General features: G+C 35.9%; 3 protein-coding genes, 1 long non-coding RNA gene and 1 pseudogene across 4 annotated transcripts; all 5 read left to right on the forward strand.

The window, feature by feature from the left end:
* The first annotated feature begins 7,808 nt into the window (after nucleotides 1-7,808).
* Nucleotides 7,809-18,328, forward strand: LOC139128057 (stomatin-like; annotated as a pseudogene).
* Nucleotides 18,329-31,575: 13,247 nt separating this feature from the next.
* Nucleotides 31,576-32,957, forward strand: LOC139128068 (uncharacterized). Its single transcript, XR_011551173.1, has 3 exons — nucleotides 31,576-31,654; nucleotides 32,165-32,315; nucleotides 32,670-32,957. It is a non-coding gene; the product is annotated as an uncharacterized lncRNA (long non-coding RNA).
* Nucleotides 32,958-32,977: 20 nt separating this feature from the next.
* LOC139128058 (uncharacterized) lies at nucleotides 32,978-33,598 on the forward strand. Its single transcript, XM_070693918.1, has one exon. It carries the CDS (start codon nucleotides 32,978-32,980, stop codon nucleotides 33,596-33,598), a length of 621 nt encoding a protein of 206 aa, XP_070550019.1.
* Nucleotides 33,599-37,328: 3,730 nt separating this feature from the next.
* On the forward strand, nucleotides 37,329-38,867 carry LOC139128075 (uncharacterized). Its single transcript, XM_070693931.1, has 4 exons — nucleotides 37,329-37,474; nucleotides 37,677-37,811; nucleotides 38,317-38,403; nucleotides 38,754-38,867. Exons 1-4 carry the CDS (start codon nucleotides 37,373-37,375, stop codon nucleotides 38,766-38,768), a joined length of 339 nt encoding a protein of 112 aa, XP_070550032.1. The 5' UTR covers nucleotides 37,329-37,372; the 3' UTR covers nucleotides 38,769-38,867.
* A 43-nt stretch (nucleotides 38,868-38,910) lies between these two features.
* LOC139128076 (uncharacterized) lies at nucleotides 38,911-43,662 on the forward strand. The gene is made up of 7 exons (XM_070693932.1): nucleotides 38,911-39,036; nucleotides 39,203-39,691; nucleotides 39,970-40,113; nucleotides 40,417-40,644; nucleotides 41,525-41,715; nucleotides 42,360-42,539; nucleotides 43,235-43,662. Exons 2-5 carry the CDS (start codon nucleotides 39,217-39,219, stop codon nucleotides 41,572-41,574), a joined length of 897 nt encoding a protein of 298 aa, XP_070550033.1. The 5' UTR covers nucleotides 38,911-39,036; nucleotides 39,203-39,216; the 3' UTR covers nucleotides 41,575-41,715; nucleotides 42,360-42,539; nucleotides 43,235-43,662.
* The last annotated feature ends 18,533 nt before the right edge of the window (nucleotides 43,663-62,195 follow it).

Here is a 62,195-nt window from a genome sequence, read left to right on the forward strand (position 1 = left end):
CCTGATCCTTTCATAATTGGTTGGCTCAGCAACAGTTCTGTAGCAATGACCCTTAACCCCAGTACCATTGATACACCACAGCATAGCACAGGGTGTTCACATAGTGTTATGTAGGTCATTTACCCCACACTCATCATGACCTGAGTTCAATTAGTCTAGAACATTCTCAAGGTCACTGCCCTTAATGACCTCACAACCTTGAATTCAATTAGTCATGTTTGGAATGTTCTGGAAAGTTGATTAGTTGTGTAAGGGAGATAATTTTAGAACAGTAATTAGCATGTCAATAAAAGTTCTAGATTGTTCTTACATGCCTTTATAAAAGGGACGTGCACAGCTTCCAGTCAGACTTTGGGATCGTGTCTCTTGTGTGTTACTAAACTCCAGCAGTAGTCATTCTCAAGACTTTTCAAGACCTTCACTGTCAACGCTGGATTTATACTGTGGACTTTGTGCAGCTTCAAGCCTGCAAGCCAAAGGACTGTTCATTCATCCGACTGACTGTTTCAACTCTGAGACTGGAGCTTTGCCGTCCCAGCTGAGATAAGTAATCTGTACACTTTTAAAGCTTGTACTCTATCCCTGACTTAGCATTAGTTTTATTTTTGTAATAAATTTTGTTTAAACGTTAACTGCTGAGTTCACCCTTTTGTTCGTTTTCTCTGCACGTAACAAATTGGGGGCTTGTCCGGATACGAACATTTTGAGCCGTTTGACAACATTTTGCCAGCCTTTTTAAAACTACTGTATACTGTGAACTCAGCGAAATTTAATCATGGCGGAATTTAAACCAGAGGAAATGGATGACCTTGATCAGGACACATTTGATTCCCTCAGAAAAGACGACCTCATAACACTGGCCAATTTCCTTAAAGTAGAAGTCAAAAGATCTATGCGCAAGAGGGAAATACAGTACCGTATTGCCAAACATCTAGTTGATTTAGGCCAATTTGAGGAATCCACATTGAAAGATTATGAGCCCGAGTCTACCTCTGAACTCAGAAAATTAGAATTAGAAATGCAGACAAATTTGGAGATCAAGAAACTAGAATTACAAATAGAAAAAGAAAAATACAAATGCAGTTAGAAATGGAAGAAAGACAGAGAGAGAAAGATAGGCAGGAAAGATTAGAAATGAAACGTTTAGAGCTTGGACAGTCAGGAAAATCCTTCCCTTCACACGGTTTTGACATCACTAAGCATTTCAGGTTAGTCCCCCCTTTCCAAGAAAAGGATGTTGATAAATATTTCCTTCATTTTGAGAAAATTGCTCAGAGTCTGAATTGGCCTAAGGAGTCCTGGTCTATGCTTTTGCAGAGTGCTTTGGTGGGTAAAGCCAGAGAAATTTACATTCAATTGTCAGTAGAGCAGGCTTCAGATTATGATTCTGTAAGGAATTAATTCTCAAGGGCTATGAGTTGGTGCCTGAAGCTTACCGTCAGAAATTTAGGGATTGTGAGAAGGTGAAGGATCAAACTTATGTTGAATTTGCTCGAACAAAAGAACAACTGTTTGATCGTTGGTGTTCTTCTGAAAAGGTCAGTCAGAATTATGACAAATTACGACAACTTGTTTTGATTGAGGAATTTAAGAGGTGCATTCGGAGTGACATCAAGACGTTTATCAATGAACAAAAGGCAGATACATTGGAGGTTGCTGCACGTTTGGCCGATGATTACTCATTGACTCACAAATCTTCATTTCTCAGCAAACCATCCCAGTCCTTTTCATACAGAAACAATGCAGGTAATTTAACTCCTCCTTTTCATCCAAGAATTTTCAAAGGAGAGTAGAAATCAAATGAAAACAGTTCACAAAATTCAAGTAACACTTCCACATCATCAGATCCCAAGTCTCAATCTCCTTCTGACAAACAGTTCGGTACACTTTCTTGTAATTATTGCAAGAAAGACGGCCATTTAATGTCAGATTGTTTCAAATTGAAAAGAAAACGTGAAGGTCAAAGTGGTCAAAGTGGATCTAAGCCCACCGGCTTTATTTCTTCATCAACTCAATTAGAGTCTAATAATGTGTGCAACACATTTTCTGAGGTTAAATCCCTCTTATCCCCAATTAATGAGGTCAAGGTCAATTCTTCTCAAGATAGCATTATGGGTATTTTCGAACCATTTATTCATGATGGTTTTATATCACTTTCTAGTGATTTCTCTTCCGTTATCCCTGTCAAAATTTTAAGAGATACCGGGGCTTCCCAGTCTCTTTTGTTGGCAGATACCCTGCCGTTTTCTGAAAAGTCATTTTCAGGTTCTAAAGTTCTTATTAAGGGGGTAGATTGTAATGACTACATTCCTGTTCCTCTCCATAATGTCTATTTGTCTTCGGACTTTGTTTCTGGACCTGTGGCTTTAGGTATTAGGCCTTTTTTGCCTTTTGAAGGGATTCACCTTCTTCTTGAAACGACCTTGCTGGGGACAAGGTCATTACTAATCCACTTGTGACTGATAATCCTAGTTTAGATCAGGATCCAGAGCCAATTGAACAAGAGATACCCGATTTATTTCCTTCATGTGCCATTACTCGAGCCATGTCAAAGAAAACTTCCGAGAATCAAAATACTCTCAAAAATAATGTCACAGATTTTGACTTAAATGACACCTTTCTCAGTCAGGTGTTTGACACGGATCATTCCGTTATCCCTCGTGGATTTGAAACTTCCAGTAAAACTTCTGCTGACCAAAGTCAGACATTTTCTAGATCAAATCTCATTGCAGAACAACACAAAGACCCAGATATTTTGTCTTTGTTTGACAGGGTAGATGATGAAGGTAAAACTTCAGATAGCTCTGTTTCCTATTATACAAAGTCTGGTATTCTCATGCGTAAATGGAGACCTCCAGATGTTTTGGTTGATGACGATTGGGCTATAAAACATCAAATTGTGGTTCCAAAGCCCTACCGTGCTGAAATATTGCGCCTGGCCCATGAAACGCCCTGGGCTGGTCACTTAGGAGTCAGGAAAACTTATCATAAAATTCTCAGTCACTTTTTATTGGCCTAATCTCAGGCAGGATGTAGCACATTTCTGTAAAACTTGTCACACATGTCAAATGGTAGGAAAGCCAAATCAGACCATTCCAAAGGCCCCTTTACAGCCAATTCCTGCATTTCAAGAACCATTTAGTAGGATACTAATAGACTGTGTTGGGCCCCTACCAAAAACAAGATCAGGAAATGAGTACATGTTGACAATTATGTGTACATCAACTCGGTTCCCAGAAGCCATACCACTGAGAAATATAAAGACAAAGACTATAGTGAAAGCTTTAGTCAAATTTTTCACTTTATTTGGCCTCCCTAAATGTGTCCAGTCCGATCAAGGCTCCAACTTTATGTCTGGAATTTTTCAACAAGTAATGGATCAGCTAGGCATTAAACAGTATAGGTCATCCGCCTATCATCCAGAAAGTCAGGGTGCTCTTGAGCGATTTCATCAAACTTTGAAAAACATGATTAGGACCTACTGTTTTGACACAGAGAAGCAGTGGGATGAAGGAATTCATTTTTTGCTCTTTGCTGTTAGAGAGTCAATTCAGGAGTCTCTTGGTTTTAGCCCATTTGAGCTTGTATTTGGACATACAGTCCGTGGCCCACTTAAGCTCGTTAAGAGAAATTCCTATCAGACGATGATGATTGTCTGAATATTTTGCAATATGTGTCAGATTTTCGTACGAAACTCTCTAAAGCATGTGAATTAGCCAGAGAAATCTTGAGTCATCTCAGCAGTCAATGAAAATCAAATATGATAAAGCACCTCAAAACGGAAGTTTGAACCAGGTCAAAAAGTTCTTGTTCTACTTCCGATTCCTGGCAAACCACTCCATGCTCGCTACTTTGGGCCATATCTAATCGATAAGAAATTAAGTGATTTAAATTACATCATAATAACACCTGACAGGCGAAAACAAAAACAGCTATGTCACATAAATATGCTTAAGCCATATTTGGATAGGGATAATCCTACTAAAACAAAGCCTGTCAGTACAGTCAGTTCTGGCCATTATGAAATAGTGATACTGAAACTGACTTGAGTGAAAATACTCTAAACTCAAAGCTGGGCTCGGTCAAGCTTCAGAACTCAGAAATCCTGGAGAAGCTGGAGTCTACAAAGTTGGCACACCTCCAGCCAGAACAACAACAACAGGTGAAAGAACTGCTCCATGAATATAAACACCTGTTTCAAGATGTTCCAACGAGGACAAACGTCATCTATCACGACGTTGATGTTGGGGACAGTAAGCCTGTAAAACAACATCCATACAGACTGAATCCAACAAAAGCGAAATATCTCCAGGAAGAAGTCAAATACCTGCTGGACAATGACTTTATTGAACCCAGTAAAAGTAACTGGAGTTCGCCGTGCATACTTGTACCCAATCAGACCACAGTTATCGTATGTGCACGGACTTTAGGAAGGTCAACACTTTAACAAAGACAGACACTTTCCCAATCCGAGGATTGATGACTGCATCGACCGAGTGGGAAAAGCCAAGTATGTGACAAAATTTGACCTACTGAAGGGATTTTGGCAAGTCCCTCTGACGGATCGTGCTCGTGAAATATCCGCCTTTGTTACACCAGACGGATTGTTCCAGTACAAGGTGATGCCATTCGGAATGAAGAACTCTCCGGCAACGTTCCAACGGATGATCAACGACGTCATATCCGGGCTAGACGGGTGTGCAGCCTACGTTGACGACGTCGTCCTGTATAGTGACACCTGGGAGGAACACATCAAGCTCATGCGGAAGTTCTTTGAGAGACTGAGTAAAGCAATGTTGACTGTCAACCTTGCCAAATCTGAGTTTGTATGGGCAAGGGTAACTTACCTCGGACATACTGTAGGACAGGGTGAGGTAAAACCTGTTGATGCCAAAATCAGTGCCATTTCAAGTTTTCCCATACCAAACTGCAAACGACAACTGATGCGCTTTCTCGGTATGGCTGGTTACTACAGAAAATTCTGTCCAAATTTCTCCACAATTACTGAGCCTTTGACTAACTTACTTAAAAAGAAAGTAAAGTTTGTTTGGTCAGAGCAATGCCAACAGGCATTTGATACACTTAAAGCCATACTGCAAAGTGCTCCCAGTGTTGTCTGCACCAGATTTCACTTTGCCATTCAAATTAGCTGTGGATGCTAGTGATACGGCTGCTGGTGCTGTTTTATTGCAAGAGGATAGTCATGGTATAGATCATCCTGTTTGCTATTTTTCACGCAAATTTAACAAATCCCAGAGAAACTACTCTACAATTGAAAAAGAGTGTTTATCTTTGATATTAGCTTTACAGCATTTTGAAGTTTATGTTACTTCTTCAAATCAGCCAATAGTGGTTTATATTGATCACAACCCTCTTGTTTTTCTGCAGAAATTTAAAGGCAAAAATCAGAGATTGCTAAGATGGAGTTTAATGTTACAGGAGTTTAATCTTGACATTAGACATATCAAAGGCAGAGACAATTTATTGCAGACTGTCTCTCTCGTATTTAGAGTTTATTGTTGTTCACTTTCAAGAAATTTTATTGTTGTTCACTTTCAAGAAACTTTACTTTAGAGTAAAACAAAATTTGAGTACTTAAATCCTTTCAAGATTACATTTGTAAAAGAAAGATTTTTCTTTGAAAAATTTTCTTTTTTTGAAGAGGGGGTGTGTTATGTAGGTCATTTACCCCACACTCATCATGACCTGAGTTCAATTAGTCTAGAACATTCTCAAGGTCACTGCCCTTAATGACCTCACAACCTTGAATTCAATTAGTCATGTTTGGAATGTTCTGGAAAGTTGATTAGTTGTGTAAGGGAGATAATTTTAGAACAGTAATTAGCATGTCAATAAAGTTCTAGATTGTTCTTACATGCCTTTATAAAAGGGACGTGCACAGCTTCCAGTCAGACTTTTGGGATCGTGTCTCTTGTGTGTTACTAAACTCCAGCAGTAGTCATTCTCAAGACTTTTCAAGACCTTCACTGTCAACGCTGGATTTATACTGTGGACTTTGTGCAGTTTCAAGCCTGCAAGCCAAAGGACTGTTCATTCATCCGACTGACTGTTTCAACTCTGAGACTGGAGATTCGCCGTCCCAGCTGAGATAAGTAGTCTGTACACTTTTAAAGCTTGTACTCTATCCCTGACTTAGCAATTAGTTTTATTTTTGTAATAAATTTTGTTTAAACGTTAACTGCTGAGTTCACCCTTTTGTTCGTTTTCTCTGCACGTAACAATAGTTACAGATACCTGTACCGGTATATGACTGCTTCTGTGCATAGTGTCACTCATTTTGCCATAAAATTGTGTCCAAGGATGTGTACAGCAATTATACATGTACATCTCTGATTGTTGCTTTTGTAATTTGATAAATGTGATATTTCCATGTACCATGTCAGTTTGATGTGTGTTTATATATTGATTGTATCAATGGAATTTGTGGGGTTTTATCCAATTAAACCCATTTCTTTAAAAATTATGTTAGCATGTCTTGTTAATTGCTGGATACATGTTGGTAAAATTATTTAAAACGTGTAGTGATCAATGATGTTAAATTGTGTTTGAAAAATGGAAGTTTAATTTTTGCTTACAAATCTAACACTAATTTGCAAAAGCTAGTGTCCGTTTCATTCACATAGTCGGCAACATCTCTGGACTTTTGTGTAACAGTCTACAGCAGTGAGATGTTGCTTATTGGAAACCTACGGCTGATAAAGTAACACCTAAGCATAAATTTACTATGATCATTTTCTGAGTGAAATAAGTGCCAAAGCTGAGGCAAAGTGTTTTTTTCATTTTCAAATTCTGTGATAAATATGATGTCAATACAACTAAAAATAGTGTTACCTTGCTCTGGAATCCTAGTCTTTCTTCGTAATTCCAGTAACTCAGAGCGAAATGCTGATGGTAGAATATAATTACAATGACACAAAAGCTGATGAAGGCAGAGTGATTCAGTCGAAATATTCTACTATTAATGTTGATTTACAAATATCTTCAAGCAAAGACAAATTGCAAGAGCTCAGGGAATTCTCCCCATGGCAATGTGTCCATTGCACTTACACATAACTTCCCTATTTTCTCATTATTTGAAACAAAAATGAAATAGCTGTCTTCGTGACTGTGCAGTGACATGTTAGTAGACTGTAATTCAACATGAAACTAGGCTATTTGGTTTGTCAATTATCAGGCCATTATGCCCCAGGGGATGTGGTAGTCGTGTCATTACATATATGATTTATTGTGTACCATTCAGTTTTCTTTATTATATCAGCACCTTTTAATAATTCAGTGACTGAGCTAAAATTTTTCATAGTCAGTGTGGCATGTAGACAGTTGTTCTTTCGCAATGGCCATTCTGAATTTCATTAACCTAAATTGTAGAGTTAATTTCTAATGTTAGTTTGCAATTCAGATTAGCAAGTTCTGTTCAACCAGACACTGTAAAGAACAGTGAAAGTGATGTTTAATAATTCAAATCAAGTTTAATTTTTTTTTATATTTTATGTAGAAGTAATAAAATTAATATAGAGAGTTTGATATATCTATATTGTTTGGAGATTTATGAGTTGAAGAGTGACAACAAAACCAAGTGTAGTAGAAGAAATGGATGAAATGTCAGTTAGGAATTATTCAACTCCGAATTCAGAAAGCTGTTGGTTTGAAATTGTAAATAGTACACACACATGTGCCGGTTTATTGCATGGATGGGCTAACATAGCATTGAGTGCAGTGTGTGAGTAGACTGTGAAATAACATGCACAAACTATCAGTGATATTGTAAGGTTACCAATGCGGAAAACATGGCATTGTACTGTACCGTAGCTCAAGTTTACCGTTTGCAGTTGATCAGATTGGATCTTGTAGATGTGGTGTGCATGTGTAGATGAGTTCAAGTCTGACTGCAGTGTTGTTACACTCTCCATTTCATATAATTAATGAACTTAGTGACACTTATTGTCAGTTATTTCCGTTTCATCCATTTCAATACATTCGGGATTTCTTCCAGTGCCCTCCCCATAACCATGTCAATAAATTCAAACTATGATTATGAAGATTTGTAACATTGTTGAATATTGGCCCTGCATTCTTGACTAGATGAATATTGGCCCTACATTCTTGACTAGATGAATATTGGCCCTGCATTCTCGTCTGGATGAATATTGGCCCTGCATTCTTGACTAGATGAAAAATTGGCCCTGCATTCTTGTCTAGATGAATATTGCCCTGCATTCTTGACTAGATGAATATCGGCCTGCATTCTTGACTAGATGGATAATTATTAACATCAGTGTTTCTCTGTTTGTTTGTGTTTTTCACTTACAGCGGACGATACTGTGGACTATTCACTGGGTTGTTGTGGATGGATACTTACAATAATATCACGGTTCTTTGTCCTGATTACCATACCATTCTCCCTGTGTATCTGTATTAAGGTAAGTGACCCTACCATTCTCCCTGTGTATCTGTATTAAGGTAAGTGACCCTACCATTCTCCCTGTGTATCTGTATTAAGGTAAGTGACCCTACCATTCTCCCTGTGTATCTGTATTAAGGTAAGTGACCCTACCATTCTCCCTGTGTATCTGTATTAAGGCAAGCAACCCTACTATTCTCCTTGTGTATATGTATTTAGGTAAGTGACCCTACCATTCTCCCTGTGTATCTGTATTAAGGTAAGCAACCCTACCGTTCTCCCTGTGTATCTGTATTAAGGTAAGCAACCCTACCATTCTCCCTGTGTATCTGTATTATGGAAAGCAAGCCTATCATTCTCCCTGTGTATCTGTATTAAGGTAAGCAACCCTACCGTTCTCCCGGTGTATCTGTATTAAGGTAAGCAACCCTACCGTTCTCCCTGTGTATCTGTATTAAGGTAAGCAACCCTACGATTTTCCCTGTGTATCTGTATTAAGGTAAGCAACCCTACCATTCTCCCTGTGTATCTGTATTAAGGTAAGTGACAATTTTGTGAAACACATCCTGTATGCTACCAATCAACAGCACTGTATTTTTGTCAATTCGCATGCATCGTCTGCTCATAATAAACACAATTAAATCCATTTTCCAATATCAAACGATTAGAATCTTGTGAAAATAACAACATAGCAATGAAATTTGTCACTGTGAAAACTTCATGAAAAGATGATTGCTTCAAACAAATAAGATTGAATGTTATCAGCATAAAACCAACATCAGTAATGTCAATAGAAATGAATAATTGCTGGTATCAGAGGTCATAGTAGGACTGCTCTATTAGGTGATGGGGCCCACAGAGTATCACAGAATCATCATTGTGCCCCTAGCCTTGCGGTATGATCACCAGAAGTTTGACTTCATTTTATTTCAAAAGTAATTTTGTCAACTGTAACAACTCACAATACTTTCCTAACTTTTCCCGGCATATTTGACTTAAAGTATAGTAGAGGCTTATGTAAAGTATACATGACATTTTCAAATATCCTCAAAGCGCAGAGGATTGTAACGTAAACAAGCATAGTGTTGTACTCTAACAAGTACAGTAAGTAATAACCCCCTCTGGATCTACAGAGCTACAGTATATATTTACCAATTCATTGATGCTGTCCTATATGGTGTTTCCTTTCGAAATATATCTCAGTTATTTTTTTTAAATTAATAATCTGTTACAGAAAACAATAGTCTGTCATTTACAATTACTGTATTCTTAGGCACTGGTTCATGTTGAGATGTGTTTATAAACTCTTATGTAGACAGCTACACAAATATCAATCCAACAGTGTATTTGAAGAACAGTCAAAGTTTTAAATTCATTTGATATTTTATTCTGTCTAAATTTGTTCTGTGAAAATATGGAATAGAGTTTATAATTGTGTTATGCAAGGAAATGTTATTTCAAAGATATTTGTATGAAATGTTACAGGTGGTGCAAGAGTACGAACGTGCAGTTATCTTCAGACTTGGTCGTTTGTTACCAAGGTGGTGCTAAGGGACCTGGTAAGTACCTTATCATGGATTATATGGCCTAGTAAATGACTTGTAAACACAGAGCATCCTTAAAACACAGTGTGCCAAAAATATAGCATGCCCCTGTAATACAGTAACTCTCCTAAACCACAGTGTGCCTGCTTAAAGTGTGAGCCCAGAGATGAACATTTCTTAGTTATATGAAGTCACTCGTACAAATTGAAATTAATTAACACTGTGTCATAAAAAATAATTTTAGTTCAAGTAAGCTTCAGTGAGTGAGTTTGAAGTGCGCCCTCTAGGGACGATTCTTTCAGAAAATCCCATGGTTTTTGAAGCGGAGGATTGCCAGTAATGTGTCATATTGACTGTGAGGGCGCCCTGTATGTTTCTTTGTACACAACAGTGTCAGATAAAGAAGCTAATTCTGAAACATACATTTTGCTGAGAGGCAAGCATGTTTAGATGAAATGTATGAAACATTTAATGAATTGGAAACAGGACTTTGAATGTGATAATTATTTTTGACACACTGAGAACCATAGAAGAGGTGATAAAATAGTTTTCTCCAGGGTTTGCAGAATACATGTTCAGGATGGGTTTTTGTTCCCACTGGTTGTGTTTTGTCTCAAAATGAATAACTTCTTATCTGACATGGAAAATTTATTAATAGAGAAAACAGCCTTATCAATTTTACGTTTTGCAATTTTTCAGGTATCTTCTTTGTGTTGCCCTGCACTGACAGTTACACCAAGGTTGATTTGAGAACTGTCTCATTTGATGTCCCACCACAGGAGGTATAGTTACATCTGTCTTTCATCAGTTCTTTTACAATCCATTGCTTTGGGGCAGGGATATTATATTGTGGGCAAGTAGAAATGCCACCTTGCAGAATTCTTTGCCCAATCTTTGGATGAGAATAATCTGGCGTTGTTAGGCTGCACTCCCACTCAGTTTTGCCTCATGCCTCAGAAAGACAGACTTTTCCACAAGCAAACTTTCAATAATTCTCTTTGAAAATCGATAATAAAAATTCAGGGGTTCCCAAATCATTAAGCGATGTGCCAAAACTTTAGCAAAAACACTTAAATTGATAGTACAATGCAAATTTTGCCATTAGTGAAAAGCATTATCCAATATTTACTGATATTTAAAATTCGAAATGGCCACCACCCCTGTGTTATTTCTATATGTGGAAATAAGAATCCTGACTTTTACAAAACTAAACTGGTGAAAACTTTATCAACTCTGTGAGGATCAAAAGGAGCCCCAACAAGTGGTGGACTAAATGAATATTTTAAAGGTTTGAGAGTCCATCTGTTCCCTAAGTGCATTTTACATGTATGATATATGACTGTTGTAGGACTCATGGAAATCATCAAAATGACACAAAAACACATGGTGTTGTTTCCAAAATTGTTGCCTGATTAGTCCAGCCATTGGTTGTACACCCTAGTCATTAGTATTAATGTCACCGAGACGGTACACACAATGACACGCCGTGGCTTTCATTTGACACAATATAGCACAAACTATCATGAAATCATAACTACTAATTCAATTGCTGTGACCTTGAAAAATACAGCAAGAAAGTATAGCAACTGTGAATAATTTAGGATATTACCAATTGTGTGCTTAACCCCTGCCTTATAATGTACGTAAATATTTTTCTTTCACCATGGTGAGAAAACATCTTTAGTATCACAAGTGTGGGGATTGTTTTCTTTCAGATTCTCACCAAAGACAGTGTTACTGTATCTGTGGATGCTGTTGTCTACTACCGTGTCAACAATGCCACCATCTCAGTTGCCAATGTGGAGAATGCAAATCACTCCACTCGTCTCTTGGCGCAGACAACTCCGAGAAACGTGCTAGGAACCAAAAACCTAGCTGAGATGCTCGCTGATAGAGAGAACATCAGCCACCAAATGCAGGTTTGTTGATGCATTGTATATCAACATCATGTCATCCAACCCATGGAGTGTCTTTTTGTTGCATTTTCTGTCAGAAAGGATGCACACAGACAGTAGTTTCTTGTTGATGTTGTTTCTTTATTGGAGACAAAATGGTAACCATAGTCAGCTACACAACATTAAAATTCTTCAAGAGTTTTTAAACATATATATTTATTTCAGTGTAGTTGACTACTTATGTACATACAGTGTATATTGTTCATTCTAAATGTCTATATCATGTCATACATGTCTATCAGTTAAAGCAGGGAAACGGCAGATTGTCTGTTCTTTGTTTAGTGGTCTTTGGTTTTACAGACATTCACATACATTGCAGAAACCCAAGTAAACAAGTTCCTTGTGTGAAAAAATTCTAAGATTTTGTTGAGTAGTCTTTAAGATATGAAGTATGACCTGAGTGTTAAACTTCTAGCAGATTTTTGATGGAATGAACATTGATTGGATGATCAGCCAGCATTTAAAATTGCTATTTTTATCCAATTGAATGTCAAATTGGAAATTGCTAGTTTTTATCCCATTGAAGGTCAGAATTGGAAATTGCTAGTTTTATCCCATTGAATATCAGAATTGGAAATTGTTAGTTCTATCCCATTGAATGTCAGAATTGGAAATTGATATTTTTGTCCCATTGAATGTCAGAATTTGAAATTGTTAGTTTTATCCAATTGAATATCAGAATTGGAAATTGTTGGTTTTGTCCCATTGAATATCAGAATTGGAAATTGTTAGTTTTGTCCCATTGAATATCAGAATTGGAAATTGTTAGTTTTGTCCCATTGAATGTCAGAATTGGAAATTGCTAGTTTTGTCCAATTGAATGTCAGAATTGGAAATTGTTAGTTTTGTCCCATTGAATGTCAGAATTGGAAATTGTTAGTTTTGTCCTATTGAATGTCAGAATTGGAAATTGTTAGTTTTATCCCATTGAATGTCAAAATTGGAAATTGTTAGTTTTGTCCCATTGAATGTCAGAATTTGAAGTTGTTGGTTTTGTCCCATTGAATGTCAGAATTTGAAACTGCTATTTTTTTCGAATTGAATGTCAGAATTTGACATTGCTATTTTTGTCCAATTGAATAATTTGAAATTGCTTGTTTTGTCCATTTGAATGTCAGAATTTGAAACTGCTATTTTTGTCCAATTGAAAAACAATTTTTATTGATCACACATCTTAGAGGAATCACTTGTATCACAATTAATTGAATATATCTGAACCTCCTGAAAATTTTTCAAAATGCTGACTGATGTCACATGCCTGTAGCTTTTTCATCTGCTTCGGTGTTGTCAATGGATGGTATGATTGCAGCATTCTTTGGGACCAGTTTGGAAAGTACTTGTGTTTGTGCTTGTGAAAAGAATTATTCTGAAAATTGACAAATGCATGAAAATGATCGAGATGTGATGAGAGTCGCATCAAGGAAGCAGTGACTGTATTGAATTCATTTTGAAACCTAGCAAATGTGTCTAGATGTCAATCTGCTGTATATTATTCCAGTGGTTGTAATTTTATTTATGTTCAAGACATTTTGGAGGTCATTTGTTGGTGTTGATGTTGTTTTGAATTCCTTCCAGAGCAACTTAAACTGTCTACCCTATCGATGAACACGGTTTATATCTTGCTGACTTTTGTCCAGACAGTTTGATAGGATGATATGCAGCAAAATTCAAACTTTATGGGCAGTTAAATTGTCACTTTTGGTGTTGAGTTGTCTCTTTAGTAATGCACTTTGGAAAACGATTGGGTTTGCAGTCTGCCAGTGATTTTCAGTGCAAACAGAAAATAGAAAAAAATTGATGGCCCAGTGCAAGAAGGGCGTATCCCCTGTGGTAAAGCATAGGAGATGTGCCCCTCTTGCATTGGGCCATTTATTTACTCACAGAGAAATATTTGTGAGACATTGTAAATGAAAACACTATACCATATCCTGCATGACAAACACATTTTTGTGGTGAATGTTTTTGTTGAATTGATATTGTCATAGGAACAGGATATTAGCATTATTCTGTATCGTTCAAAGCAGAATCCATGAATGGTCGGTCAATATGTTGTAGACTATACAAATATTTGTTGTAGGTTGTGTTGTGGAGTTGATTACCTAGTGTCAGTGTTTCTGTTGTAGCTCACAGATAGTTTCTTTTGTTTTTGCACCTGTTTTCTGGATTGCGAGAAAAAATTACTTTTTCTACTAGTGGCATGGTTCGTGATTGTCAGATATCGTCTTCTATTTAGAATACTTTCCATGTTTACATCTGATTGTTAGACAAAGTCAATCACATTACTTTGTCCTATGTTATTTTCATTTCATTTAGAGCATCTTGGATGAGGCCACCGATCCATGGGGCATCCTTGTTGAACGTGTTGAAATGTGAGTAAAAATGTAAACACGACATTATCACAAAGCTAACCATTCCTTATCATGTCTAATTTGCCAACCGTCTTGACATTCTAGCATGGTCTTGATGAAGCGACAGATCCTTGGGGTATCCTTGTGGAACGTGTTGAAATGTGAGTAATCCTACAGGCTCATCATGGCAGGATCTCACAGTTCTCTATCATCTCTGTTTGTTAATACTCATTCTCTTTTCTTTCTTATCTCTTCGAAACTTTTCTTTTCCAAATAATCTAAGTAAGTTGAGCTGTCAGAAAAATGTGCAAGTATGGAGATTTATGAGGGTGAATCCTCGTGAAAGTAAAATTGTTTACGTAATATGACTTTGATTTAGGTATTACAGTGACGGCACCAATGATTTTGACGATGAGATACAGCTGGATATTGATACACTACCGAATTAGGTTTGTCAGTTTGCTCTCAAATTTACCCTTTTAGTGGTCAACTTTTACAACTTTGCGCCAACATCAGACAGACTAAAACAGCAGGTGACGCAGCAAGATGTCTGTAAACTAATTTACTATGTAGTATGTTTATATCTTTACAGCAGCTATCAGTTTCAATGGTGACACACACAGAGACTGGTTGCCAAGTTTTACAAGCAGTTCAAATTCACGGAGAGGTGGTAAAAGAACGACGTTACTGCAAATTTAGACTCAGAGGACAGTGTTCTTTGTAGTTGAATATCAATAAAGTTCATGACTTCAAAAATAATAGAGTGATGTGTAAAATGAACAAACTTTACTTTGGTTATCAACAAATGAATGACACCACATTTCTCAATGAGCTGAGATCGGGGCCTACTTCAGTATGAAGTGAACTTGGGGGTTTCAGGCTATTTCGTGAACGTCATTTGTTTTCTATATTGACAAGATTGTAGCGACAAGCGATAAAAACATTGCAACATTGTAAGAGTGTTTATCATTTCTAGTTGATCCGAGGTTTTTATTAAACACAAAAAAATCTAAAACTAACAACCCAAGGTCTTTGTGTCTGCAACTTTCTAGCCTAAAATAACTCAGACAACAGTTTTCTATATTGACAAGATTGTATTGTATTGATATTCAACTACAAAGAACACTGTCCTCTGAGTCTAAATTTGCAGTAACATGGTTCTTTTACAACCCCTCCGTGAATTTGAACTGCTTGTAAAACTTGGCAACCAGTCTCTGTGTGTGTCACCATTGAAACTGATAGCTGCTGTAAAGATATAAACATACTACATAGTAAATTAGTTTACAGACATCTTGCTGCATCACCTGCTGTTTTAGTCTGTCTGATGTTGGCGCAAAGTTGTAAAAGTTGACCACTAAAAGGGTAAATTTGAGAGCAAACTGACAAACCTAATTCGGTAGTGTATCAATATCCAGCTGTATCTCATCGTCAAAATCATTGGTGCCGTCACTGTAATTAAAGTACTGTTTATGTCAGTAATCTTATCATGCACTTTCTAACAAGCAATATAATTGAGTTAATCAAGACAGGAGACCATATGATGCAGCAGTTAGCAGTATTGTTCACCTTTGACCCAACGTTGACAGTCAATTAAAATACTCTGATGTCCTTGTGAAATAATTTTGTAATCAAAGAACATTTTCTTGGGCCTTGTTGTCATACCCTCATGTATAGATACTGTGGTTTCAATGATTTTGTTCTAGTTACATGATAGCTCATTTATTTTATAATATGTAGCTTTATGTGTTTTTGCAATAAGTTATTAGCAAGATAGTATTGTTACATTTATTATTTGAATAATCTTAAAATACAGAGATTAATGTTTAAGTATTAACAGTATAACAGTTCAAGATTGTATGGTAAAATTTAACTGTAAGGTTTATGATCTGTGTAGTTTCAATAATTTATACATGTACATTAAAAGACTATGTTTTGGTAGTACAAATAAATCAACGACAAAGGATAAAATCATGGTAAAAGAATTCAAATTTGAATAAAAAAACTCGTTGCCAAAGATTCCACATGGGTTATAACAAACCTAGTGATATTATTAAGTCATCAGACAGACATTGTCTGGTGTGATAATTTATTTTACTTTTGATTCAAATATTACAAGTCATAAATGAAATATAAACCAATCCTTTACTCTTCATAAATACCACGTGTTACATTTCATTGTCACAAGCAGTTCCTTTATTTGCTGTCAGCCAATACATTAATCATTTACTGGACTGTGTTTTCAGATAATGTTCACAAATAGAGAAAGCTAAACCATCTCACAGCTGGACTCTGGTTCAATCTTGTTTTCTTCAAAAGAGTTAGTAAGCAGGCAGTGTGAGAAAACTGAACAAGGATATTAACAAAGTTTGGAATTGCAAAGCAGTTTCCTGGTAATAGTTGAATGAAAACAAAATTTTACTTTCAATCAAAGATGATCAATGAGGAGCAAAATGTAAACAAATTCTATTAAATACTCTGAGTTATATGTATATATGTACCACTGAAAGTAGTTCATGTATATAAATTTTTGTTTCCGTAGCCGTTCCCAGATTTGAATAATCCATAATTCCCCAGCCATTTTAACTGGAAAATACAAAATGTGGGATCAAAGTGGTTTAGCAAGATGGAAACTCGTTGAAGGGAATGTTTCCTTACTCTGTTAAATGAAGAGAAAAGTCATGTCTTTTTGTTTCTGTTTAAACTTTACAGTAAGGATGTACGTCTGCCAGTTCAATTGCAACGTGCCATGGCAGCTGAGGCTGAAGCTTCAAGAGAAGCCAGAGTTAAGGTAAGCCTGTCTGGTTATATCAGAAAACATACACAGTGATGAAAAGGGGTTGTATGGCAGAAGGGTGTTACACAAATGCTGAAAAAGTGGTAATATAAACAGGTTTTTCAGTTCTTGCAACATAAATCCTGGCATAGGAAGCTGTCTATCTGGTTTTCATCTATTCTTAGGACTTTGAGTGATTACTCTCAAGTTTAGCAAAGGAAAGCAAGCAATATTGTTTAGTTTGTACATTTTGCAGTGTGGCAATTAGTACAGAATCTGTCTCTTTCAAAGCCATGGTGTAAATAGTTGCATTAATTCAAATCATGAGACACGTAGGTGTCATTTCCACATTAAAACCAGTCATATCTCAAACACATCTCAGTGAATTTCTATGAAATTTTGTAGTTCCATACAACGAAAATGACAAAAACATAAGATAAAATGATTTCCCTAACATTATTGCTTTACCAAGTATAGCTACAGTTTCCATCGAAAATTGTTCATCGGCATAATCTGGCCTGTGTCTCTGCATTTAATTTATGATTATGTCTAACACCATATTTGATTGGCTTACAACATCAAAAGCCATATTTGATTGGCTTACAACTCTACAATCATCCAATCAATTTCATTCTAGGTGATTGCGGCTGAAGGAGAACAGAATGCATCACGTGCATTGAAGGAGGCTGCTGATGTGATCAACGAATCACCATCTGCGTTACAATTGCGTTATTTGCAAACCCTGAACGCAATCTCTGCTGAGAAGAACTCCACCATTATATTCCCATTGCCCATTGAACTCTTGCAGTAAGTGCTCTCTCTATTGCTCTCTCTCTCTCTTTCTTGCTGTATGAATTTCGTTTGCTTATTGCAGTGATGTCACTTAATTGGTCATGTGATTAAGAATGTAAGGTGTAATTATTTAAATTTGTCACTCATTTTTTTCAGGGGGATGATGAGAAGTACTGGCTCTGTACAACACATCTATGGCTGCAGGGTCAAAGGTCGTAGGAGCAAAATGAGGTTAATCAGATGTAATTTCATTGTCCACACTCTTCTTTATTATCTCTTCTTGAGATGAATAAATTGATGAATTTTGATAACACTGTTAAATATCCTTAAAACATCAACCCCTGTATGACAAGATGCACTTTTTAGGAACATTCAGTGAACAAACAACTATTTTATAATATCACAGAATTTTTAGGTTAGACATTGAGGCTTGTTATTTAGAAACTGGTAAAATTAGCATCTTGTCAAGGTATTTTCATAAACAATTTGTATATTACGAAAAATATAATATGAACAAATGTGGACACAATGTATAGTGGTATGTTACAGAGTATTTTTAAATATTCAAAATGATGATATTCATAAACTATTTTTACCTTCTCGTGTCTATTTATAGACAGAGAAGGTATTAGAGTTGAAAACCAATATGCTGCTGTCAAGAACTTCCGTCTGTCAAGATCCGTTGACGTCATGCCATTGTGATGGGTCATATCATAAACTGGCGGGGGTGTTCATGGCTCAGGTTGAGGTGTGGGAGAACGATTTTGAGCTATGACAAAAATCAAAAGGGACTTAGCGGCATAGCCACAGTGTTAAGCCTTTCTCCAAGGTTTCTTAGTTGACTACGATCTATTACAGACTACTGAGCTGACGTTAGGGGTACTCACTTTGTGTTTGCTCACTCTGTGAGCGCTAGTGTTTGGTACTGAGTTGCGTGCATATCCCCTCATGGCCTCACGTGATCTGGGTCTGTTGCATAATCTGCAGAGATGATCATATGCCTCCGAGTCTGAAAACTGTCATTGTGTAAGCCTGTCGGCATTTTCCTTGCATTTTTTCTCATTTAATTTTGCAAAATATCGGCGAGTACCTCAATATTTCAAGATAACCCTTTCTTCCCAATCGTTTCCTGGAGTTTCAGAGTCATATGAACGAAAATGAGTGGAAGTTTTAGACAGGAAAATCGAACGTCGGCCATGTTCAATGTTTACAGTACAATCAGAAGTTTACGTGGAGGAATTAACCAACAAACACTGTTCATGATGCCCGCCCTCTAGAGGCAGACCCCCTATATGAAGTACCACATTTGATGCTTGTGGAAAGCTTGACCACACAATGGAGCATTTAAACTTTTAGAAAATGACAAACTGAATAAGAAGGTATTCAGAAAATGTCAAATACTGAGGAAAAATGCGCAAATATTCAAAATAAACAGGTTAACTGATTGGTCAGCTATAAAAAACAATGAAAATGTTTATGATCAAAAGTTTTTGAGATGCGCACATTTTAACAAATACAGAAATTATTAACATTATAACTATTTTTTCAGGGATGGGACAGGTTGGAAATGAGGGGTGAGAGACAAAGGCACTCCTATTGCTGCATGTGGATGCAGCCACACCATTTCATTTACAGCATACTTATTCACTGTGTTGTGTTCAAGTTCCATATTGTACTGACTGTCATACAAGGATAACATAAGCATATCAAATCAAATTAGAAAAAGATCAATGCTGTTGTATGGATTTTGCTGAACATGACTGATATTTCACCCTATATATTTGGTATCCAGCAAAGGCATATTTTGATGTAAAGGCAAAATTAACACTACATTGCTGACAATATATTTTACCGTTTCTACATGAACTTTCCTTTTCAAATTATAGTATATTAGTACTTCAAACAGATTAACAGTTATCGTGATGTCAACCCATAATTTTACATCACAAAGACTGTAATTCTGCCAATTTTTTTTTTTGTTTTTCAGTCATTTATAAATTTTGCACTGCACAAGATGATTGAACAAATTGCAATGTTTGAATTTGTAAACTCAAAGAATAAAAATCCTTTGGTCACAAATTAAATTATTTTTTGAAAAGAAATTTACTCTTAAACACTTTTAGCATATATTCTTTACACGGTCATGTATTTCAAGGAAAAAATGCCTATTAAAAACAGTAATTTCTTCACTTTCATTTTTTTTTCAATACTATGACAATTATCAGCCATGAGGTTATAGAAACACAAGACCAGATAAGCGTTTTTCATCATTTCCACAGGACTCTTTGGAAAATCCATTAAAAACAGTTAGAAGTGACTTAAAATGATCACTTGGTATACATTTAATTTACAGATGCCAGGTTGTGTATTTCACATGCACTCAGGTCAGTAAGGAAGTGCGTCATTACTATTTTGGACTGTTAATTCTTATTTCTGAATTGTTTAACTTTTTTCCACATTGAACTATCTTTAGGCAGTTTATACTGTAGCTTAGAATTTTTTGATTGATGTATTTAATCATCTTTTGGGTTCTTTGGGTCCATATCCCACCTCATGCCCCTACATCATCAACTATTTACCAACAACTCCATGCCAACAACCAATTACCTGACCTGGCCACACATTAGAGAAGGTACAGCGTCATTGACGGTATTTTTATTTTTCAACCTTTCACTAACATGCTCCAATTAAGTGGTATGAGTTTATTTAATTACAAAAGGGGTGATAAAAAACAGAAATTACAAAGTTGTACCCTACCACCACCATTTTCCAAGTATAGTGGCCCAGGTATCAACAGCAACAGGGGTGTACCAAACCATGACAGTGAAAGGTTGAAGGGTTGGTTGCAGCAAACACAACAATTAGCATATCAGGTTTGTTCAGTACAAATAGTAGCTGCATGATTTTTAAGAGAAATTAATGTGACAAAGATGCAACCTTTTAAAACCTGGCTTTTCATATTTATAAATATCATTTCATGTGACAGTTTACTCAAAATGTTGAACCATCTGTCAAAAGTAAAATTTGAATGGTATTCACTATATGCAAATATATGCAAATTGTGCATCACCTGATATGTTGAATTGTTACAATGTTATAGTTTCACTTTTCATTTGAATGAGATTGTTACAATGTCATCAACTTTGACATCATTTGAAACAATGTAACACAATGTAACACATTACAAACCATTTTTATTGAGGCTTACTACATTTTCGCTGACTTTTGACAGGTTTTCATTTATTGGATGTTCACAAACTCTTTTCACTTGAGTTTTACAATATTTACTCTACTGATTATATTTCCTGGACAAATATCTTCGTTTTTGACTTTTTGCTTATCTCAATAATGGATTACATCTGGGTTGTAGAAACAATTTAATTATTATAGACAGAAATTTGAAAAAGTCAATATATTTAAAAACCTACATTTTGTAGTGTATGTGGTAGAGTAGTAATATTTCAAAGCAAATTACAAATCTTTGTACATTGTGTACGTTATTTTCTATCACCAGAAAACAATATACTATAGATGTTAAATAGTGAGTTTTGTCATTGAATGTATTCTATCAGAAAAATTTGGCTGAATTACTCTCATGGCTGTTTATTGTAGGATTTTCTACTTCCAAAACACAATATGTACAACAGCTTACAACCTGACAGGTACACATAAATTTACTCTGGCATATCCAGACTTATTCACCCCCAGTCACTCGCGGGCAGCTACACAGAAATCACCACATACATACTCACACATACGCCCTGACACATAAACAAAACTCTTGCTTATAGGTGTGTCTTAGAAGACAGCATAGATTCCACTATAAGATCATTAGAATGTTACCCAATCCAAAACCCATACTTACACATACCGTTCCATACATAGATACTCACTCAGTCCTACCAGGTACAGTAGAGCCTATACATACGCAAACATCATGGAGATAGGACTGTAAATGAAACCACTATTTTGTAGACCTTATTGCTGATATTTTAGGCTGATACTCATAAGTATATTGTTCTGAATTGATGGATTTGTATTACAGATGTATAAATCATTTCTACTCAATGTCTTCACTGTGTAATCTTCAAAAAAACTGACAAAATAAAATCCAATAGAACTTATACCAGTATGTGTGTCATGATTGTTACAATCTTCCTATGCCCTTCACAGTCACTACTTCTCACATTAGATATGAGGCATGGCCATGCTCAACACTTTTTCAATCTTTCATTCTCCAATTAAATTCCTGTCAACTATAAGAGGATTTCCTGTCAGATAAATCTGATGAGAAAATGGTGTCATTGAGGCTTATTTATGTCTTTCTAGTCACCATGTGCAGTTTGTAATACACTGTATGTTTTGTACAAATATGAATTGACTTATCCAGAAACAGTCTCTCGTACAGTTTCCCTGGTGTTCATGTATCAAATATATATTTCATCTGATTAGGAGATCTAGAATAATATTAATTCAAATATCTGTCTCTGATCTGCATTCTACCTTAACTTGATGCAAGCAAAATGAAGCCGAATGAAAGTCGCTGCCTTATTGACAAGCAACAAATATTGCAACAAAACTGACATTCTTTGTGTGCCAAAAACGAATACGTATAAATGCTACTGTGGTTTTAAACTTTATTGTTGATTGTGTATGTTTTACAAGCGCATAGAGTCCAGTGGCGTAAAAAAAAATGAAAAAAATTCAGCGAATGTACTGTAGGGGTACTATTTTTAGCTCACATTTGGTATACCAATGTTAGGTTATAGTATAAGCTGAATCAATTCATTTGCATGTCTGTATATTTGTGGGTATGTGCGGATGTATGTCCGTCACACACAAAGGCTCCCATACCGCCAAAGCTACCGTCTCAGTATTTGGTGTACAGGTAGATGTAGGGGTTGAGATGTGAATTTGTTCAAATGAACACATCAGTGTCAAAAATGTGCAAATGAGGTAAGAAAAAGGGAAATCCTGCAAGTGTGCAGGAGTGGTGGCAGTGAACTGAATCAGCCCACACATCTGAATAAGAGGATTTTGACCTTTAACCTATTTGTATGCAGGGTACCTATTATGTTTGGGAGTGGTAGCAGTAACTGAAACAGCTAATTGATCATTTCCTGTCATTGTTTATGAACTGTGACATATATAATAGATCTGCTGAAACCATATGGATGTCTATTTTTGTACATCCATGGTAGAAAGATTCTCTGCTATGCATGTTGCTAAAGTTGACCTTCGATCAGTACCTAAAGTTTCAGACCTAATTTACTTTTGTCATTCTTAATTTTCTGGTTTAAATATTTCTTGTTGTTTTTCTGGTTGTACTGTGCAGAAATTGTCATAACATCAACGTATAATTTTCCTGCACTGAACAGAGATAGAAATAACACTTATTGTTGATCTTTGGTATGTACCAATTCTGATCAAATTTGAGCGACACCGTATAATTGGGGTATTTTTTGCATTATTCAACTCGTGAAGGCCGAATTGCACAATTGCAACTTGCTCATGGTGGGGGAGGGGGGAGGGGCACTTTCATACTGTAAATACTAACTATGCTGCATTATTTAAGAAGATGTTCAAAATGAATCAACCTTGAATCCGCTCAATATTTTTTCAAAAAGTTAGATTTGACAACAACAGCCAATAATAGCGTGCGTAAAACTGCTCTACTTAAGTGAAACCGTTAGTGACGTCATGTTAACTCAAAGTGCATACAGTTATTTCTTGTTTCATTTCCTTTTATGTTTTCTGCCTTTGTAAACCTTTTTTCCAGTGTCAATGGAACGTTTAAAGAGATTGTTCATTGTCAAGTTTACCTAAGAATGCCGTCTGTAGTTGTGTTTGAATTTTCCGACCTACCGGCATACTTGTCTCACCTAGGATTACGGGCGCTCTTGGATTGCAAAATGAACTGCTGCCGGAGCGCACGCAGTTTCCCAAAACAGCTTAATCTTTCCGTTTTTACCCTTGTAATTCAATAAGATGGACTCGCTTAGCAGATTTAGCTTATACTCAATCGTATAACTTACTTTTTTCTGAACATATATCCGCTCAGTTGGTCAGCTGAAAAATGTCAAGTCGTAGGTAGATATAAATCTCGTAATTTACTGTTTAACATTCTTTTAAAAAGACATTAAACCACAAAACAATCAGGAATCAGTTCAATATTTTTTCCCCAAACTAGGTTGGGCCAAAACAGCTAGTGGAGTGATTTGTTTAGGAAGATTGCCTGCAAAAAAGCACATTTTTCGGAATGGCCCTTTGCCGACGACAGTGATCCGTGATTGTTGCAGCTTGTGGGCATTTGAAATGCCATTTCGAAAAATGTTCTCTTTTGCAGCAAAGAACAGTATATCGAAGAACTAGATTGGTCGTCAAGGTCTGCATGCTATGGAAAGCCGTTGGGGACCCCTCTGCGGAAACTCTTTCCCCAACAAAAAAGTTTTCCGTCGAAATATACAAAAAATACACCCCCGGCTACAACATAACTTTTAGCGGCGCCGTCAACATCAAATGCGACAACAACAACTCAAACCACATTATGTTTTGACCACAAAATATCAGTCAGCGTCAACATTGCTAACACTATGTAACCTTGACCTTGGATGAACACTGGCCGCAGCGGTAACAATCTATGAGGCACTTAGTGAGATGTCGAATGATAACGTTGGCGGCGAATGGCTAACTGCGATTGCGGAAAAACAAAAGCTCGTGCGGACTCGAAATATCTTGCTACTCATAAGCTTAATAAACATACGGACACAGAAACTCTTTGATAACGATTCCGCACTGAACTGCCATCCCGAAATCTTATCAACTTTTGAGGCCGCAAATCTCTACTCGCTCATTACCAAACGTAGACGCTGTTAATATTAAACCTATAGAAACCGATACGGAAACTTCATATACTCGCATTGCGGTGTGACAAAACTTACAACGTACAGACGTTTGAGGAAAAACTACAAGTTGAAGCCACGACAAACTCTACTCTGGTTGCACACAGTCTGTTGCAAACACGGATGATGCGGGAAAATATATATGCAATGAGCATTGTTATGGCGCGGAAAACAATTACTGAGTATACCTGTGGTGCGACAAACTAGTTCGTTGTGGTGCGACAAAACAGTAAACTTGCCAGCGATTGTTGTGCGGAAAAAAAAGTACGCAAATAAGGAGTCAGTTCTGGAGCGGAAAAAAAAAAGTTATGCAAATGAGGAGTATGTGCAGTGCGGAAAAAACTAATTTGTTCTGGCGCGACAAAACAGTAAGCTTGCCAGCGATCGTTGTGCGGAAAAAAGTAGTATGCAAATGATGAGTCAGTTCTGGTGCGGAAAAAAACTAAGATGCAAATGAGGAGTATGTTCTGGTGCGGAAAAAAAGAATATGCAAAAGGGGAGTACGTTCGGTGCGACGACAAACTAAGTTAGTACTTTCTTCGGCCGTGTAGGGACTCTCCTCGGTCATACTTGACATAACATACACCGTAACAGAGGAAACAAGTGCATGAAGTACGTGTTCAGTGTAAAGTAATATAAATACTCTTTTTAATGGGCTCAAATGCTCCAAATCTGTGGGCATATAAATATAAAAACAATAGTACATTCAAGGGAAAAGTACTATGGTAACTGAAAAGCCAAGCGACGGTGGCCAGTCTATCTTTTCTTGCACAAAACCTATAGCAACTGGATGCAACTTTGACCGTAGAAAAGGCCGGGTTAGGTCCTACTATAACTATTTATAAAGAAGAACGTACTAACTTAGTTTGTCGTCGCACCGAACGTACTCCCCATTTGCATATTCTCTTTTTTCCGCATCAGAATATACTCTTCATTTGCATCTTAGTTTTTTTCCGCACAAAGTCCTGGTCAGCTTACTATTTTGTCGCGCCAGAGCGAACTAGTTTTTTCCGCACTGCACATACTCCTCATTTGCATATCGTTTTTTTCCGCACCAGAACTGACTCCTCATTTGCATATTACTTTTTTCCGCACAACGATCGCTGGCAAGCTTACTGTTTTGTCGCACCAGAACGAACTAGTTTGTCGCACCGCAGGTACTCAGTAATTGTATATTGTTTTTCCGCACCATAACAATCTGACAAGGATACAGTTTTGTCGCACCAAACATGCTCATTGCATATGGTATTTTTCCGCATTCTCCGTTTTTGCAACAGACTGTGTGCAACCAGAGTAGAGCTTAGAGTTTGTTTTAGCTTCAAGTTGTAAGTTTTTCCGCAACGTCTGTACGTTGTAAGATTTGTCACACCGCAACGCCACAGCAAGTGAGGCTACCCACAATTCCCCTTGATTTGTTCACTCAGACATTTTTTGCTAAAGGCTTTTTCAATTTTATCAGTTTCTTAACAATTTTTAACTTACAATTTAAGTTCAGGATTATTTGTCAAGACTATGTTCCAAAATTATTGATTATGTTTGCAATTCAAGTGTAAATTGAATGAGAAGTTGATGTTTGGAGGTGGTAAAAATTGCACACTTGTCAACATAAAGTTATCAGCAACTAAGATGGTCTCATCATACCACCTGTCAGACATGCACTTTTCTTTGTTACGAACATTAAAAAAAATCGATACCCTTTCTTTTGCCAACACAGATGCAACTTATTCCCTTAGTTTCCTTAAAAATATTGTGTATGGCTGTCAAAAGTCTATGTCGACAAAATTACACAATTGCTAAGGGGTTGATCTTCTCATTATTCACAGTGAGAAATCAGAAAATTATGATAATCGGAACTATGTTGCCTGAATTTCGAAATATGGACCGAGTTATTCTGTGTACAGAAGAAATTTGCTTCAATTCAGTGAGTGATCTCCGTGTGTACAGATCATGGAGCATTGTGGGTAGCCTCACTTACTGTGAACGCGAGTATATAAAGTTTCCGCACCGACTTCATATTAACAGTGTCCACGTTTGGATAATGAGCAAGTAGGGATTTTGCGGCCGCAAAAGACAATATGATTTCGGGATGGCAGTTCAGTGCGGCATCGTTATCATAGAGTTTCTGTGTCCGTATGTTGATTATGAGCAGCAAGAGATTTCGCGTCCGCACCAGCTTTTGTTTTTTCCGCAATCGCAGTTAGGCATTCGGCCAACATTATCATTCAACATCTCACTAAGTGCCTCATAGATTGTTACCGCTGCAGCCAGTTTTCATCCAAGGTCAAGTTACATAGTGTTAGCAATGTTGACGCTGACCGATATTTTGTGGTCAAAACATGATGTGGTTTGAGTTGTTGTTGGCGCATTGGATGTTGACTGCGTCACTGAAAGTTATGTTGTAGCTGGGTGGTATTTTTTTTCGCATTTTTCGTTGGAAAACGTGTTTGTGTTCTACCTGTGCATTTTTAATGGAGAAAGAGTTTTCGCCGAGGGGTTCCCAACGGAAAAATAGTTTGTGCGTACGTTCTCCACGTACACGGAGCCGGCGTCGCGTATTTACGTGGAGACAGCTGTTTTCACGTAATTTGTAAACGTGTAAATTTATTCTCATTTTTAGGTATCAAAACATGATATAAACTATGAATCATTCATACTCGTTGTTAGTTGGATATATGATAGTGACATCCTCAAAGATATTCATGAATTTTCGTTAGTTTCATGCGCAATTTCTTATTCGATTCGCAGCATACTATGAGGTTATTACGAAAATACCGCAAAGGATGCACGAGGACATTGGCGCAGCGTATCGCCCGACGCGAAGCGGAGGGCGATGCGAGGCGCCAATGTCCGAGTGCACTGACTTAATTGGACTTCGCATTGAATTGTGGGTAAGGTAGTTCGAATTCAGTATGGCGGATACAGGGCAAGTGTGCGGAATTCCCAGGAAGTGAATATTGCCAAATTTCGGCACATGTAACGTTTCTAGGCCGGCCATACTGGAGCAATAAACATTTGAAGGTATTTGTGATAGTCGAGGATCATTTTTTGACGCCAGGTTGTTTCTTTTGTTTCTTTCTGGCTGCTTGTCTGAAATCGGTGTCTGACCTTTCTTTTTTTTCCAAGTAAACGGCGACCTGCGGCCGCCCGCCTCGAACGACTATCCAAGCAACGTTACGATAACCTGTGCCCTCGAGCCACAGTCACTTGCTGTTCGATATACGGCGGTGGCCGCTTTGGTATGCATTAGAAACATAGGAAGTCGGGAAATGAAATAGCCGCTATACGCACGTACAGCCGTGTTCGGAGACGGATTTTCCTGACAAAAAGCTATAGTTTACTTTATAAACCAGCATCGATGGCTTCCAATACGTCTCTGAATCCATACCTGTTATAGTCTATCGTCAATAACGATCTCCTTGCAATTTTGGGTACGATTTCCGATTCTTCTCTTGATTTTTCTCTGAGTGTCTACAATGTGACGTAGTATTAAACATGAAAAAAACAAAGTCCACTTCCTATGACCCGCGTCTTTAGCCATAGCAGTGACTATTTTTTAGCTTCACCTGTACACATTAGAGAAAATGATAGTTTAGAGGGCGATGCTGTACTAATTAGGCTGAAGTTCATATCAAGTCAGTATAGGGAGTCTGTTGGGAGTTCAGATGTGCATTTAGTTTGTGAGATGAGATCCTATCAGAAAAAATGAGAGCATTTAAGTCGGACGATTCCACATAACAGCTGATATGGAAGGATGTTTTGTGATGGAGAAAAATCCTGTTTTATATAACAATATCTGCTACTGATATCTGTTAATATATCATGCATGTTTATCCATTGAAGTGATAATTTTCAAAGAGTGCCATTCTTTATACAATTTGCGCACTAAATTGTCCTAACAATTGACTGGGGACTTGATAAATAATCATTGACAAATACTTTTAAAACATATGTATAATAAATGATAAATTTGCTGGTTTTTAATATGCATGTATATTAATAAGTGGTGTGAACTTATTCTTTCAGATCAACACTACATGGACTGACGGCCAGTGAGCGTGATGCGTGACAAGACTGAAACCTTTAAATTTCTTTTTGGCATGTCATTACAACAATGATTTATTGCCATTAAAGACATTAATCATCATTACAATCTAGTTTTGCTGCAATTTTATTAATTTTGGTTGAAAATGAACTCAAAGTTCCATCATAAGATGGTGACAGTGATATTGAAAATGTAGAAAGCGAAAAGCTGCTTGGTGTGGAAGATTCAGAGTCATTTATCATAAACATTACATGTTGATAGTATTGTGAAAACATAAAGAGTAATCTGTATCTTCTAGCCAGAATTTAAGCATTTTTACCAGTTTCAGCAAGGCGTCAGTTTTATAACAGTTTCATTTTACCATATTTTGATTATGGTCTCGGTATTTGGGGTTGTTGTAGTCAAAAGGATATGGATCACTTGAACTGTCTTTTAAAGCGGGCAATGTGATGATTTTGAATTGTAACATTGGTACCTCATCAATTGAAATGTTTACACTTCTACAATGGTATCTCCTATCCCATCGCTATAAGTACAACCTAGTTAGTAGTGTCTGTTTACAAGGGTATGTTGTGGCCAGTCTCCTCCTTACATCCGGGATGTAACAACGAAGTACAAAGATCCACAAAGATTTTAAGATTTATTAGTGATAAAGCTCTACAAGCTACATTAGCTAGAGCCGAATTATTTAAGCAGTCTTTTCGAGTAATTACCTGTACAACAATTTGCCTACAGCAATAAGAAGTTGTACAAGTGTTAGAGGTTTTAAGCAGGCTTGTTACAAATTTTATCGACAAAGCTTTTTCGACACTTTTACATGAAACCTGTCTGTGTTGTAATGTTGTTGTTGTTATCCTGTACTCTGTCTTCTGTGTATAAGTTTTCTTTGTGTTTGACCCTTGTGAAAAGAGGCGTATACCTATCATGGCTATAGAGTTAAAATAAAGTTTATAGGGCCTATTGTTGTTGTATTGTTATAAGATACTTATTGCATCAAATTGTAAAAGATTCATAAAAAATACGTATTTTAGTTTCGGTAAATCGCATAACCTCATCATTAATTAAACCTGTACTTTTAGAACAATAATTGTTAAAATGACTGAACTCAGGTATAGCCTTGAAGCTGTGATACTTGTAATTTTTTCCCCTTTCTGGCTCAATATGCAAGTGCGCATTTCAGAAAAATCAGTGACAATCAGTAATAGTTCATATATGTTTTTTTAGTAAATTTATATTGGCACTTTAGAGATACAAGGCTTCAGTAAATCGCCTCATTTTTTATGCTTAATTTTCTGCACTTTTATAGGGGAGATACTTTCTCCGGCGCAAAAGTTCAGGATGAGATTCTTTGAGAAACGCTACAATGAGTATCGTCGCAAGAGGGCAACCTTCACGCATGCGCTTTCGGTGTTATTTTAGGGATTTGCAAGGACTACCTGTACCTGCCAGCGCTATTTTAAGTTAACATTTCCGTCTCACGGCCTTATCGCCAAAACTGAGGGCATAGCGTTTAAGTTGGATGTCTATGTAAAAGGACAGTGACAGAATCAAACTTGGAGAAGAAACATGTAATGAGCATGACCGGAAAATTCAGGAGTGAATGAGTTGTATTTTCTGTCAAAACGCACGAGACAACATTTTGACTTCGCGATTTTTCAGCGATATAAACTAATAAGACACTACATAATGTACGATTTGGTAAATCTAACTATTTATCTTTCAATTCGCCAAGTTATAATTAACAAAAACTGAATTCCCGATGAACTACAGGCGATATTTCTTTACAATGTGTAGCGCTAGATTTAGTGATTTTTTTTGAAATTTTCGTGTTCCATACCACCCCCACGAAGGAAAATCGATTTTGCGCGTCTCGGGCATCTCGCGTCCGCACTGTTAGACTCTCCACTGTGCCTTGTTTTGTGCGCGCATTCGAAGGCTACGCTGCGCGCTGTGCAGCTGTGAGCATGCGCTGCCAGACACAGCGACTGTCAGTTCTTGCAAGGATATGAATATTCATAAGGGTAGTGACGTCAAAAGAAATAACTATCTAACTGGGTGGAGAGAATATTTACTAGTAGCCGGTAGACCTATATAAGCGGTATGTTTTTATTTTTCATTTTCAATTTTATTTGGCTATGCTACTTGTCATATTTGTTTTGATTAACAGGTGTGTGGAGTTCTATAAAGTACCCGGATCAGGCAGAAATCCGACCGGTCGCTTGCAAGAACGTCCAGACCAGGGGGGGGGGATGTGCACGACGCGATTGGCTGAAAATATTGGCTAATTTGCATAATATTAATAATTCATGAGCAATAAAAATCTCAATTTTTTCCCGGAATTACGACTTATTATTTTGAATATCATAGCAACTTTCAATTGCAAGTAGTTGGAGACACAACTATAATGAAATTGTAGACTTGTTTGCATGCTAACCCTCTTTTTCGGATTGGCCGATTACGTTGTACGACTGTGAAGAGATGTTGATAATATGCGGTTTTCTGCTTTATTTTATAACCGCAAGTCTCAATACTGAGATATGTTGTATACAATTTGTCAGATTTCCGTCTAGAATGATTGCTCCAAATTGCTCCACCCTTATTTAGTCGCCCCTGATGTTCAAAGTTAGCTAATTAATATGCAATGTCGCAACGTAACGTACTACGTCTCGTGAGCCCAGGTCAAAAATCAGGTGACTATGACGTAAGATGTCAACATTACGTCTGTGTGGTCACGAGCTCAGGGACGCTGGCCATGAGCACAAAATGAGCAAAAATGAGTAAAAGAGTAAAGATTTACGGAGCTCTCCAGATGGAAGAGCAAAACGGAGCAGAATGAAAAGTCAAGGAAAGTGTTTGGAATCACCGGTCGTGGCAAGGTGAGTAAGACATGGAGAATAGACGGTTAGACCTTTTAATTTCGCTTCAGCTTGACGACATGTACCCCATCATGATGCAAGTGTCAGTTCAGTATATGCTAGTTTTACGTCACTTCTACCTCTAAAGGTTTAAGAATGGGTGCCATCGTGCTATCAGTAAGTGGAAATCAGTAACAAAGATAGATTTCGCACCAGATCTTCATGGATTTCTTATTGCTGAACACATAATCGCTGGGTAACCTTCCCCTTTAGCTGCTATCAGTGCATGTTAACCAGTAATGCGTACCCTGTGCACGCGACTGTTGCTAGTATTAAAGACGGTTGGTAATTACTGACAGTATAATTGTTAATCAGCATAATCTTGGCAAAATTTCAGGGCAGTACGTTGTAAGCTTTAATTGTCAAAGTCAAACGATGATCTACTGCCATGACCAAACATAAGCTACCTGATAGGCGTTGTGTGTGATATTTACACATGTATGTGATATTTCTTGTAATTTATTTAAATAGACATGGACTCAAACGGAAGAAAAACTTCTGGTAGAGTATATGACAAATCATACTGAGGATGATTGGGCTGAGGGATTTTCTGCAGATTTTTGGAGGAACATGTCAAAATACATTGCGGAGAACAGTGGATGTGATAGACCTGAGAGAGGGTGTAAGTATAGTACTTAATTTCCTTTAAAGCATATCTTGAAATGAAGTGGTGGATGTTTAAGTGAAATAAAATTGCTTACACTTTGAAAAGGTGAACATGTAAATTCCCTGGAATTATGAATTATATCATATACCTGCATGGGGTAAGATATCAACTTTTGGCCATTAGGGTAAAACATACTTATGTAACTTGGAATTGCTTTCAAAGCTGTTACACTTTGATAAGGTTCCTTCTTTTTCAAAAATGAAACTTTTTATATTACAAGTAGTTTTTGTTTCAGGAAAATTCAAACTTTGCCATGATTTTCCTCAAACTGGTCCCTTTAATGAAACTGTAACTCCCATTTTCTTGTAGGGAAATCCTGTCAGCGGAAAGCAGTTCATTTGAGAGAGAAGTTTCAGAAACTTCATGTTGCAGAAGATCACTATGGCATAGATGTCTTACAGGATGATGTGGATCATGATGAAAACATGTCATCAACACTATCAGATATCATAACATCCCTTCAAACATTAGAACCAGTATGCTTGATGACAGTAATGGATGTGGCATTCAAACAAATTGTGGAAGATGTAGAGCTAGACTGTCCCACTGATTTTCTTCAACTGGCATTGCAGGCTATGGCACATCTACAAGATAAACATAAACAACTCAACGGGAAAATGGATGATATGTCGAGAACACTCAACAGCAAAATTGACCATCTCAATACAGAAGTACAAAAGTTAGGCGGACAGGTAAAAGAAGCAAATGAGAGGATTAGTATTGTGGAAGTAGAAAATAGACAGTTGAGAGAGAAAGTCGACAAGTTAGAAATGGAATTAGACAAACAGCGTGGTCAGTCGAAGAGAGATAATTTAATATTCTATGGCATGGAACAAAGTGGAAATGAATCTTGGGAACAATCAGAAGAAAAAGTACAGGACTACATTAAGGACACTCTAAACATAGAAGAAAACATAGAACTTGATAGAGTACATAGATTATACGGATCCAAAGCCAAACCGCAACCCATTATTGCTAAGTTCAGTCGATATAAAGACAGAGTTAAAGTTCTAAAGGCATGGAGGCAAACAAAGAATATTACTGAGAGCAGAGTGAGAGTTGGGGAAGATTTTTCAGACATGGTGAAAGAGAAACGTCGGAAAATGTGGCCAACAATGAACGAAGCTATAAAGGAGGGGAAAAGAGCAACGATGAGATACGACAAGTTGATAATAGAAGGAGAGATCTACATTTATGACGACAAAGCACAAGACGTTGTAAGAATAAGTCAAAGATAGGGACGTGGCCGAAGCAGAGAAGACATCGACAGCGAATATCAAAGTACTCATATTGATAACAATGGATTAAATGTGAACCCTGTTAATGACAATCTTAGTTATAAGGTTAATATTGGTGACGATAAAAATAGTTATGATAATCCAAAAAATGTATTTAATTTTCTTTGTTGGAATGTCAATAATATTAAGTCGAAATGGTCAAATCCAGATTTCATTAGTTATATTCATCAATTTCAGTTCATCTGTCTTACAGAAACGTGGGCAACAGAAGCAGATAGGTTTCACTTAGTTGGCTACGATTGTATTTCTAGTGTACGTCCTAAGCGATTTCATCAGGGCAGGTTCTCTGGGGTTTGTTGTTCTTCTATAAATGTGATTCTATTTGTCTATTTCAAAAGAATCTAGTCAATCTCATGATATAATGTGGGTAAAATTCACAACTGTTGATAATTCAATGTATATGTTAGGTTTAGTATATTTTTCGCCAGAAGGCTCTTCATTATACGCTGACGAAACATTATTTGAATTTTTAGAAAATGATTATGCCAAGTATCTACACATGTATCCTGATTATAATTTCCTAATATGTGGCGACTTTAATGCCAGAACCGCCAATGATGCGGATTATATTGTTTGTGATAAACCGTCATTTATTCCTTGTGATGATGAATATTTGATTGATGACGATATGCCAGTGAGGATATCCATTGACAGAACCAGAAATCACTATGGTAATTGTCTTTTAGATCTGTGTAAGACATCTGGCTTAAGGATCATGAATGGGCGTTTTTCAGGTACAAGCGGTCAATACACATGCATATCTCGTACAGGTGGGGGCAGTGTTATAGACTACTTGCTATGTAATGTTGTAACAAAGAAAGAAATTATTGATTTTTCTATCGGCGATCGAGTGGAATCTGACCATCAGCCGTTAAGTTTTAGTGTTAAACGCAAACCTGATAATGAAGGAAGATCACCAGTCTTGAATTGCAATATAAACGTTGATTCACAGATAAAAATTATTTGGAATGAAGATGTTGGTGGCAATTTTTACGACTTTTGGAATTCTGAGAGAGCAGATGTTTTGATCAGAAATATTTTTGTGTTACTTAATGATAATGATTTCAATGGTACCATTGCTGCAATCACTGAAATGTTGTACATAGCTGCAAGTGACATGAAAAAGGTATTCACGGGTGGCCGGGTTTCAAAATGTAATAAGCAAACGAAATTGTGGTATGACCAGGACTGTTTGGATGCAAAGCTCAGGGCGACTAGATCTTTAAATAAATTTCGAAGGGAGAAATCGACTGATTCATTACTCATTTTCAAAAGACATAGATCTGAATACCAGAAACTAAAAGAGACTATGAGATTAAGGAAAAAATTAAGTAATGAAAGCCGCCCAAGATCATGATTCCAAACAGTTCTGGGCTCTATTGAAATCCCTTCGGCCAGGCATTTCGTCTAGTATTCCCACTGAGGACTGGTATGACCATTTTTATAATTTATTTAATGCACAACGAGATACTAGTATTCAAGAGTCTGACCCATTTTTTGATGATGTGAAACGTTTTGTTGATGATTTTGATCCATTAGGCGACTGTGATTGTGAACATATCGATTGTGAAGATTTGGATTAGGAAATTACGTTTGAAGAAATCGAGAAAAGCATAAATGATTTGAAAAAGGCAAATCCCCCGGGCATGACGGCATCCCTGCCGAAATACTTAAAAATGCACCAAGAAAGTTTAAAGAAATTGTTGTTTAATAATCTACTTCACTCTGGTAATTTTCCAAGTGATTGGGCTATGGGTTTAATTGTTCCTTTGCATAAGAAAGGTGATAGAAATGAGGTCAATAATTACAGAGGAATCACACTGCTTTCATTGATTGGGAAGACATTCTCCTCAATTATTTATAATCGTCTTACTAGATGGGTGGAGAAAAATTGTCCTCTGAGCGAAAACCAGTCTGGTTTTCGTAAAAAATATAGTACAATTGATAATATGTTTGTATTGAATACTATTGTTAACAGATATTTTTCGTTGAAAAGTCGCCTGTACTGTGTTTTTGTTGATTTCGAAAAAGCATTTGATAGCATTAACCATTATATGTTGTATCATAAATTGTTAAAAAAGGGTTTACATGGTAATTTATACAGAATATTACATTCTATGTATCAAAATATAAAAGCAAAAGTCAGAACACCGTATGGTATTACACAAACATTCAAATGTTTGTGTGGAGTACAACAAGGTTCAATTTTATCACCCCTACTTTTCGCATTGTTCATAGATGATATAGAACAGCATTTAGAACAAAGATTTGTAGGAATTCATGTTGGAATCTTGAGACTATTTCACCTTTTGTTTGCCGACGATTTGATTCTTTTTAGTTACAATGCCATAGGTCTTCAACGTCTTTTGAACGACCTATCAAGCTATGCGGAGAAATGGAAATTAAAAGTCAATATTGACAAAACCAAAGTAATGGTGTTCAGAAAAGCAGGCCGTCTGAGACGCTATGAAAAATGGTTTTATAATGGTAGAAAACTTTCAGTGGTATCAAATTTAGTTATTTAGGTATTAAGTTTTCAAGTAGTGGCCAATGGGGCATCGCTCAAAAGACAATTGCCGATCAAGCTTGTAAAGCCATCTTTTTCTTTAAAAAGAGTTCTGTCTAAATATAGTTCTGTTGACATTGTAATTTCTATGAAAATCTTTGATTGTAAAATTTTACCGATACTTATGTACGGTAGCGAAATTTGGGGTTTTCACAAAGCAGAAAACGTGGAAAGAGTACACCGTAAATTTTGCAGATATGTACTGGGATTATGTAAAAACTCATCAAATCCAACCATATACGGTGAATTGGGTAGGATTCCTTTAATTTATGGAAGATATGTTCGTATTGTAAATATTGGTTAAAGATTTAAAAATGGATATAAATCGTCTTGTTTACAAATGTTATATGTATGAACATGCACAAGCAGAGCTGGGACGTAACTGTTGGGCTTTACAAGTGAAACAGCTTTTATTTTCTCATGGTTTTGGTTTTGTCTGGCTTAATCAAGGTGTTGAAGACGAATTAGCTTTTATTAATACTTTAAAACAAAGATTTACTGATGTTTATATTCAGTTATGGAGGTCTGACATGGTTAGTTATTCCAAACTAGATAAGTACTGTGAATTCAAGATTAATTTTAATTGTGAATCATATTTGTCAACTTTAGAGGATAATAAGTTAAGAATTGCACTTTGTAGACTTAGAACTTCTTCGCATCAGTTGAGAATTGAGACTGATCGCAAGTATGGTGTTGCAAGAAACGAGCGAATATGTTTATTTTGTAAGTTAAATGTCATCGAAGACGAATATCATTTTTGTTTAGTTTGCCCTTTTTATGATGATCTGCGCCAGAAATACATTCCTGTTTATTTTTATACAAACCATACCTATGAGAAATTCCTTCAACTTATGCAACTGGAAAATAGACGGGTTATTTATTTTGCAAAGTATGTGTTTTTCGCAAACAAACGAAGAGAAAGATTTGTAACTAATGAATAGATTAATAGTGTTATCTTGTTCGTGTATCAAGATTTTGTATTGTAGATTTATTTATCCTCTGTGTTCCTGTGGCGATGTATACGTATTCTTTATTTATTACTGTACCATAGGCTGGAGGCCAAAGTACGAAATAAACATTATTATTATTATTATTATTATAAACATAAACCAAACCTGATTTACCTAGCTGCTAAAGGTTTTGGTACAATGAGGACTGGTGGGGGTGATTCACGAATCCCAACTGACAGGATGCCATACGGGGTTTTGGAGTACTCTCTGCAGTTCTTCAATGCATCACATACAAATCAGGTATTTGCAAACAAAATAATTTGGATGTTTTTTATTTTATCACAATTTATCACCAATCAGGTGTTTCAAATTGTGGTAAAAATCCCCAATATCATATTTTATTGTTCAGGATGAACATTGTTCTGACAAAAAGTGCAATACATACATCACAATAACTTCATTAAAATATGTTCAGATTGTGAATACACCTATCAATTTACAGATCACCTGTCCCCCGGATCTCAGGAAGTTCACCCAAACAATTTATGATGAGATTGGAGGAAAGGGCTTGAACTTGTTTACTGGGCCAATGTTTAAAGCTGGAGATTGCACACCTGGCACACGTGATCCAATGAAGGTAAAGTGAAATACTCAAGATATTGTTAAATTACAGAAACATGAACTGCTAACTTGATTTGGTTGATAATATGTGCTTATTAAACAACCTAAATAGACTAATTCAGCCATTGTTTGTGTTGGTTTTCATTTTCCCACTTAATTTAAGAAAATTTTTGTCTGTTTCTATAATAAAAAAATTTCAAGTGGCCAATCCCCCCCCAAAAAAAAATATGTAATTTTAACCACAATTTGAACAGATGTGACTGTGGTCAACCCTAGTTTCACAGAATAATCTTTTTTAACCATAAATGAGAAAAATTACAAAAAATATTCATGAAATGTAGCGAATTCCAGATATTGACCCTAGTTGCAAAAAAATCATACGAGGTCTGCCTAAGGTACTTTATGTGCCATTTTTTAAGGAATTTGACCAGTCATTATTAAGTTTTACAATTTTGACTATTTTTACTTTTTTTTCAAACATATAACTTCATTTTATTTATACCCATTTATTTTTGTTTTAGGCAAAAGTGAACATTCCAACAGTCAGTAGGTCAACCCTCAACAGGGACATAAAAGACAGTGGATTTATAAGTGGACCATACATTCAGGTATTCAATTCTACGTACATGTAGCACTGTCCATCCATTTTCATTTGTAACAGAAGAAGCCAGTTTGATAAAACACATGATGAAAAGATATGATTTAATTACAAGACAGACTGAATACTTGTTTTAGAATGGGTAGCTAGTTGATGCAGAAATGTCACACACATACACCAATAAGGTGACCTGATGACAGATAAGCTTTGTCTGTACAGGTGAAGTCTAAAATAGACAAATTTGTAGCAATAGCAATAGACTTGTACATTGTTCTTGTTGTCTGAATCCAATGTATTTTTTTCTGTATACATCTCCATTGCTGTCTTTTAATTTCTAGCATTGTTATTTTCAGGATAAAGTCTTATCAGACATGAAAGAAAACATGCCCACTCTGAGAGTGTGGTTGAAGGGGATGCTACAGATGTCAATAAAGGGCTCTTTGAATCAAGACAATTGGAGTGGAATGGAGACGTAGACATGGGAGATGGTACATTATAAAAAAACACACACAAGAATATATTGATAATATTCAGACCATCAAAAAGACCGGTCTTGGAACAAGGCGAAATGTGAAGGCTATTGTAGAGGATCTACTCAATTTGAAGCATGGTATTGAAAATGACCTGCTGTTTGCCAAGAAAGGTTGGTACAGTGATAATTAACACTTAAAAATTATTTTTGACAAAATCTATAATAGTGCTAGTTTGCATTATTTATTTGTAACTGTGTGTTTTAATGTATTTTCTCAATACCAAACCACACATTTTTATTTCACAAGGAAATGATTTCCTATTTTATATTTTGATAGGCGTGAGTGCATCTATGAAAGAAAATGAGAAAATCATCGGTGGCAAAATAAAGAATGAATCCAAGATAAGAGCTATCCAGTGGGATATGATAGAATTTACACATATAGTAGATTGTTGTACAAGTGTTCTCCACAATATGAAAACCATCCTTAAAGATATCACTGGTGATGGCGAAATAGATTTACTTGGAGCAGCTATGGTTTGCAGTGACATAGATGATAACATCCTGCATACGGTTCCTGACTTGTCACAACGATTAACCAGTATGAGAGAAACTCTAGTGACACTGCAAAAAGGAGTCATGAGAAAACGACGCGTGCCTGCCAGCCATGTCTTTGTTTGGATGGTGTCTGATGAATTCCGTCAGTTCAAGCCATATGCTCTTCCAGTGAAGTGGTTTGCCTACAAATCATTGACAGATGTCAGACTGAGAGATGAATGTGACAAGGTTGTACAAGCTCTCCATGACAAAGGCTATGAAGTTCTTGGTAAGTCCACAGTTCAGTTAATTGAGATAAAACTATATTTTCATTTAGCTGTGTTGGTGGTATGCTGAAAATTAATTCAGTCATGCATTACAGTTGATTCCATAAAATTTTGCTGGAGCAGACATTACGCACTTCACTTTGAGTCATGGTTAGGGTTGGGTGTTGGGATGCGTTACTCACACACAAGTTTATCTTTCAGTTTATTCCAAAGATACAATGGAACCATTTTCCATCCGTAATTTTTTCCTCTTTATATGACATTTTTCCTGACACTGTAGGTTTGGTGACAGATGGAGAGTTCAATTCATTAAGAACAACTGGAAGGAGTCGCCCAATCTCAATTTGGGCCTTGCAAAAGGAGGCCAAAGCAGAGTTTCAAAGAAAGCCTGTTGAGGAAATGGTTAAAATGCTAACAGTTGAAGGTAAAAATAATAACAGTTCAATATTGACCTTCTGGTGTTATTACAAGTAACAAAATACTGCAGAGTATATAATCCCATAAATTGGCATTAACACAGTCATTGAACATAGCCTGACTCATTATTGTCCTGTTTGCAATTGAAACAAGCACAATAACTGGCCATAACATTTTTATATTCATCTCTTATAAATATATTTGGTAGTATAATAACATATTGTTTGTTTTGTTTCTAAATAATATTCATTAATCCTAACAAATCACTAGAATGTGGATTTAAAGATCATCTGTTCATCTTGTTCAATAGTCTGTCCTGGTGGAAGTCTCCGTTCCAAAGCAAACAACTCATATCTGCCTGAAAGTGCCATTCAACAGATTGTTTTATGTCAGGAACAAGGGATGGACATTCATCAGATAGCTTCGCTTTTACGGGTTAGCCAAGTACCTCAAGTATGGAGAGACAGAGATCATAATGACCCAGATTTTCATCCCATGTGGAAAACACAGACCTACATGCAAGAAAGCTGGAGACCAGGTATGTCACATATACTACAAGGGTAGGAATCATTACATTTTAGATGACAGCAGAGGCCAATTTTTTATCAGAATTTTATGTGTTTGCAATGAATCAACTTCATTTTGGTTTCTTAAATCAGCATTTGCTGCATTCTGAAAGTGTCACACAGCATCACAGTGTATTATAGATATGATAATTAATAAAGGTAATTAGATTTGAACTTGTGCTGTAAATTCATCAATAAATTTTGGGCCAAGTAACTGTAATATTTCGGTATTGTTTTATTTGAAAATTATCAAAGCATCATCTGATCACTCCATTTTACATGATTTCATAACACTTGATTTTGTATATACAGATAAAAATAAGATTAAATGTACTTGTCACCAAATGAGAGTAGTGTATGTTTTGTTTTATATTTAGGTCATAGTGAGAATCTAGCCGAAAAGTTGAGATCAGTCTTAGCTCAGTAAAATTTGCAAAGTTAGTTAGTGATTACACTGAGGATGGCATTAACTTCAGGGAAAATTTCTATGTAGCTGAGGTACATCCTATTACACAGGCAAAGTTGGAGAGAGGGAAGATCACAACCATATTTGAAGGTAGGGTATAGAGAAGTGTATGGTCTCCAGGTTCATGTACTTTGTTTAAAATTTCTTGACCAGAGTGAGTTTTTTTTATAGTAAAATGTTAAAAAATGTCATATTGAGAATGCTTAGTGGATTTCATGTGAAGTGGTACATGCATAAAATGTATCATCACAAGACTACATGTACTTTCATTATTTTTATTGGCCAGTCAAATTAAAGTGATAAGACATGAAAATATTTTAATATTTAATTTTGTTTTGTTAATTGCCACAATTGATAAGCTTGTTATTTTATTTTTTATTTTACAGAGAATTGCAGACTCCACCAGGCAAGGTGGGCCAAAGAAGCGTGGTTTTAAGATGAAGCGTTTAAAAGAAGCTGCAGATGATCCATCAACAGGTATCACTGATGACGCATTGACAGGTTCAAACAAGCAGTGTGTTGGAGATTGTGAGAAGCTTCTTAACTTACAAGTTGCAAACTGGTTATTGAGTCACGGGTATGTTATGTTTTGTTAGACCTGCAGTCAATATTAGTTTCTTGGGTTTATGTGCCTGCGGGGCTACAAATGAGACTTTAATCACTGCCATTTGACTCTGAGGACTACCGCTACCGAAGTATTGGCACGTTTCGCAATGGGTGTAGAGTTTTCAGCTGTAATACCCTTAGCCTAATGATATTTTTATTGGTCACTGATCTATATCTTCAACTCTGTTGACCTAATGAGATAATATAGCATTACACTCACACTATAAGTAGTATTTATGAAGTGTGGGTTCTGATTGCTGCCATAGTAACTCTGCAGTATAGTGATACTATATATTTTTTTATTTTACCAACATTAACCACTTTGAGAGAGAAATGGTGTAATTCTGATTCACTATTGTTTCAAGTGCTGCAGTCCCGTAACAGCAACATGTACCTACCAGTTGCTTGTGTATGCATTGACAATCACTCACTCAAGGACCTAGATAATCATATATGTCACTATCAACAGATGCAACTCATTACAAATCACTGTAATTCTCAATGTAAGTTAAACTGTTAGGATTATACAGTATTTTTTGTTGGTGATCAGGAATTATTCAAAATTTCATTAAATTGAATTTTACATTCCATATTTTATTTATCTTCCTTTTACAGGTACCGTACAGAATACGAACATGTTTACACTATTGCACAGTGGCACAGGGCTAGTGATGACAGGGGTATGACACAAGATGAGAGGCAAGAAGCTAATATGAACATGTACAGGTATATTCTGGATGAGCTGTTACCATGGCACCGAAAATGCTTAGATTTATCTTCCATTGATGTGAACATGTAAGCATGTTACTAAAGTCACAATGCATTGGGTGTAAACAATATAATTATTTTTTGATTTGCTTATGTTTTTGTTCATTCAACTGTGGAAAATACTTGTGATGAAATGGCTGTGTCACCATGAGTTGAAGACGAGTAGTGACACGGTCATTACCCCACAAGTATTTTCCACAGCTGAATGAACAAAAATATTAGTGAATACAGTAATATACTTCTCACATGCACAAGCCAAGTTTTCATCCGTTCATGCACATTAAATCATGTTTTGATATCAATTAATGTACAGCTTTTAATTCTGAACTATATTTTTGTTGATATTCTTCTGCATGATACCAGTTGACAATCATCCGCTGTCATGTGTCATCACAAAATGTTAGTAATTTCACACAAGGCAGACACCAGACAATTTCAACATGTCACAAATTTTAATTCACCAATATTATTCTCTACAAAAAACAACTAAACTCCATCAGCCTTTCTGTCATCTGCCTTAATTATCTCATCCAATTGCAGCTATTATCATGTTCAAATTCTCAAGGAGAAAATGTGTTTTAATTTCACATTATAAAATGTCTTTCAGCTATATTTACTCCTCATTGACTCACTCTTGACAACTGTGATAACATGATAAGTCAGTTGTGTTCCGGAGCCATTGGTGCCATTTTTAATTCTATTTACTTGTGTTCTCTTTTCAGGAAGTGGTCTGCTTGTGGGTTTACACGGGAAATTCTTGTTGGCATATTTGCTAACATATGTGATCAAGAGAGACGACGACACAATAGTTTATCACCAGAACATCCAAGGGCATCAACAACAGATGACGTTGAGTGTTTTTTCTCTACTGCTCATCAGCACCTCGGTGACTGTTTCACACTCAAAGACTGGAAGCAATATTTTCCACATCTGTGTGAAGTACATTCTCGACGATTGGATTCAAATATGCCTTTCTACTATTACACATCTGACAATGAACGTTATTCTATGGATCCTCTGCCATCATTTGATCTACCAAAATCTGACAATAAACCATCACGCTTATTGCAACAACGTAGAGTGCCAAGAAGAGACGTTCTTGCTGCAGTCATTCCAGGAAGAGCTAATTTCCCGGTCCATGGTGCACAAACAATACGTACACAATTTCACAATATACTCACACAATGCCTAAGCCCCCTTGTCAATATAACATCATAAATATGGTGTCTATTGAAAGTCTGATGGATCAGTAAAGGAATGTTCTCAGTAAAATACTTGGATATGGAATATTTTCACTGTAAACATGATACATTGATGTGTATTCCTATTCATATAAAGCTGTAATTATTGTATTTTTTAATCTTCTAGGAAATCAAGCACTTTCTAATAGCAATCTTATCATGTAGTAAAAAATATTTTGGTACTGTCAGGATCAAACTACTTTCCTGGATCACATAACCTTTACAGCCATGGATCTAGCTGTATTGTGTGAAGTTTGTTGTTCTGTGTTACCCTAGACTGAATGTAGACAGTGTCACCCATAAAGATAAAAGCCATATTTTAATTATTAGAAATATTCCAATACATAACCAAAATGTTCTATGCCTGTTTCAAATGCAATTGTAAATAATTAAAAATTCTCAGCAAAACATGAACATTTTTAGATCCACTGTCAATAATGTGGAGCTTATCTGCTAGGGTGATTGTCCATTGTCCGTCCGTCATCTGTCAACAATGGTATTCTTCCCTGAAACCATAAGTCGGTTTGCTTTGAAACTTGATATGGAGGTTCATTGGAGTGACCTCAGTCAAGTTTGTTCAAATTGTATTGAAATTTGCATAATTGTATTTCGGGGCAATTGTATTTTTGGGTAATTTTTTTCCATTTGTGGTCAAAAAATCTTCAAGTCTGGAACCACAGGTCTGATTGATTTGAAACTTAGGATGAAGGTTTTTAGGGGTGACCTCAGTAAGATTCGATCAAATTTGGTGAAATTCGCATTATTGTGTTTTTGGGGCAATTTTCCTTTTTTTTCCAATTTTGCCATTTTAAAAAAACAATCACCCTCTTTTACAGAGCTTCGAAAGGTGTGTTGTTGAAAGGGGTAATTAAGGTAGAATGCACCTCGAGACAGACATTCAGACTCTCAAACTTTTACAATTCTCTTCTGATGTACCACATGTTAAAGCTCTTGGTGAAAGAAAACTTTTCACTGGATTAGTTTTTCAAAATTCGAACATTTTTATTTTTCTCCATAGAGTTAACAAAGAGATGGCGGCCATTTTGAATTTCTAATATCGGTAAATCTTGAGTAATTTGTTTCTTTAGTACCAAAATTTGCACGATGACCCCCTATTTTTATTCTTGATTTGAAAGAGAATGATTGAAAGCTTCCTTGATGAAAGTTAGAGTAAAATTTTTTTGTCTTTCACTTTCGAGGTGCATACTCCCTTAATTTAGTGTAGAGATTAAGTCCAAATGATAAGGGAACAGAGAAAGCCAAGCCATCTGTCTTTACATAAGTCATTAATGGAGGTGCTTTAAACTGAAATAAAAGTCTGGGAGATGGCATTTGGAAGAATATTCCTGTGAATTTGATCAAGAAATGTAATTACTCAAAACTTCTTGTTTTTTAATATCTTGATATATGTCGAAATTGTCATGTAATCTGCAATGTTAACGCTAGTACTAGATAAGCAAATTTCTACTTTCTAAGTTGAAAATTGCTCACAATTTTCTCACATTTTTAGCATCTTTTGTAAATAATATGGAAGCAAATGGTGACAATTGTGGTGAAATTTTCATGATTGTATTTTCGAGGTAATTTTTCCCATATTTGGTCAAAAAATCTCAGAATCCTGCAGCCTGACTTTTTATGCTGTGTTCACCCTGGGCTATCCGACCTAGATTTGCTGCAGTTATAATAAAACCACTCTGATCATATGGGAGCGACACCGTCTTATTGGCAATATTTTTCAGTTACTTTCCACATTTTTTTCTTAATGGAGCAAAAGTGTCATTGATGACATTGTTTTTGTTCAAAAACCTCAGAATCACCTGGACTGATATTTGAAAACTTGGTACCAATTCACATAATGGATTTTCAGATAAACAGTAATATGTTAACTTGACAATCAATCTAAAGGATAAACAATCTCTAAAATCCTTTATTATACTCCATAATAATATAGGGGATATATGTGTAAGTGGAACAATGATAACCACATAACTCAACTTTGTGCATTGTAATAGTAATATTAATATTTATTTCAGTATTTGTGGCCTCTGGCCAAGATATACAAAATATATAAATGACACAATAAAGTGATTGCTAGTACATGTATTGTAAGTTAGACATTCCACAGAAGAGTAGACAGCAATATTAAATATACAGATAAATGGTGAAATAAATTAATATAGATAACTTTACAGCTTTGAGTTTTTGACAGTTTCCTTCCTGTGAATTGTGCATTTGGTAGTCAAACTGTAATTGTACAACAGACAAGAAAGTATTTGAATGAGAATTACTCATTGTATTTATTTATTTATTTATTTATTTATTTATTTATTTATTTATTTATTTATCAAGTTAAACCAAACACATTTTAATGAAATCAATGCTCATGTATATTGGAATAAAATTAATGCAGTATCTGTTCTGCTTTTAAAATTCATTATTAATTGCACTCATCCATTCATTTAAATATTTAAATATTTCTCCTATCCCTGTTATTAGAATATCATATTGTTCTCTCTTGTTACTTTTTCTGTGACCCAGGCCAAAATATCTGCAAATATCTTACATGTCTTTCACAGGCAGAACTGGCCGAACCAGGATACCAAGACCATGCCAGAGGTTTGCAGATTTCCCCTATCCCTTGGATTTAGAATATTGTGTTTTTCTTGTTACTTTTCTATGACCTTGGCCAAAATATCTGCAAATATCTTACATGTCTATCACAGGCAGAACTAGCCGAACCAGGATACCAAGACCATGCCAGAGGTTTGCAGATTTCCCCTATCCCTTGAATTCCTACCTAGTACTGCAAACTCTTATAACTTCTTGTGGCCACTCACCCTTCTTTTCAATCAACACAGATGTGAAATAACCCACCCCTGAATTCCTCCAACAAGTTAAATAATCAACCCATTCCAACTTCATTGAGATAATTAAATTATGGTTGATGGCAGGATGGACATACTTGGTGATTTCCTTTACAACATAGCCTATTGGTCTCCAATTATTTCTAAAGTAAACCTGAAACGCAATGGCATTATTATCTATTTCATTTTCTGGTTCAGGCTTTAGTCTTACCCTAACATCTCTGAGTACATCAACATCAATCTCTGAGAGTTCCTCAAGTACATCCTGATAATCTTTTTCTTTAAAACACCTATAACTTTAAAAGGAATACAGTGTGTTCTTGTATCGTTAATAAATGTCCAAATTGTCATCATCATCCAATCCACACGTTTCATCTTCACTGTTATGATTTTCATACTCATCTCCACATGAAACATCTTCATGTGTCTGCTCATCGACGGTATACATCCCAATAAAAGGAATCTTCTGCCACACAAATCCTGGGTACTTGTCTTCATCAAAGTGATTCTATATAAAATTCAAAGGGCATTTTATCAGTATTGGTAGCTCCCAAAGGGTGTAAATCTTTGTATGCACCACTGTGCCTGACATGTGAAAAACACTTACTCAGCAGTTTTTGGCGTTTGTTTTCATCATTAGTTTGTCAGCAAATCCATCCATATTTCACATTTTGAAAAAGGATATATCAAAATCTCCGATCCGTCACAGTAGGAAAATGTATTGCGCATTCGATATTTACGGTATACGTTTTTGTTGCTTTTATTTTGTTTTTATGTTGACTCGATGCAGTATGCAGCAATCGCCGCACGCGCGCACGCACTGCTATCTGTTGAACGAATACACAAATTTAACAAAAACAAAAAAAATTGGGAATGCTACTTACATCTATCCATTGAAAATGCTGAGCATTTATCCTGACTGGTAATGAAATTTTTTCGAAGTCGGGTAAAAATTGGTTTTTCAAAAGGACGGCGCCGGTGAGTACACGATCGTTATCGTCTGCGTAGCAATCTAACTGTACAACATACGCCGTCACTCTCAGTTTGGGTAAAATTTCCACCGTCTCTACACTTTCCAAGCTGTTTACGGTTAGGGTAGATCTTGGGACTCCATCTTCTTCAAGGACGTTACTTAACTCTAGATGGAAATCGCACTGCTGGAGTAGGTGCAACATATTTTAACTTTGGCCTACGACAATCCGGAAGTTTTCACTATGACGTATCGCGAGGAACTAACGGTCACTGCCCTCGATCAACGCAACAGCGCCCTCTCATGCACATCCCCCCCTGGTCCAGACCCTGGGATTCGCGTCGCGTCTCTGAAGGGCGCGCACGTGTTCCAACAGGGAAGAACGCGAATCGCTGGTCTCTGCCACACTATCGTACGTACAGTGTGCGCGCGAGACTTGTTCTGGCACTCGTCAAAGGGGTCCCTTGAAACCGTTCTACAGTGAACGCGCAGATACAGCCGCAGGGAATGGGCGCCTTGAAACCGTGCCGTACGGAACGGGCGCGAGTTCCATACGTTTTTTTAGCGCACGCTAAATTCTATTGTTCTCGATGGTAGATGTATAATAATGTGAAATCATTGAGCTGTCTCGGTGATGCTGAAACAGACTACGAGCGAGCCGAGCAGAATTATTTCTTGTGCGTGCCACACGAACGCGTCACGTAATGCGTAGCCAAACCGACTTTTTGCGATTTTGATTCTACGCTTTCACGTTCACGTAAAACGTGTAGCCAAACCTCTCCAATGAGACAACCATGCCTGAAGGTCGGAATACTCATTAAACTGAAGTGCGGGCAATTCTCCTAAACAAATCACTCCACTATAGCTGTCGACAATTGTTTGCTTTGTTAGTCCCCACGGACACCGTCCGGGGGGACTTATAGGTTTGGTCATGTCCGTGCGTGCGTCCGTGCGTGCGTGCGTGCGTGCGTCCGTCCGTTCACGCAGATATCTCAGAGATGCAAGGAGCGATTTCATTCAAACTTGGTACAAGGATTACTTCATATGTCATACAGATGCACGTCGATTTGTTTTGTGATACGATCCAATATGGCCGCCAGGCGGCTATTTTATTACGATTTTTTCATGTACAAAGCCATAACTCAGACATGTTTCAACCGATTTTATTCAAAGTTGGTACAAGGACATTGACCAATGTCATAGATATGCATGTCGATTTGTTTTGTGATACGATCCAATATGGCTGCCAGGCGGCCATTTTATTACGATTTTTTCATGTACAAAGCCATAACTCAGACATGTTTCAACTGAATTTATTCAAAGTTGGTACAAGGACATTGACCAATGTCATAGATATGCATGTCGATTTGTTTGTGATACGATCCAATATGGCTGCCAGGCGCCATTTTATTACGATTTTTTCATGTACAAAGCCATAACTCAGACATGTTTCAACTGAATTTATTCAAGTTGGTACAAGGACATTGACCAATGTCATAGATATGCACGTCACTTTGTTTTGTGATACGATCCAATATGGCTGCCAGGCGGCCATTTTATTACGATTTTTTCATGTACAGAGCCATAAGTCAGACATGTTTCAACCGATTTGTTTCAAAGTTGGTACAAGGATATTGACCACTGTAATAGATATGCCTGTCAATTTGTTTTGTGATACGATCCAATATGGCTGCCGTGTGGCCATTTTGTTACAATTTTTTCATGTACAGAGCCATAACTCAAACATATCTCAACCGATTTTATTCAAAGTTGGTACAAGGACATTGACCTATGTGATACATATGCACGTCAATTTGTTTTGTGATACAATCCAATATGGCCGCTAGGCAGCCATTTTATTATGATTTTGTCATGTACAGAGCCATAACTCAGACATGTTTCAACCGATTTTTTTCAAAGTTGGTACAAGGATATTGACCAATGTCATAGATATGCATGTCAATTTGTTTGTGATATGATCCAATATGGCTGCCGTGTGGCCATTTTGTTACGATTTTTTCATGTACAGAGCCACAATACTCAGGCATATCTCAACCGATTTTATTCAAAGTTTGTACAATGACATTAACCTATGTCATACATATGTACGTCAATTTGTTTCATGATATGATCCAACATGGCTGCATGGCAGCCATTTTGTTACAATTTGTTCATGTCCTTTGGACACGTACGATTTTATTCACCAATTTTATTCAAACTTAGTGCAAGGACATTGACCTATGTCATACATATGCACATTGATTTGTTTTGTGATACAATCCAATATGGCCGCCGTGTGGCCATTTTTTTCTCCGATTTTTTTCATGTCCGGAACCATAACTCAGACGTGTATCCAGCGAATTTATTCAAAGTTGGTACAAGGACATTGACTTATTTATACATATGTATGTCGATTGGTTTCACAAGGTGTTTTCATGTCGAAGCCATAACTCTGGCAAGTCTCAACTGAACCTATTCAAAGTTGGTACATGGACATTGACTTATGTAATACATATACGGTACATGTTGATTTTTTAAACAGTAAGATCAAATATCGCTGCATGGCAGTGATTTTGTTACAATTTTCTAATGTACAGAGCCATAACTCAGACATATTTCCACCAGTATCATTCAAAGTTGGTACAAGGACATTGACCTATTTCACACATATGCTCGTCAATTTGTTTCACGTCATGTAGCAGTAACATGTCAATTATTGAAGTTTTGTAAGTAGGCTGATATGTCAAGAAATACTGCACCAAATTTCATGAAACTTTGCACAGATGTTAAGCTCACATTGCTTTAACATTGAAAAAGACATTTATCAGTGTCATTTTAATTAATTTGTAATTGCATATGTAATGAACTTTCCTAATTAGAGTGATATAGCCACAAATTAATACAATGTCAAATTTGATGAAACTTGATACAGATGTTGATCTCATAGTTTGTTGTAAATACTGCGTCAAACTTCATGAAATATGATACCAATGATAATCTATTAAGTATTAGGATTGTATGCAAAAAATTTTGCAACACCCTGTTGATTAATTCCTAGTTGACTCATTTTATGAACTTTAGGATGGTGGCCTACATTGGTTTTATGTTTTCATCACCATGGAACTCATTCTTGGCCATTGAGTACCATCTGTATCAAAGTATTTTTATCACAGACCTAATTAATGAAGAGGACTCTATCCTCTCTGAGGACTTGTAATCAAAGTACCCATTAACAAGTGGGGACTGTGTCATCAACGATGACTTGTTTAAATGTGCCCTGGCTAACCTTTTCCTAATATCTGTTGGACCTATGTGGAGATTTATGCGGAGTGTTTTGATTACACATAAAGATTGTCCGTAAAGAAAGTAGTCCCTCTAAAGGAAGCAGAGTCGAGTACTGGCTTTTGCGGGCGCTCTTGGGCAGCCAGACAAAGAATGTCCGCCGGAGCGCAAAGTTTCTAAATGGCCGCCTTTAGCCGGTTCCCCCTTAAAATTGAAATTCATAAACTTGCTTTTGCAGATTTAGTTAACATTTAAGCTCATAATTGACCCTTTTTAACATACAGCGGCCAAGCAGGTAATTTTTTGATGAAAAGCCTCCAAACGTATGGTAGACGTTTGTCCAATCAAAGAAGTAACGGTGCTACATTTTTTAAAGAGAACATTTAACCACGAAACAATCAGTTATCAGGCCATTTTTTACCAAAATTATTGGGACAAAAACAACAAGTCATCGTATGTGTGAAAGTGTTCCAGTCAGGTGAACTTCTACAGTAAATGACTTAGAGTGACTTAATGTAGACCCACAGTGAAAAAAATTGTTTGATGTTTCCTTTCGTTTCCTTTCGTTTTGTTTTCTGTACTTCTTAACCTTTCCGATGTCGGTGGAACCTTTCCTGAGATTTGTTCTTTGTCATGCGGATGCTTTACTTACTCTTAGGAATATAGTCCGGAGGTAAAGCAGTCCTGAGTTTGATGCTTCCAACTCGAGCCATTTTTGTTAACTTAAGATTAACTGATGTAAACTATATGTGAGAAATCAGTTTAATGCTCCCTGAAGTTTAGAATAAGATGGAGAGTGAGCGTCAGGAAATGTTATCGATTCCTCGGGAGTAGAGGACCCGGTTGCGTGCGGGCGCTCTTAGGCCCAAACTAAAACTACCGACGGTTCGCCTGAACTTTTCAACGTGGCTGAATCTTACCTTGTTTCCTTTGAAATCAAAGAAAATAAATTTGCTTTGCTAATTTAGTTGATATTCACTCATATTACTGCCCTTTTCGTAACATACAGCCAAATAACGAATCAACTCGGTCATAGAAAATCTCCATACGTAGGTAATCAATAATCTGTTCAAGATGTGAAAAATACGCAATAATGCACTATTATTCTCAAATGGAAGGGTACAGTGAGGAGAAAGTGAGTGTCAGAAGGATCTAGCACGATTGGAACCAATTTGGGATAATTAGATGGTGAAGTAATGTTGATTTAATCTATGTAATCTTATCTGCTGTTCTTTCTATATTACACACTTGTTTTTATGAGTAATATGCAATATTGCAACATTCAGCCATACGGCACCTAACACTTTTGAGAAATTTGAAAAATAGGAAAATCCAATTATCCCAAATTAGTTCCTATCGTGTTATCTGCCCTTTCCCTGGAAAAGGAGTATCTATCGACCTCTTGGTACTTCTTTTTCAGGCACCTTGAACCTTTCTTTAACTTTGTTCTCTGTCACGTGGGTTGCTGTTATTACCAAATGAATAGTTCCTAAGGAATGTAGTATTTGAGTTCTAGTTTCCAGTCCTGCAAACATAGCAGTTAAGCTTAAGCTTTATATACCGTGACCGAAGCGCTAGAATACCCTAAACGAATGATTGTTTACGTCTTCTCCAGGAAAATTTAAATAAGTACAATTGCTTTGTGGACTAAACTTACGTATAGAAAACCTGCACACGTTAACAAAAACCAAATGGACAGCATTCCTTTTAGGAAACACTTATCCTTGACAATATCTGGCATCATATCAGTATTTCTTATAATTGTGTCACGCTATACTAGTGTATTACTATAATTTTTAGTGCCTAAAAAACTTTGGTTTTCTTAATTGGCAAAATATCAAATATATTTGCAGATCATTGCAAAATAGGTACACGGCTTGACGATGACAATATATGAATTAGCCGTAACTTCTGAGGAAATGCATAACTGCTCACTTACGGTTTCATTATGCAGACCTATCAGAACGTTCACTCCAAGAATCGTGTCTTATGTCATACAACACTACGAAAAGGCAGCGATACAAGGACAATAGATGACTAAAACTACAGGGCAGAGATCATCCCGTTGCACCTTATTCATATATACAAGGTAGAAACATGTCAAATACATTAAAAAACAATATAAAGTGGGAATTACATGGGTCATGTATATATGATTTGATATCACTTAAATCCAACTAAATTATCGATAATTAATTGTTCTTAAAAAAAAAATATGCTTTAAAACTGATCTGTGTAATCATAAAACTGACAATTTAGTGAAGAATTGTTTGGCAAATATTACAAAAAGTATGACCATACTTCAAAGGATAGCAAATAACCGTCACAGATTCTATGTTCATAAGGCCGATCAAAACTTCAAACCTTGATATATATATATATATATATATATATATATTATATATATATATATATATATATATATATATATATATATATATATATATATAGGTATCCTGCAAATTTATTGAAAAAAGAGGAAGGCAAAGGGATGCCTCAAACGTAGCAGAGAGATGCGGTGAGAAAATGACATATACACAAAAAATTAGGACAGAGTAAACTCTCGAAGCACCGTATCGCGATAATACGATTGTCTTTTATTGAGACAAGCCATAATACCGAACTAACCATTGTTAGAATTATCTGATTACAAATACAATAGAAGAAAACCCATTATATTCAAAATCCAATGGAAGAGAAGTTAAATACCCGAAAGGCATGACAAATTCATATGTATAATTGTCAACTTTTTCGAGAAGGAAACACACAATTAATGTAAACACTTGGTGGCATCTCTTCACAATCTCTCTTTTAAAAGAGTAATATGCTAAACCTTAGAAACACCAGCTCCTATCCTTATGAATAAAATTGCATTGCATATATGTACGTGCAAATACATATCGTGATAAGAATGTTGTAAATAATGGAATCTTAGTCAAAAGTTATAGGTGAAGAAGCTTACAAAAGCCGGTTGACAATAACATGTAATGGTATATATAATATATATATATATATATATATATATATATATATATATATATATATATATAATATATATATATATATATATATATCTATATCTATATACTATATCTATATATATATATATATATATATATATATATATAATATATATAATGGCTAATAAAATCTAAACATACAAATGAAATTAGCTGTTTCAATATGTATCTAACTTTAAACACAAATCTACTTCATTAAAGTAGGGTGATTGAAAGTGCGTTGTGTACCAGAAATTCGATAATGGAATCTCAGTGCAAAATGGCTCTATATGTGCATTTATATATGTTTGACAATTAACATGGATTTACTTAACCAGAATATGGCGATTAGGTGGGTATTTGTTCACAAGACATTTGATTTTGAAATTTCACCCGTAAGTATAATTTCACTATACATGGTTGGGTATTGTGTAAAGTATGAACGGTTTGTTTCCGTAAGTGCATGCGTATATGTTTGACAACTGAGGTTGATTTAATCCGCCAATATAAGGTAATTGAATGTCGTCCGCGTGCAACAAATATGATAAACGAAATTTCATAAAAAAATCATCGGTGTGTTATACATGAAAATCTTTAGCGTAAACTTTGTAAAACATGGATGTACTTCACAAGAATATTGCGATTAGGAAAGAATTTGTGCAAAAGATTCTGATTTTGAAATTTCACCGGTAAGCGTAATTTTACTATGCTTGGTTGCCTATGGTGAAAAACTGTGTAAGTACATTTGTATATGCTTCACAACCAAGGTTGATTAAATCCACTGGTATAAGGTAATTAGATGTCTACGGCGTGCAACAAATATGAAGATGAAATTGTATTAGAATATACACTGGACAAAATGCTTCATGTACGTTTAGTATATTTACGTATATTGACGTATATGGAACACAATACTAATTGTATACGTAACGTATATCTTTGTATATGGAACATTCCAATACGTTGATATATGTAGAGTATATCTATGCAGATCAAGAGTATACGTAATGCAGATCTTTGCACACCAAGTGTACACTGTAGTTTTGCATTTTATTAGTATACGTACGTGTATACTTAACGTATTTGACACATGGATGGAATCAGTATATGTGTATATATTATTGTATAAAAAGCATTTTGCCCAGGATATCTATAAATTATACATACAAATCTACAAAGTTAAATTTAAAACCAATTGCACCTGTTAGATTGATTAATTTGGCTTAAAGTCATTTATTTGTCTATCCATCGTCTTACTAATCCCATGAGAGTCAACTATATCTGTCATTTCTTATTCCCACAGTTTTATACCACAAACACGATTGGAAATAACTTCGGATAATTGGATGTTGAAGTAATGCCTATTTAATCTGCAAATCTGGGTTTATTTGCTTTTCTTCTGAAATCGTAACACTTGTTTTTATGAGTCATTTGTAAAATTACGACATTCAGCTAAAGAAAACCTAACATTTTTGAGAAATAATCAATAATTACACATAAGTTCCTATCGTGTTCACAATACAGTATTTAGAAAAACAAATTAGCAGTCTGGGAGACGATTTTGACAATTCATAACAAGAACATACAATTTAGAGAACAATTACTTTTGTTGATTTATAACCTAAAATATTTTGTATCTCTACTGTTGCCAAATTTATCAATCGCATTTTCATTAAGTGATGCCAATGGGAATTGCGATACTTTCGTGATCTGTTTAATGAATCATAATGTTGTAAACAACAGCATACGAAAACGAGCGAAAGCTTCTCTACCTTAATTTTGCTTAATGTGATTTTCGCTCGAAATAATAAAAAGGGAAGATACACAATCCGTGGCACAATTCGGCCAACCAATAAACCTATTTGCATTTTCAAAAAGAAAATCGAAATGGACCTAATTTTCAATTTTCAAATGGTTTTGTCATTTTGATTATTAACTTTTAGGCCTATTTCTAAATTTAAAATCTTTGGGCTGAGATTGAAATGTAGGAAACAGTACATTTTTTTTATTTGTTTTTTGTATCGGGAGTATGCAGGAAATTTCATGAAGCTCATTCCGGTTGGCGTGAGTTTGCAGAGCAACGTGCTTTGGCAGACAGTCAGTCTTCATGTACTAGCACAAAACAACACAGTCAAGGTTATATGCCATCCCAGACATCAAATGAAACTCAGGAGATTTCACAGGTACACATTGTGGATTCGTAACAGGTTTTAAGCCTGGGCCCTCTTTTTCACCCTGTAACTTGTCTGATATACATCTATGTAGTATACTTTCGCATGTAACATAAGGTTTTGTTTTTTAAATGGGATGTTGTCTTCATCAATAAAAATATTTGTCATTAATTTTCACTTTCTGGTTGCGTGATGGTGCCCTTAGATGGATGTGACGTAAGAGTATGAGGGCCTATTCTGGTCAAAATTATGTTAATAAATTTTAATGTGTTAGGACTAATTTTATTAATTCTAACACATTAAAATTAATTAAACATAATGTTGACCAGGACCAAGAGCGTATTCCTTGACATAGTCTACGACTGGAGAAGCCTTATAAGTTAGTGTGAATGCAGGGCACCTGTAGACTATGCTAGGCACTACGCTCTTACAACACTTCCACCTATAACCATTTTTTTAAAAGGGCGCAATTGCACCATCATTAAGTAAATAACAAAGACGGACTTCGCACCACTCTTTCACAGATTTTGTAATTGATGAACACCGAATTGTTGGTAACCTTTTTTTAAATAATGCTTGATTATAGTATCGTAATAATGTTTTATTTTAAGTTCTCCTCTTGGTACAATTAAATTCCATTGGTAAAATTTGATGACATATTTACATTTAGGGACGCGTTCAATAGCATTGATATTTATTCTATCTATTGATTTAGGTATTGCAGGTTGATTCCATCGTCGTAAACCACGCGCCTCTTTACGGCAACAGCTCAGCGCTACCCGTCAAGTTTTGCGTAGACAGCGGAGCGGAAATCATTGCTCTGGCAAGCGAGAATGGTTGATTCTGACGTACATCAGCTTTCATCTGATTGGAAAACCATACAAGATCGCACCAAAAGACGATAAAGGACATGTCATTTAAACTTGTACAATCGCTGCTGGAAATGATGGCACTTCAAAATTCTGCCATAACTTCTTTATATGATTTAGTCTCCCACCATAATTGGACTGGTTGAATCATATTTGAAAGTGATAAATGGTGGCGATAGAAATGTGTACACAAACATCGACAGAAAGGCTTGTTTTGGCATACCGGACATGAGCTGTGACGTACTGCGCAGAACTATGCGCAAAAAAAAAAATAACATAGGTGCAGTATACCTTAAGACTTAATAAACATTGGATTTTTCCAAAACGTGTTATAATATTGTATGTGTTCGATGACATAAAGTTTTATGTTTGTGAACACTAAATTACTCCTGTTCGCCAAATACTCATTTCCCCGTAGGTCCCCATAAAATCAAGCTTTTCTGTTGGTTTAACAGTGACCTTTGACCTTTGTCCTTACCCGATATTTAGTGCCATATCGGAAAAAAACACAACATTTCTATTATTTGTTGTGACATGTGTAATATTTATTCATATTAACAACTATGCATGCAGCAGAATAATTCGTATAATATAATTTAACTAATTGCATAATTATTGCAAGAATTTACAAAAACATTAATAATTTCAATCATTTATACTAGTCAACTCGATATCAATGGAAACAGAAATAAAGGCAGTACAAGGAAATTTTACAACTAAAATGTACGTATTTTAAGAATAATAACATATGAGCACTATCCATTCCGACAGAGACACGCGGGATTGTGTTAGAATCAGTGAAAATCATTGAAAATGACGAGAAAAAGCCATTTTTAGGAGTGTTGCCATGGCAACAACCTTTGCCAAATTAATATGATTTTTAATATTTTTGATAGAAATGAAAATGATGTTTCATAGTAGACAAGATATCACAGTACAATTTAGTTTTTCTCCACTAGACATTTTTTTTTATAAAAAACGAGAAGCCTTAGCAAATATTTCTAATTTTCCATAATTTGAAAATAGAATTGAAGCAAAAAAACAATGAGTGCCCGCACACTTTAAATCGGATTATTAGACATCGGTCATGGATTAAAGTAAATATTATATCAACTTATTACGTTCCCGTTTCCTTTTTTAGTTAAACACGTTTGAATTTGAGAAGTTTTCTCTATTTCAAAAAATCCGAAAAACATTGCCACTTGAGGGCGCTATCACGAACTTAAGATGGGGTCAAAGGTCAAATTATACCCATTGCCTTAATTGACTTGACCATTCGCGTAACTATTTTACTTACTTGTACAATTGAAAAATTAGACAAGACAAGTAATTATTGGTGAAATATTGGTATATTTGTTAATAGACATGTTGCTTTTGACCGTTTGATGTAAAATTTGCGCCATTGACGTCTTATTTTTCAAACGCTGTTACTATGGTAACAGAAGGTAGCACAACAAAATTATTACACTGGTACTTTAGTTAGGTCACGGCCTATCTTTTGGTATATAATTTATATGTTTTTGAAATTTACCCTTGGCCACCTCATATAGGCGCTCTGCAGGTTTTTACAGACAGTGACTTTTTAAAAAAAGTCACTTTCTTGTCTTGGAACTTTAATACATATACATATTGGTCTGGGCCGCAATACCTTACAGACCTTCTTCAACAGTACTGTCCCTCAAGACAGTTGCGTTCTTCCTTTGATACTCGTGTACTCAAAGTACCTCGTGCTGTCACGAAAAGCTTCGGCGAAAGATCATTTTCCTATACTGGTCCTACGACTTGGAATAGTTACCTGCAAATCTCCGTCATACTCAATCTTTAGCATCATTTCGTTCTGCTTTTAAAACACACCTTTTTAAATCTCACACCTGATGAGAGTTCTTTTGTAGCCATGCGCCTAGAGCTCTGCGAGATTAGGCGCACAATAAATATCCTTTATTATTATTATTATTATTATTACACCAACATTTTGTATAAAGCTTATCCTTAAAGTATGGTGAATTGGAAACCTTCAGAAAATGTAACAGTTTGAATGATATATCATAACCTATTTTTATTAAACTCAATGAGTCATAATGTTACATTTTCTGTTAACTTCTTGCCACACAATTGTTTAAATAAGCTATGTTGAAGAAAATAACAAATGTTATAATAAAGAAGACTGACAGAATTCACTTATGACTATTAGAAGACTGACAGAATTCACTGACACGTATGCCATGGCGCTTATAATCATTAGCGATGTCTGTCTGTCCGTCTATCTGTGTGTCTGTCTTTCTTTCTGTCTGTAATTTTGCGAGTTGAATCAAAATCAAATCAGGTACATAGATTCTGTTTGAGAATGGCAAGAATTTAGAAGTTTTTTATGGGTGTTCGCTTGCATATTTCATTCTCAGTTGCAGAATTATCGATTTTAGATAAACAGATATATATTGAGAATGGCTGCACAGAATTAGATGAGATATTTGTTCAATTGTTTATCACACAAGGATTAATTCGCCATGAAAGGCATACAGGTATGACATGAAAGTTAAACTGCAATTTGGTATATTGATGAACTTTCCTAATTAGGAATATATCTAAATTGACTCAATCAAAATTGGAGATCTTGGTATGTGTATTGAAGATACTATATGTTAACATAACTAAAGTTAATCAGCAAATTCCTAATTTGAATATGTAATGTTCTTCCTTAATTAAGGATATCGATCTTGTTTGTCTTGACCACCTTCACGAACCTTGCTATGCACAAGGAAGATATTATGATACAACATTATTCAACGTCATAAAGCATTGATCAAAGTTGGCAAATCATGCTATGCACATTAATGATTACCATTTTTACATCAGCAAATTCCTAATATCCATATTAAATGAATTTACATATTCAAGGAAATTTCTTTAGCAGGGAGATATATCCAAATTGGCTTAATCAATGTTGACAAAACCTGCTAAGTACATTGAAGATACTAAGGTATTAATAACTTTTTTATTTCATAATCAATAAAAAAGATGTCAAAAAGCAGGTCCTCAGCCGAATATGAGAAAGACAAAATATTCCTCGGACTGGCAAGAGGCAGGGCAAACAAAACAATGCAAAACAATGAAGAACATGACATGGAACATCTGGGCAAAAAAAACAAACAACAACAACAAATAACAAAAACAATCATTTAACAATGAGACAAAATACACAAAACAAAAACAAAAATCACTAGAAATCGAAGTTAAACACAAAAGAAAGAACCTGCGCAGAACAAGAGCAATTCTGTATAATACAAATGTACATATGATTGGGTTGGTAAATGTACATATACAATGCTATTTAGTAGTTGCACTTTTGGAAGAAGACAAAATTGAAGCCTCACACCATGATGATTCATCTTTGGCATGAAATAGGCAATAGCTTGAGATAAGGCATAGTTTACTGATATCACGTATCACGGTTTCATGCTGTTTACTTAATTTCAGTGCCTTAAGAAGTTGTAGAAGTCTGAGTTTATTGTCTTAAGTTATTTGTCCTCTTGACCCAACTTCAAAACAAATGAGTTCAATCGAATAACCTTGAGCTTGTAAAGAGTTAACAAGATGTGAATATTTCATGCATTTGTCATTGTGACGTCTCTCGATATTAAATTCAAATGGTACTGTCAGTTCAAAAATGATCATCTTTTTACATTACTGAACAGAATAACAGGATCAGGACGGTCAGGTGTACCTAAAACTTGCGCGGGATGGTACCTTTTGTATAACCTGGTAAATCGGCGTAAATAGATAATGTGTCCATAACTGGTGACGAAACACAAGTTTGAAAAATATCATTCAGAATATTATGTCGCCAAGTGTATCTATTCTGTTCAAGCATGTTTTTGAGCCATTCAGAACATGATGATGGGTTTGGGTATTTCCGCAAAGTTTACACTTTGAGGAAATTCCCTCACCCTATCTATGTAGATTATTGAACATTTGAAGACAGTCAATGGCTGCTCTGACTGCGAAGCTGAGGATTTTTTTGGCATGTTATAGATAATGCTTCTAATGTCAGACTTTTCTTCAGCAGGAAGCGCCAGGAATTTTCCCTGAACAACAAAGATTTTATTTTATCCATCCAATGACGCTTATATTTTGTTGTAATGATTTGTTTGATGTTTTCCTTCACATGGTCCCACTTACCTATTGTGGCCACACATGGCTGCCATGACCCAGTCATCTGCCCTGACGTGACAGTGTGCTACAGTATGTGCATGACATTCACTGTACACCTGGGAGATGAGCGGAATGGCAAGCCCCTGTTGACAGTAGATAATTGCCGAAGTGGCATCATGAGAAGGAATGTTTAACCACTTTTTGATATATACTATGTGCTATGTACATGAAGATACTAAGATAGAACATATTGAAGTCATTCGGCGTTTTTATTTTCGCTAATTACTAATTTGCCTATTGAACGAACTTTGCTAAATAGGGAAGTATATCTTGATTGACTTGAACAAAGTTGACGAAACTTGCTCTATACTTGGAAGATACTATTGAAAGTCTTTTAACTAATACTAATCTGCATATTAACGAACTTTTCTAATAAGGGATATACATATATATCAAGCTTAATCGAGTACATCAAAATTGTTGAAAGTTATTCTGTATATTTGAAAAAAATGACTAAAAGTTGGTGTACATTTTTAAAAATCATCTAATTACTAATTTACATATTCAACGAACCTTCAACACAAACTTACTTCAAGACGCGCTTCACTAATCATATGCAATCGCACGGTAATGAAAGGTATCGATGTAATATATTTGAAATCACTTATTATTCTGCTGCATGCATAGTTGTTAATATGAAGTTTTTGTACATTTTACATCAGCAAGTTGATAATTCGCATAGTTAACTAACTTTCCTAATGAGGGATATGGGTTCGGAAGGACTCTAAAAAGTTTATGAAACTTGATATGTATATTGATAAAACAGTGATATTGTATAATTGATAGTTAGAAAAATACAGCTTGGCGGGCTTTGCCATAAGCAATTTCACTTGCTATATAAAGTGGTGATTCAATGACAACAGTCAAAGAAATTATTCAGCTAATTACATATTCATATACTTGATGACCTCTGTAATTAATCTGTAGTGAATATTGTCCATGCTGTAGATAAAAAATGCAAAAATCTGGCAAAAGTTTGAATTAACAAACAACTGCAATATATGAAAATACATCAGCGTTTTCAGTTCATATATGGCTACTTTAGCTAACTACTAATTTCCATATCCAATGAATTTTC

This window comes from Ptychodera flava, unplaced genomic scaffold (assembly GCF_041260155.1).
Source record: "Ptychodera flava strain L36383 unplaced genomic scaffold, AS_Pfla_20210202 Scaffold_42__1_contigs__length_1331906_pilon, whole genome shotgun sequence".
In the NCBI taxonomy this organism is placed as follows: Eukaryota; Metazoa; Hemichordata; class Enteropneusta; family Ptychoderidae; genus Ptychodera; species Ptychodera flava.

Excerpts from the sequence above, each read along its gene's own strand:
- LOC139128075 (XM_070693931.1), top strand. The coding sequence starts at position 37,373 with ATGAGGACTGGTGGGGGTGATTCACGAATCCCAACTGACAGGATGCCA. Across the intron at positions 37,475-37,676 it reads ATGCATCACATACAAATCAG|ATCACCTGTCCCCCGGATCT; the intron begins GTATTTGCAAAC and ends ATCAATTTACAG. Across the intron at positions 37,812-38,316 it reads GCACACGTGATCCAATGAAG|GCAAAAGTGAACATTCCAAC; the intron begins GTAAAGTGAAAT and ends TTTTTGTTTTAG.
- LOC139128058 (XM_070693918.1), top strand. The coding sequence starts at position 32,978 with ATGGATGATATGTCGAGAACACTCAACAGCAAAATTGACCATCTCAAT.
- LOC139128076 (XM_070693932.1), top strand. The coding sequence starts at position 39,217 with ATGAAAGAAAATGAGAAAATCATCGGTGGCAAAATAAAGAATGAATCC. Across the intron at positions 39,692-39,969 it reads CAAAGGCTATGAAGTTCTTG|GTTTGGTGACAGATGGAGAG; the intron begins GTAAGTCCACAG and ends CTGACACTGTAG. Across the intron at positions 40,645-41,524 it reads GCAAGAAAGCTGGAGACCAG|AGAATTGCAGACTCCACCAG; the intron begins GTATGTCACATA and ends TTTATTTTACAG.